This window comes from Megalobrama amblycephala, linkage group LG17 (assembly GCF_018812025.1).
Source record: "Megalobrama amblycephala isolate DHTTF-2021 linkage group LG17, ASM1881202v1, whole genome shotgun sequence".
NCBI classification, from domain to species: domain Eukaryota; kingdom Metazoa; phylum Chordata; class Actinopteri; order Cypriniformes; family Xenocyprididae; genus Megalobrama; species Megalobrama amblycephala.
Genome location: NC_063060.1, coordinates 10,322,245 through 10,375,836, shown reverse-complemented (window position 1 = coordinate 10,375,836; position 53,592 = coordinate 10,322,245). Strand labels below are relative to the sequence as shown.

The 53,592-nt window shown below is 37.3% G+C and overlaps 1 long non-coding RNA gene across 1 annotated transcript; it reads right to left on the bottom strand.

The window, feature by feature from the left end:
- Positions 1–6,591: 6,591 nt before the first annotated feature.
- Positions 6,592–40,645, bottom strand: LOC125251505. The gene is made up of 3 exons (XR_007181017.1): positions 40,204–40,645; positions 34,755–34,806; positions 6,592–7,546 (listed from the first exon to the last, which is right to left on the bottom strand). It is a non-coding gene; the product is annotated as an uncharacterized LOC125251505 (long non-coding RNA).
- Positions 40,646–53,592: the final 12,947 nt, after the last annotated feature.

Here is a 53,592-nt window from a genome sequence, read left to right as displayed (position 1 = left end):
TGTCTTCACGTCTATAGCAGGTGAGAAAAAATAATTTAATGGAACTCGGGCAGAAATTATAAATGTTTAAATATTTATTAACATTACTATAGTATGAAGCAGGGTGTGGCTAAAAGTCATTGTAGCGGAACGAGGCCGCTGGAGCGATTGCTAATGAGAGATGAGCGTGACACATGTCTCGAGAGCAGAGGAGCTTTCATTATGCCGCAGACGACTGCTTCCGCTTCTTCCGGTTATGCGTATGTGGGGTAACACAGCACTTATCATATTAGATACATTTGTGTGTTGAAAGTTGTTATAATGCTACTTTGTGTGTTCGCTCGGCGGCTACTACGAGACACTTGTTGCACAATGCAGTAAGCTAGATTGATATTAGGCATGGTAAAACATGGTACTCGTGGTAAATTAAGAAAACGAGATTTAAACAATAAGACTCACTGTGTTGAGCTATATAACAATGATTAGTCTTCTGTTATAAATGTATCCAAACAGTTGCTCACCTGTCTCATAAAACATATAATATATTAAAGCGTCTTTGGTGTTTCCATGGTTTCTACAAAATAAAACCGGAAATTGAGGGTAACGCGGGTATGATGTCACTGAACACCGTTCGTGTCCTGGTTAAAATTGCTTATTTCTCTGGATTTAAACATTCTTGGAAACATTTGGTACAGAAGTCAACAAAATATATAACATTGTTCTAGTGGTTTTTGCCACTTTACAAATTGTGCCTTTAATCTGAAACACTTTTTAAAGGTGTGTTTATTATTCAAGTACTGTATTACAGTTCATGCGAATAGATTTGCAGTGTCCTCAGGTTAATTGAACCATGCCAATCCATTAAACACACATTTGAGACATATTTTATTTACTGTGCTTCCCTAAACATTACATTTGCAAATATCAAAAAGGAGCAAAGCTACTGTTTAGATTGATGCCAGACACCTTGACCTTGTGATTTGTAATCATACCTCTGACCTGTTTAATGTGTAGTTTTTCATTAGATGACTATATTTGAGTTAGAGCTAATTAACTTTTTTGCAGTAATGATGTCACAGTCGTAGTTTTTATTTGCAATATGAGACATAATGTTCCAAATGCTGCACTTTTTTATTTTTTATGTCTCCTATTCTTTCTCTTCAACTTGTCCGACAGATAAGATAAGCAACCCAGATTGACACATATTCCAGATAATAGCTTTCTTTAATGATGTCATCTCAGACATATGTAGGTGGTCTGATACTGCAAGGACTTCCAGGATGTGGATGTCATGCATCTGTTATTAACTAAACCCTTGGTTTGCAGCAAACAAAACTCCTCCTTTACAGTATGCTGAGAAACAGACTGCAGTTGAAGAGACAGGTGAATGACTGCGATTTCAGCTCAGATAAGATTACATTTTATATTTACCCTCAGTGGATCATTAAGTGTCATCCTCTGACAGATGTAATACAAACAATATCACAAAATGAGCTTTGCTTTTCTCTCGGCGCTTGGATTTAATGAGAAAGTGTGCATGAATGATTTGAAATGAAAGCCCTTGGAGAGGTTATAAATAGCTTCAATTTCTTTGATGCTCATTTAGAATATAACCCAGGTCAAAAGCAGATTCAACCCTTGTGTATAAAGAACCGTGGCCATTTGCACCAGCTGTGTGTAGGTTATGCCTAGCTGCTGCATAAATGAGTGCTACGTTACAACCAAAGTCCCTGTCTGTTCACTTGGCGGCCATATTTTCAATGCCTCCGGGCAGCTATTTCAGGCAGCTATTCCAAGTCCTATTTATTTGAATGGGGGAATCCTGAAATCTCAAACTGCTTTCTCCCCTTCATAAGTAATAGGAGTGGACTGTCTTAGTTTGTATATCTATAGTCTTTGATTATAGCTTACACTCATTAACATTATAACTACAACTTTCTACTAAATATTTGCGCATTACACCATTAAACTTGAAAAAATAACCCAAACTGTAAACTAAATGTTTTTTGAAGCTTTCAACCAGGAGCAATGGCTGTAATAACATAGAAAACTGATTGGAATATATCAGTGCATAGTGTTTATTTATTGTCGATCGTCAAGTAATCAGATTTTTCACAAAGTGAACAATAGCCTTTAAAATGACTTAACATACATATATAATAACAATGAGACAATAATAATTGGTTAAAATAAAGTTTCAAAAGCAAATAATCATATGACTTTATTGAACAACACTGTTAAAATGCATAATGTTAAATACATTACACAAACATAATCAACTTACGTACTACAACTAATGTATTACAAATGCCTACAGAGGGCGCCAACGGCCTGGTGATTGCTGTTGTTACACTTTATATCATGATCAAATCCTTGAACAACTCAGAACGTCAGTGGAGAAAGGCATATAGTTCATCATAACATCGTAATATACATCATACACCCGCCATATTGCTAAATCTTCGCGATTTTTCATTTCAACAGAAAAATGTACAGGGATAACCTGGCTTCTCTCGAGACTCCCCTGCTAGTTTACTGTTAATGATATGCTAAAGTCCTTGTTGGCCAAACAACATTTAATTCAAATGCTTTAAATAAAATTGCTTATAAAAATGGCTTATTCTAAGGTAATAAAAACATAATGAACCATTTTGATCTATTGCATTTCTGTCAATAGATCCACCTAAATATTACATACTGGACCTTTAACGGAGCCACTCAGATACTGGAAGAAACTCGTAACCTGCGCGCATATAAATAATTAAAGGTGCTCTAAGTGATGTCACGTGTTTTTAGGCCAAAACATTTTTTTTGTCACATACAGCAAACATCTTCTGTCCCCTGAACACACTGTAAAAAAACACGGTCTCTGTAGTCGCCACAAGCTCAGAAAAAAGGCAACAAAAACTAACTGGTGCAGCCTGGACGACGAATCATAATAAACATGCTCCAGCCAATAACCGACAAGAATGATTTTAAATGCGTGTTCATGACTGTTTCAGGAAGCACGGAGGGGAGGGGGAGGAGGAGGAGGAGGGAGGGTCTAGCTAGCCTCTGTTTTGTTTGACAACACTTCGAACATCAACAGGAAGTTACTCCACCCAGGATCACTTAGAGCACCTTTAAAGTGTTGCACTTCACTCTGAAACCCGCAGGGAATTTATTTAATTGAATTGCAGTCTTTGTGATTTCAGAATTGCACAATGCTATATTATGATTTTAAATGGTTTTAATATATTGTGCAACCTTAGAAAACGGTCTAATAATGCAGTTCATTGATTTTCATTTAAAATATGCACCATTTCCGATATTTTGCCTGTTAAGCGCATGGGTAAAGTGCAATCAAAGATTTTTAAAAATAGAGCACTCGAATGTCATCGAGGAGTCATGACAGCCCTAAGAATTAACATTGTGAAATATTATTATATTATTATTACATTACCACTTCAGGTTTTCCATTGCTCAATTGACCCTTCGCTAAGACCAGCCCCCCTTAGTTACTGTTGCTTTGTCCGACAAGCCATGGCACTCTCACGCCACACAGAGTGAAAAATACATCATGGAGCAAAGAGGACACTGACAACACGTCGACAGACAAGACAGAGCAGGTTAATTATGATATTAAACAAAGTCCCAGCTTTCAAACTGTGTAAATTTTTAAGAAATTCGAACTATAAAAACAGTTTTGTGGCTCTTTAATGTGTCGTGACTGATCACTGTAGCGCCTCAGCTCAAGAGGCTTGTGAACCGATCATCTCTACTTACTAGTTAATTTATAGCATCACATAAACATGAATGAACATGAGAAGGAATGTTGTTTCAAACGCGGAAAGACGTCAATACACACCATTTTTCAAGTTCACCGAGGTTAATCTTCTAACTCCTGACTGCTTTGTCGGACAAAATTGCGGATTTGCCATTACGATTGGTTAGATCGCTTGTCAATCAAACTCCCGGTGAAGGGTTCCACAATCAAAAAATACTTTGCTTCAAATACCTAGCAAATATCTATTTTACTCGATTCTCTTCTTGTTTTGAAGTATCAAAAAAGTGAAATTAAAATGTTTATTTGGAATCTGATCCACCGTGGATCAGGTAGATCATATACATCTTTTTTTTCTTCCAGATATCGAATAATATTTTCCAGTTGAATGACTGCAGAATACTCCCTGTTTTCCAAGATGAATGCATGCATGTGTTTGAATTTATTGAGCCATTGTGTGAATTTTTTTTCAATGCAGAGACATTGTGACATAATGTAGCAGATTAATGGCCCTTATGGGAAGTTTACAGGCGTGTAATGTGTACACAGAGCCCAGATAAAGGCTGGTGTCAATGAGAGTGTTTGTACAGAGTGTATTTGCCACCTGTCAGAGATAAGCGAAGCCTCTCAATGAGAGCAAAAGTCTGACAGCTCTGAATGGACATTCCCTCGGCCGTTCCCTGACACTTACTGTCATTTGTGTCAATATGCACTAAACTTGAAAAGAATATTAACGCTCCGTTCTGTTCTCTCTTCTTTTTTTTTTGTCTCGTAAAGTCTCTATGAGATTTTCTATTGCTGTGTTTGTACACACAGAGGGTTTGGCACTTTCATGAGAGAAATTATCATTGTTGTTTAATTTTATATTTCAACATTTTCATTCTATTTCATTTTTTTTTCCCTGACACAAATAGATTTAGCAATATGGCGGGTCTATGATGTATATTACGATGTTGTGATGAACTATATGCCTTTCTCCACTGATGTTCTGAGTTGTTCAAAGTGTTTGTATGGATATTTATTGTTAGAAGGCAGCTGTCTGACTCTGACATGACGAATAGGAACATGGTTTGTGAAACATTAGCAACACATTAATAGCTTTTTGATAACATAGTCAAGCAAAACGCTAATCATATTAATTACTGTTATGTGTCCAATGTTGTAAAGAGCGATACCACTGTGCTGTATTTACTTCAGTAAGTTGACCGAGTGGATCTCTGAGCCAGCGTGTGCGAGTGGAGGCGGGGCTAATTTGCATATTTATTGATCCACGTATATAAAAAGAAGCAAGGGTGTAGAGTTACATTCAAGCTATCTTAAGGCATGAAGAAATTTTTAAATGTCATTTTGGTGATCAAAGATGCGTTTTAAGGGATAAAATTATTGACTACAGCGGGATTTTAAAATAGATTTACAAATGCAATATTCTTTTTTTTTATTATAAATTTTATAAATGATATAAAGTGTGTTCATTCTATGATTTTATTGTGGCATCTCGGTAGTTTGGACTGTGTGGGTGGATTTCTTAAGATTTTAGTCACATTTATGTTTCTATACCATTTACAATAAAATGCTCCAAATATTTTGGGTGGAAAAGATTTGACAACAGAGTAAGTTGTTTCTACTTTGCCCTTAATTAGAGTTCTTGAAACTTTCCTGCAGAGACTTTAGAAGTATGAGCTGTTCAGAAACTTGGGAGAGACGTGTTTGTGGTTTGTTGCTCAGCGAGGGATTTGTTGCGGAAGCCCTGGTGAGTTAAGCTGAGAGCTGCTCTGTGTTTGAAGTGTAATGTTGGTGAGGTGATATATTGTGTGCTTTTCCAAACCATTTCCCCTGGACACTCAAGCAGACAGACTGTACTCTTACAAAGTTCCATAGTGTTTGATTTCAGATGTGATCTGACCCATTTCAAAATGAGGCAGAGTTCCAATCTCAGAACTAGTTAGCAAGATGTTTGTCAAGTTATTCATTTAGAGTATATGTGTAATCCACATACACTCATTCTAAGGTCATAATTTTATTCATTTCATTTTGATTCTCTGCTTTGATTGGCTGTGGTGGTAGAGTGCTTATAGTTAGTAAACAAACACAGTTGAACTAAATACACTTTCTTACACAGAGAATATATATGAGGAAATGTAAGCTAAATCAGTTAAAAAATAAAAGTAGTTGATACGTTGTACATGCAAGTCAATCTGCTTAACATATTGTCATGCATTAGCATGTCAATTCCAGCAGAGAGCGCCAAACCCCACTGTTTCTTCTCTGCTTCTTTTTATTTAAATGTTGTGCAAGAAGCACAGAGCTAAAATGTGTGAAATTCATTTCTTTATTGAAGAAAATAAAAAAAGTAAACCGAGTATGAAATTGAGGGATGCATTAGTACAGTGGTTTCATGCAGTCTGAAATGTGTGAAATTCATCCTTTCTACATGCACTTTAAGGTGCTTTATCACTGAACTACTGAGGTTTATAGCTTTCTGTCAGTACACAGTAGATCATAATATTTGATAATTACTTCATTTACATTTCCTGAAGAAAATATCAGTGCAGGCAGCAAACGAATAGTGTTAAAGGATGTCTAGTTCAGGGTTTTTCAAACGGGGGTCTGGAGACCCCTGGGGGGCCGCAAGGGAGTGACAGGGGACCATGGAAAAGTCCAGAGAAAAATTGTAATAAATAAATAAATAAATAAAAATAAGGTTAAAATAAATGAATGAATTAATAAAAATGTGGTTAAAATAAAAATAGTTATTAACATATTAAATTGATTCAATTAAATAAAATATGATTAAATAAAAAATAAATTAAAATTCAATAAATAAATAAATATTACATTTAACAGTGCATTACCTGGGTAGGAAAAAATATAATAATGTGATAATAGAAACTCATTTTATATTTATAATATTACATTTTCGGTGTAAAAATTGGTTGTTTATAAAAGATAGATACCTTTTAAGTTTTAGGATAAGGAATGCTCATATTTAGGGATCTGTGGCAAACATCTAAATATATGCTTGATCAATTACGGAAGACCAATAACAATTTTCTGCATGCAATTATTACAGTGATATAATTGCTATTGTTTATATTTTAAATGACAAAACTTTAACTTAAATTTTAATGGGACATTTTGCTTAGTTCTTACATTTTTCAGTATAAAATGATGTTGCGAGCAGAATTGCAAATGAAGTTCAAATGTGCTTTGAGTAATTGCATGTTGATATAAAACAACTGAAGATGTTTTCTGAAGTCTTGTGCATATATTTGCATGCATTTGTATGTGATTTCCCAAATTTTGTGAAAGTTGGTGAATCTCAACATTTCACACCCTGTTTAGTCCTTTACTTTGCATCTTTATGTTTAAAACTTGTCATCCAAAATGGATGTTAATACCTGGTGTAAACATGCTCTTATAGTTCTTGTTCTGCCAGTCTTTCTGAGATTGTATGTGTGTATGTGTTTATGTGTTATGTGTGTATGTGACTGTGTTTGCATCCAGACCTTGACAGGGACATGCAGCTCTGCTCTCAAAGTCATTTCCACGCCCCGCATGCCACCTCAGCACCACGCAAACCCATCAATACTGAGAACAAATGCGAGGAAGTATTAAAAAAAGACTAAAATGAGAAAAAAAGAAGGGGTGAAGAACTAACTCCCCTTCGTGCCTCCCTTGGCCTCATCGATCCGACGAACTTCAGAGAGGAGATGATCTTATGCTTGTGCCTTTTTGGATGGCCAAAACAGAGGGGGGGACTAAGATCAAAGAGCTGTTCCTGTCTTTCTATCCCTCTATCTCTGGCTGTGAGCGAAGGAGAGGAGGGAGTGAGAAAGAGGAGAAAAGGAGGAAGATCAGTGCATGAAAGGAGGAAAGATCTTGGTGGATTTAGTGGATCTGAGGGATGGCACCCCGCTGTGTTCACCTTGCATATACACGCGCACACACACACACACACTCACTCCATAACAGAGCTTGACTGCATTGAGGAGTCATGTAGTATGAAGGCATTTAAGATTGATCCAAAACATGAAACAAGCGAAGAGCTAAATCCAGTCCCAAATAAGCAAACATATTCATATTCCTATTCTCAGTAAACCTTAGAAGCGTGAAATTTCACACAGTTCCATTCAAAAGTTTGGGGTTTAGGGTCAGTAAGATACATTTTTAATGTTACAAAAGATGCCTATTTAAAAGTGGAACATGGAGGAGGAGGAGGAGGGAGGGTCTAGCTAGCCTCTGTTTTCGAACGTCAACAGGAAGTTACTCCACCCAGGATCGCTTAGAGCACCTTTAAGCAACAACATGATAATAAACAACAAATCAGCATATTAGAATGATTTCTGAAGGTTTTTTCGCAGTTTTACTGGTTTTACTGTTTTGATCAAATAAAGGCATCTTTGTTTGGGGCCCTTTTTGTTTGGTAGACTTTTTTTTTCAGGAGGTCTGTGTGCAATTAAAAATTTAATTAAGAATGCAGTTTAAATTTCAATTAAATTACTGATTTTGAATTGACGTTAAATTTTTAATTGCACACAGACCTGCTGAAAAAAAAGTCTACCAAACAAAAATGGCCCCAAACAAAGACAATAAAAGAAAAGAAAAACTCTACAAAAAGAGTCTCAAGAGAAGTCACTCCCTAAATAAACACAGTCCCGCTTCTCAGAGCAGAAATGAAAGGGAATCGTGTCTTTGCTGCATTATACAATTAATTGAATACATTAGATGAGTGCACCTGTGACCTGACTGCATGACGAACTGCAGGGAATGGAGGGGAATGTCAAATGAGAGCAGGATGTGGAGAGATAAAAGAGGGAAGGCTTTCTATAGCAGTGTGCATTACAGAATTCCCAAACAAAACAGTTTTGTTCCCGTTTTGTGCGTTATTGCCGGGGAGTCATTTTCACCTAAACAACTCACCCAGATGAGTCCAATCTTGTGCTGGTGAAATCAGAGAGATGGGCCAGTCCAGTAGGATTCACCTTGCTTGTGCTTGTATGTTTTTCATCATCTTGTCTGTGCATGGTTGCTTTTCATTCAAAGCATATCATTGACTTGTTTAAATTAATTTCAAAAGCCATAAATTCATTACTGCAACTCTCCAAAGCACTTGTTAAAGTGTTCATTACAGTATGCACTAGTAATCAGTTGTTCCTGTCATGTTATGGACTAAACTAATGATGGACGGAGTTTGTTAATGACTCTGTTGCATAACTTTAAAAATGCTGTGGTTTGATCATTTAGCATTGTAAATGCTCTTTTCTAAGCAGAGCCAGAATCCCTTCTTCATAACATTGGAAGCTACCTGTAAATTTGCATTCAGTTTTAGATTCTGATAACAGATCTGCATCTCGCCCATTCAGACAAGATGAACAAAGGTGAAGAAAGCCAAACCTGTAGTCCCCAAAGTTCTATTAGAAACTCTCTGAAAGCAGCCAGGACCGTTAGACGTTCTTTATAGGCAATTGGTTGGCCATTTAGGCTCTAGATTTTTTTTTTTCTTTTTCAAATTGCATTTAGTTTAACCACGTAATCTGTATATTCCTATATTGTTCTATATACAAAATACCCATACACGCACACACAAACTGTTTCTTTCTCTCTATCTCACTCCTTCTCTTTGTCTAATCAGCAGGCCATATCAGATCCGGTCCTAAAGGTCAGCAGGTGGAGAGAATCAATCTACGCCTTGCCCTTTTTAACAGAGGTACAGGTCACACTGTGCAGTAGAGGAGAGGCTGTGTACTGCATCATCTTCCTGCTGTTCACACACACACACACACACACACACACACACACACACACACACACACACACACACACACACACACACACAGATTATCAGGTCAAGGTCATCGCTTTTGTTCCAATCTGTTGCACTCGCTGACCTTTCATGTTTTCGTCTGCAGTCTCTGCAGTATCTGTCTGTAATCAGGATGCCTCTCTCACACTGAGTCTTATTTCATCTTCAGACCTTTTAAAAGCTTTTAAAAGTCAGGATAGAAATTCAGTGTTTGTGCGGCATTTGGGATGTTATTGAGAAAGAGGGTCACCTTAGATAGCTCAACTCTTTTGGTTTCTTATCAGGACCCCGAGCACATGTAACGAATGGGTAAATCTCAGTAGATCTTCCCAAAATCAATATATATATATATATATATATACAGTGCATTCAGAAAGTACAAACCCGATTCCAAAAAAGTTGGGACACTGTACAAATTGTGAATAAAAACAGAATGCAATGATGTGGAAGTTTCAAATTTCAATATTTTATTCAGAATACAACATAGATGACATATCAAATGTTTAAAATGAGAAAATGTATAATTTTAAGGGAAAAATAAGTTGATTTTAAATTTCATGGCATCAACACATCCCAAAAAAGTTGGGACAAGGCCATGTTTACCACTGTTTGGCATCCCCTCTTCTTTTTATAACAGTCTGCAAACGTCTGGGGACTGAGGAGACAAGTTGCTCAAGTTTCGGAATAGGAATGTTGTCCCATTCTTGTCTAATACAGGCTTCTAGTTGCTCAACTGTCTTAGGTCTTCTTTGTCGCATCTTCCTCTTTATGATGCGCCAAAAGTTTTCTATGGGTGAAAGATCTGAACTGCAGGCTGGCCATTTCAGTACCCGGATCCTTCTTCTACGCAGCCATGATGTTGTAATTGATGCAGTATGTGGTCTGGCATTGTCATGTTGGAAAATGCAAGTTCTTCCCTGAAAGAGACGACGTCTGGATGGGAGCATATGTTGTTCTATAACTTGGATATACCTTTCAGCATTGATGGTGCCTTTCCAGATGTGTAAGCTGCCCATGCCACACACACTCATGCAACCCCATACCATCAGAGATGCAGGCTTCTGAACTGAGCGCTGATAACAACTTTGGTTGTCCTTGTCCTCTTTAGTCTGGATGACATGGTGTCCCAGTTTTCCAAAAAGAACTTCAAATTTTGATTCATCTGACCACAGAACAGTTTTCCACTTTGCCACAGTCCATTTTAAATGAGCCTTGGCCCAGAGAAAACGCCTGCACTTCTGGATCATGTTTAGATATGGCTTCTTTTTTGACCTATAGAGTTTTAGCCGGCAACGGCGAATGGCACGGTGGTTTGTGTTCACTGACAATGTTTTCTGGAAGTATTCCTGAGCCCATGTTGTGATTTCCATTACATTAGCATTCCTGTATGTGATGCAGTGCCGTTTAAGGGCCCGAAGATCACGGGCATCCAGTATTGTTTTCCGGCTTGGACCCTTACGCACACAGAGATTGTTCCAGATTCTCTGAATCTTTGGATGATATTATGCACTGTAGATGATGATAACTTCAAACTCTTTGCAATTTTTCTCTGAGAAACTCCTTTCTGATATTGCTCCACTATTTTTTGCCGCAGCATTGGGGGAATTGGTGATCCTCTGCCCATCTTGACTTCTGAGAGACACTGAGAGACACTCTGAGAGGCTCTTTTTATACCCAATCATGTTGCCAATTGACCTAATAAGTTGCAAATTGGTCCTCCAGCTGTTCCTTATATGTACATTTAACTTTTCCGGCCTCTTATTGCTACCTGCCCCAACTTTTTTGGAATGTGTAGCTCTCATAAAATCCAAAATGAGCCAATATTTGGCATGACATTTCAAAATGTCTCACTTTCTACATTTGATATGTTATCTATATTCTATTGTGAATAAAATATACGTTCATGAGAATTTGTAAATTATTGCATTCCTTTTATATTCACAATTTGTACAGTGTCCCAACTTTTTTGGAATCAGGTTTGTATTCATAGTGCTTCACTTTTTCCACATTTTGTTATGTTACAGCCTTATTCCAAGAAGGACTCATTTTTTCCTCAAAATTCTACAAACAATACCGCATAATGACAACGTGAAAGAAGTTTGTTTGAAATCTTTGCAAATTTATTAAAAACAAAAAACAAAAAAATCATATGTACATAAATATTCTCAGCTTTTGCCATGACACTCAAAATTGAGCTCAGGTACATCCTGTTTCCACTGATCATCCTTGAGATGTTTCTACAACTTGATTGGAGTCCCCCTGTGGTAAATTAAGTTGACTGGACATAATTTGGAAAGGCGCACACCTTGTCTATATAAGGTCCTACAGTTAACAGTGCATGTCAGAGTACAAACCAAGCCATGAAGTCCAAGAAATTGTCTGTAGACCTCCATGTGTATTGAGGCACAGATCTGGGGTACAGAAAGATTTATGGAGGATTGAAGGTCCCAATAAGCACAGTGGCATCCATCATCCATATATGGAAGAAGTTTGGAACTAACAGGAGTCTTCCAAGAGCGGGTCGCCCGGCCAAACTGAGCAATCGATGGAGAAGGGCCTTAGTCAAGGATGTGACCAAGAACCCGATGGTCACTCTGACTGAGCTCCTAGTGTTTCTCTGTGGAGAGAGGAGAACCTTCCAGAGGAACAACCATCTCTGTAGCACATCACCAATCAAGCCTGTATGGTAGAGTGGCCAGACAGAAGACACTCCTCAGTAAAAGGCACATGACAACCCTCCTGGAGTCTGCCAAAAGGCACCTGAAGGACTCTCAGGCCATGAGATCAACAAGGATTGAACTCTTTGGCCTGAATAGCAAGCATCATGTCTGAAGAAACCAGGCACCTCTCATCACCTGGCCAACACCATCCCTACAGTGAAGCATGGTGGTGGCAGCACACTGTTTTTCAGCGGCGGAAACTGGGAGGCTAGTCAGGATCGAGGGAAAGATGAATGCAGCAATGTACAGAGACATCCTTGATGAAAACCTGCTCCAGAGTGCTCTGGACCTCAGACTGGGGTGAAGGTTCATCTTCCAACAGGACAACGACCCTAAGCACACAGCCAAGATAAGAAAAGAGTGGCTACGGGACAACTCTGTGAATGTTCTTGAGTGGCCCAGCCAGAGCCCAGACTTGAACCTGATTGAACATCTCTGGAGAGATCTGAAAATGGCTGTGCACCGACGCTCTCCATCCAACCTGATGGAGCTTGAGAAGTCCTGCAAAGAAGAATGGGAGAAACTGCCCAAAAATAGGTGTGCCAAGCTTGTAGCATCATACTCAAAAAGACTTGAGGATGTAATTGGTGCCAAAGGCATTTTTTATTTTTAATACATTTGCAAATATTTCAAACAAACTTCTTTCATATTGTCATAAAGGGGTATTGTTTGTAGAATTTTGAGGAAAAAAATGAATTTAATCCCTTTTGGAATATGGCTGTAACATAACAAAATATGGAAAAAAGTGAAGCACTGTGAATACTTTCTAGATGCACTGTATATATATCGAATCAGATTTGTTCAGCACATTCCACAGATGCTCGATTGGATTGAGATCTGGGGAATTTGGAGGCCAAGTCTCTCAAACTCATTGCTGTGCTCCTCAAAGCATTCCTGAACCATTTTTGCTTTGTGGCAGGGTGCATTATCCTGCTGAAAGAGGCCACAGCCACCAGGGAATACTGTTTTCATGGCAAGGGTGTACATGGTCTGCAACAATGCTTAGGTAGGTGTTATGTGTCAAAGTAACATCCACATGGATGGCAGGACCCAAGGTTTCCCAGCAGAACATTGCCCAAAGCATCACATTGCCTCCACCGGCTTGACTTCTTCCCATAGTGCATCCTGCATAGTGCAACACTTCGCTCCCCACGTGCATCAATGAGCCTTGGCCACCCATGACCCTGTCGCTGGTTCACTACTGTTCCTTCCTTGGACCACTTTTGATAGATACTGACCACTGCAGACCGGGAACACCCCACAAGAGCTGCAGTTTTGGAGATGCTCTGAGCCAGTTGTCTAGCCATTACAATTTGGTCCTTGTCAAACTCACTCAAAACCTTATGCTTGCCCATTTTTCCTAATATATCCCACCAACTAACAGGTGCTGTGATGAAGAGATAATCAGTGTAATTCACTTCACCTGTCATATGTTATGCCTGATCGGTGTATATGATATAATTATACTGTACATTATAATTATTTACATTATATATTATTAATATGTTTTGTTCGATATGTTTTGTTGCGCTACCTTTAATTTATCCCGATTTTTTTAATAAGAATTTTTTGCGTAATATTTAAACAATTTTGTTAAAATTACTGTATTACAGTCATGAAAATCTCCATTAAGAATAATAAGAATTACAAGAAAAGCCATAAAAGTGAAACCTCTGGACACATTATTCAAGTGTGCTTAATGTGCTTAATTGTCAAAAATAATGTCACAATGCAAAACACATCTTAATGGCTTCATTTTCTTTATGCAAAAACAGTTAATTCAGTTTTTCTTTTTATTTTGGGGGTGAAATGGGATGTTTTGTGAGATTCACGAGAACAAGTGTTAAATGAGCAGCAGATATGGATCTCTAGATGGGTGTCTGTCTTGCCGAGGGTGGATGGAGGCAGGGGATTTCTGGCTGAATATGGCTCCTGTTGTTCTACATTGGCAGAGCAGTGCATTGTGTTAGATATGATCAATAGATGTGAGCAGCCAGCGTTTAATTGCCTTTTGTTAACATGGAGGTGTTTGACAGTAGGAAAGGAGAGTCCCCTAGGGCTGAGCAAGGGTGTGAGTGGATGCAGGAGAGCGTGTGGGTGCGTGTGCCATTTTACATGCAGGACACGCTTGTACCTTTGTTCCTGCTGATGCCACATTAATTGCAAATTCAACTCAACAGCTCTGCTAACGTTGCCTGTTTTCATTTCAAGGCCCGAAGCATAGCCTATGCAAGTACCCCAATGGAAATGCTTCTAGCTACACAAACCTGCGTCATTACATTATGAAATGTGTCAGACTGCAGTTCATCATGCAAGACAAGTACGCTGTAAACCCGAATAAGCTGGCAAAACTCAAAATATTTGAGGCAATCGGTTTTAACATACCTGCTCTCAAACCAAGCTGCATGCACCACTCGTCACCATGATGGTAACTCTCCAAAAACCCAAATTAATAGAAACTCTTCTAAATTAGCAGAACAAAACATTAATCACTACTAAATCTCCCACTTAACATTAATCTTGTGCAATTTTTTTTTTATATAATAATATATAATAAATAATATATAATATATAAATAAATAATATAATTAATTTTAGCATTTACTCTCGTTATCGAGTGCCATGGGCAAAGCATGCTGGGAAATAGAAATCCCAGTTTCAGTTGAACTTAAGTTTGCCTAAATTAAAAGAAATAAGTTCATAAAACTCAAAACACTGAAACAGTTGTTTACTTAAAATATATCAGTTCTGTGAACTTGAATGAAAAAGAAAGTGCTACAGTTTTTTTCAATTGCTAACAAGCATTTACCAATTCTTAAAGTACTTTTTTTAAACTCTTAACACAGCAACACACATACATCACACAATTAGCCAAATAGTTAATTTTCTGCCCAAAACCATATTTTGTTAAATAAACACAAACTCTACATTTCAAAATGCTAAAAACCTTTTTCAACACATACTAACTCTATCAAAACACAGCAAACCTGATTCAAAATCGAGTCGTTCTGTCAAAACATAGCACTAGTTTTCTATGCAACGTGAACATATAGTCAATCAAAGCGCAATGACTGTCAAAATACTAACAGTTGATGGCAAAAAAACTGCATTGCTTGTCATGTTTCAGTTCTACCTGCAGAAAATATGAAATCCATAGTCTTTAAAATTCAGTTTCCTTTTACTGCAGTAAAAGTATAATGCGTGTAAGCCATTCTACACTTTTGGTTGAGTGTAGAATGTGTGCTTGGCAACAGAAGTGAGCCATTATTTTATAGAATGTACAGTAGAAAAAGAGTAGAAGAAGAAAGACACATAAAGAAAGAAACATAATTGCTCTGGGCAGCTACTGATCAAATGTGTCTCCTATGCAGAACTTCAGTGTCCCTCTGTTGAAATCTCTTTCTGGGGATAGGTGTGTGTGTGTGTTGATGTTGCCCACAGAGGGTGGGATGGTGTCCCTTTGGTAGCTAGTGCCTTATGCAGACCACATATATTTTGTAAATATGGGTCAGTGGTAGTGGAATCATTGTAGTAAATTCATTGTAGTATAAAGATTTTACTGAAATGAAAACATGAAATTGCTGCCAATGATCAACAACAAATCCAACATACATGGTCTTTGGTTATTATGGAAGCTTTTTTTTTCCACCACAGAATAAAAAAGCATAAAAGGTAATTGTGACTTTTTATCAAAGAACTTCAACGCCTAACTATGCCTCCAGCTGAGATTGGAATCTGCTATTTCTAAATATTTCAGTGATCTGCTAATTAAAATGCTTATCAATTGTTTCAGTATTTGTTTTATATTTTTTTCTAGTACTTTTCCAGTACTGATGTTGTTGCAGAAGTAGAGGTTTTATCCTATATTTAAAGATTGGAACATTGGGTCTTCAATTCTGACTTGCTGTGTTTAAGCATTTGCAAATAAGATGAGAAAGATCCATGATTTTGGTATGGGCTAAGCTTATATGAAAAGAAAATGTAAGCATTTAAGAAACGTGTTAATTGGCTGCATTTTGTGTGAAAACGACATGAATTGTGTTAATGGTATGGTCACAACAGACGGATGTTCTGCTAAATGTGTTTAGAGTTTTGAAAATGTGACAGATTGGACAAAAGTATGTTAGAAATTGAAAAAAACTGTAATTTGTTTAAGTTTGTCCTTCTCAAACCAATTAATTATTTTGAGTGTTAGGGTTTACAGTGTACCTACTACTTTGTCCACCGGACATTAATGTAAACTCTTGTTTTGAGGTCAGTATTCTCTTTCATTCCAACAATTATCATGCATTGGCAGCAGTTTGAAGAGAATGTTAGAAAAACGGAGAAAAAGTTGATGTTAAAGATAATGTTTATAGCAGCTACCTGAATAACAACACATCTGGTTTAATTTGAAGAGATTTGTTAACACCACAAAAAAGCAATTTGCTGTATGGACATCCAGTGGCAGGGCCTGAAGATGGGCATGTAGTGATGCGTTTCTATGAAGAGGAGCTAATGAATATTAATGAGTTTAGGCTGATGTTAGGGCTATCTTCCTAGAGTCTAGACCATCCAGTCGCATTACCCAATTAATATTCATGAGCCTCAGAAGTTCCATGCTGCTTTAGCATTGAGGTAGCTGGTGCAGTATCAAGACAGTTTTACATTCAGTTAGTTTTACTTTTATATATTAGAAAAAAATATATATCAATTATATATTAAAATATAAAAGTTTACATAACTAAAATATACAATTTTATTTTGTAAATATTTAGTTTGTAGAGCCCATAAAATCATTTCAGCATTTAGGATTGTCAACTGTTTTACTATTGTCCACATACATTAGTTTGTTCTTGTGGTGCCATCATCCAATCAATGCTGCCATGATGTCATTTTCTGCCAGTTTCAGAGTGATTAGTCATGTGGTATTTTCTGCTCAAGGTGATTGGCTCAAAAAGTTCTGGATAGAAGATTTCAAAACATGTACTTTCACAGGGTCAGGCTGCAGTTGAGTGATTGGCTTTAAGATGAATGGGAATGCTGCCAGCTTTATCCAGGTATCTTTCTGGGGGAAATGTTGGGAACTTCTGTATATGTTCTCTGACATAGCCTTGGCTGGGTTTTCTGGTCTTACATGGTTTACTGGTTTTAGAAAGGCTTGGGCCCTTGTCAAGTACGGGACTTGTTGCTGCCAATATATACACAACACGCTTCTGTGAGCATGTAAGACATGCTGCTGCTGCTGCTGCTGTACAATATAGCATACGTGAATTACCTTTAGCAGATCTATACAGGTGGAGCTGGGGAAGGTGGAGGGTTTCTGAAAGTGTGCTGCAACTGCTACAGAAAATGCTGACCAGTATTTGAAGGTTGAGCAGCAAGCTCATTGGCTACTGATACAGCAGGATCAGCTGTGCCCTACAGAGAATGACGTGACTGCAAACAGATTGAGTTGCGCCATCTAGAGTTTCATGACAGAACTTTGTATTTCTGTGTTCTGAAATGTGATTTGTGTGCTGCTCGATCTTTTTGCTCAATTTATGAAGGCAAATGCATATGTGACAAATTATTTGGTAACTTTGTTACACCTGCCAAAATACACGATTGAAAAAGCTTTGGTAAGCTATGTTAGATGTGTTTTAGCAGTGCACGTTTACAGAATTTTCAAACAGTTTGAGATTGTTAATGTCTCCCTATAGACAAGCCTGGTCTGGCTGTCTGACAGAGATGTTGCTGCTCTGGAAATTTAGTAGATCTGTTCATAGATGCCTTTTTTTTTTCTTAGTGCAAGGCTAAAAGGTCACTTGTACTTGTTTGAAATTGCACCAGGTGCTAAAACTGTAGCAAATTATACATCATAAATGTGTTTTTAATACAAGTCAACATCATACATGAACAATCAGTAAGCAACAAACAAAACAAACATGTTTTAAGCCAAAAGGCTGATATGAAAACATGGTGCTTCACAGGAGAGGTAGGGAACGGAAATATAGAAGTCCAGCCAAGGCTAGTTCAAATTATTTGTGCCTGTGTGTGTGGGTGTGTGATATCTTACAGTGTCTAAATGAGGATACACACATACAGGGACTTTTATGTGCGTATGTGTGATATTTTTTGGTGTTGCAGTCATCATGCAGTGTGTGTGTGTGTGTACTTGTATAAATGAGGAAGCTTGCATGCAGGGCAGAGAGGACACACAGCTTTGAAGTGTAAATTACTGGCACAGGAAGTGTGTGTTTGTGGTGCTGGGACACATTTCATTATGCTCCAGCCTTTCTGTTTAGCATTTAGGTAGACTAGATAAAATCACAAAGTGTTTTTTTGGTCACGTAGTCTGTTAATGCCACCGTATGCCCATGAAACAGCATAATATACTGTACAGGCATTCAAGAATGGGGAGCAAAGTATGAACTTTGACAGCTTCATTTTGTATAAATTACTAAGGCTCTTCTTTTTAATGGACTTTCGAGTGATGGTGTTATGCTGGGATTAAAGGGTTACCCTTGTGAAAAAGAATCACACTTTAGCATACTATTAAAAAGCATACTTATGATTTTGGACACTTAATTGCATGTTAATTGCAAGTGAAAATGTATTGTAGTTTGAATTTATATTTAATGCAGTTAGCAGATTGGTAGAGTGCTTTGACCCACTTAAGTAGGACTTATGTACATCTTTATTTCATAATTACTTATGACTTATTACAGTTGCCTTGGTTAAAATGACCTGCCAAATGTACTGACAAGCATTTATGGTAAACTAAAATATACTTTAATATAATTTCTATTAAAACTTATTAGGGTTGTCAAAAGTAAAACTTCTGGAGCGTTTGAAAGCAGGCATCTATCAGCAGATCCCTAATATATTCGCTGATAGACAAATCCGCTGATAGACGCTTTCAAACGCTCCCATCTGTATCTGTGTAAGCGCTTGATGAAGAGCATCAAAGATGTCTATTTACAACATGTTTTTGAAGAGTTGATCACTGTAGCCGATCACAGACATAACTGTTGAGCTTGTGAACACAATGGCCAATCAGAGGTGTTTAAGAATCTGCTCAACAGCACTCAAAATGCTAGGGGGAAATGCTGGTATCGTCACATTTTTAAAGTTTCAGTACCTTTTGACGACCTTGTGCTTTAACATGTGCTTTAGCATCAACACAACAAAATAAGCATGCATCTTTAAAGCATGACAAAAGATTATTAAAACAAAGACTAAATATTACTTTAAAGTGAAACTTAAGTTGACTTTTTTTTACCAAGTGAACTTTTTAAAACTGTATACATAAGTGTGTAAAGAAACAAGCTATCTTTAGGAACACTTAAAGGATTAGTTCACTTTCAAATAAAATTTTCCTGATAATTTACTCACCCCCATGTCATCCAAGATGTTCATGTCTTTCTTTCTTCAGTCAAAAAGAAATCAAGGTTTTTGATGAAAACATTCCAAGATTTTTCTCCATATAGTGGACTTCATTGGAGACCAAACAGTTGAAGGTCAAAATTACAGTTTCAGTGCAGCTTCAAATTGTTCTACACGATCCCAGACGAGGAATAAGTGTCTTATCTAGATAAAACCATCACTCATTTTCTAAAAAAAAAATAAAAAATTATGTAAGTTTTAACAATAACTGCTCATCTCTTCTTCTTCTTCTCTATTAGAATTCCAGCAGTGTAGACACTGCTAAGTGTATTACTGCCCTCCACAGGTCAAAGTTTGAACTAATTATTATATACTTGCACTAGAATATTGTATATGACAATTTAGTTCAAACTTTGACCTGTGGAGGGCACTTAGCAGTGTCTACACTGCCAGAGTTCAAATATAGAAGAAGAAGAGAGCTAGTTCAAGATGAGCATTTATGGTTAAAACATATAAAATTTAAAAAAAAAATTAGAAAATGAGCAAAGGTTTCTCTAAACAAGACCCTTATTTCTCATCTGGGATCGCTGTAAACCGTAATTTTGACCTTCAACCATTTGGAGGCCATTGAAGTCCACTATATGGAGAAAAATCCTGGATTGTTTTCATAAAAAACCTTAATTTCTTTTCGACTGAAGAAAGAAAGACATGAACATCTTGGATGACATGGGGGGTGAGTAAATTATCAGGAAATTTTTATTTAAAAGTGAACTAATCCTTTAAGTAGCCTTGTATTTCATTAATATTATGTAGTAGAGTTTATTAAAAATATACTTTTAAGATCTGAAGTGCACATTCATTGCAATTATGCATACTTCTTTTTCACAAGGGAGAGTTCATTAAAAAATGAAAATCATGTCATCTTTTACTCACCCTCATGTCAAATCCAAACCCGTATGACATAAAAGAGGATATGAACAATTAGTGTTTTTTGTCCATACAATAAAAGTCAACGGGGTCAAGCATTGTTTTTAATGATATGGACAAAAACAGCTAAAACATTTTTCAACATATCTTCTCCTATGTTCCACAGAAGAAAGAAAGTCATACAGGTTTGTAACAACATGAATAGGAGTAGACAATTTTCATTTTTCCATGAACTATCCCTTTAAGAAATGGTCAACTGAATTAACGACGGAGCTTGTCTCTGTTTTGGTTTTGTCGCACTGGTGACGTGTTTCATATCTGTCTCTTTGTGTCTCTCACTCTTTTGAACATCAGTATGACTACCCAGCCACCGGCAAGGCAAGAGACATCACGCTCTGTCAGTCTGCAAACACTCTCTCTGCAGCGATCAGGCCTGTTCTGTCTGGCTGGTGTGTGCCATTTCAAATGTGAAAGCATTTAAACATGAGAACAGTGGAATCAATACTTTCCTCTGTCTCTCCCTCACTTTCCGACATCAAGAGAACCAAGCTGTTCCCTTCCACAACAGCAGAGGAACCCTCTACTGTAATTGGCGATGAGAGTGTACACACACACACACACACACACACACACACACACACACACACACACACACACACACACACACGGGCACAAAAGCTTCGCTTAAGGACATTTATCAGCAGTTTGCCAGCAACAGAGACTTGCTGCACTTTGAGACTCTGTGTGAAATGGTAAGAAGGTTTTTCTCTTCCCGCTTTTGTCCTAATGTCTTTCCCTCTCTTGCACCCCTGCCGTCTCTCCTCACTGCGTTAGGAACGCTGAGCCCTGACCTCTGACCTCCAGACTTACTTCTGAGTTTGCGGCAGGCACAGATAACGCTCCGTTTCACAGTCTCGCGCAGGTACAGAGCACCTGAGAATGTCAAGCGTCAAATATCAGAAGTGCACTGGGAAATGGCACACATTTCCTATCAATTCTTTCAGAATCTCTCTCTCTCTCTCTCTAGCGGTGAATAATAATAACAGGAATAAGGTACAAATGTTTTATGAGTGATTTCTTTCCCTCAGATGGAACATGTCTGATGTATTTTCCACTGAAGTGAATGGTTTTGTGTTGGATGAAAAAAGCATGAGTCAAAATGCAGGGAACTTTATTTGGCAAATCATATGAAACTTATCACTTAACACAAAATAAGAAATTTTATAAATAAAATTGAATTAAAAAAGATATTTTTAAATTTAAATTATTATTTTTTGTAATTCCCATTATTATTAACATTTAATTTTCATGAGTTTAATACAGTATTTTGCATTAAAAATGTAATTTAAATTTAATATACAGTAAATTTTAAAGCTGCAGTCCGTACGTTTTGCCTCTTTTTCGCCATCTCTGTTTGAAACCTGCAATTGCAGTTATTTGCGGAATTATCATTTTTACGTGGGTTGTGCATCGGCATGGCTCCTCAATGTAGATGAATCTAATGTTTGCTGTCAGTCACCACACAAGTGTGGATACTGTACTTCGGAATCACAGATTGTAGTCTTGGAAGTATGACCAAAATAAGAATTTTCACCGGAAAATGTCATCTGAACAAGTAAGTAACATGTCTGCCACTTTTGTTCTGACTAACTGAGAAAAAAAGCATTACAATAAATCACGCTGCCAATGGTGATTAAATTTAACGATCGCTTAGCTCGGCTCACGTCAAACCGTGCAAATTATTTTTATATACTTTGTTCTCAAATTGTTAATTTTAACAACATCAGCATTGCATGACTGTGTATTTAGTGTGTATTAGCGTTACCTGTAGATTTCAATTTCTGTAGCCACTCCACAGTCTGAAGTCTTTTGCTTTTGACTACAGGTGAATCTCCAGTTGTCACCGATGATCGTCATTTGGACCTTTATGGATTACAATCCGCCATCAAAATGATAATTTTAATTATTTCAGCTGCTGTGGGAAAAGGCTATAAATGATCCGCCACCTGCAGCATCCTCACATGATATAGCCTACTAGCTGGGACTTCTTTATGTAAACAGATGTGACGTAATGACGCAAAGATGAATGGCTGCATGCTTGAATTTCCCATGTAAACCCACCAGTACCACCTGAATTAGAAAACATTATTTCAAGCTTACTGTTGTAAATCAGGCAAGGTAAGGAGATAGTTTTGAACACTGGTGGTTATGTACTTGCTCAAAAATGGATTTTGGATCATTTTTAACCAAAAAAAAAGTTATGGGCTGCAGCTTTAAATATATATATATATATATATATATTTTTTTTTTTTATTTTTTTTTTTTTATTACAGTAATGAGAAATCAGGGGAAATTTTTTATTTATTAGATTTAAGCAGGGACAGTACACATTAAAGCTGCAGTAGGGAGTTTTTAGAAAACGTTGACTTAGCCTGAAAATTTGAACAAGCACAACTCACAGGTCACTCCCCCTTGCTCTCTGCTGCGCTACAGCCCTCCCTCCACAGCTCCTCCCCCATCACAACGGAGCCTGCCGTGAACGCGCAGGCTAGTAAGCAAGCAGGGCCACCGATGACGGCGGATAAACAGTTATAGCACATTCACTGATACGGACAAAACATCAACAATATGATTTGCATTGACTATGGCCTTCCCATACTTTGACTACAAACTTGGTCCTCAAAACATTATGTATTTTGCAATACATGTAATGTAACTATATGATGTATATGCACTATTTCTATAAGTAATAAATAGTTAGTAAGATAATATAACGGTAATGTTACAGTACGCAAATAACTGGCTTTTTCGGTTATCTCTGTATGTATATTTTAGCCAAGAATAAAACAAAATTTGTTATTAAACCACTCTGCCTCTTTTCGTTTTATTTAAAGAAACAAACAAAAACATATTAATAACCTCAGGCAACGAGTGATTAATTATCTGCAATGTCTGCTTATATTTATAACAAAACGAATATTAAACAACCCTGCCTCTTTTCGTTTACATTTCAAACATATTAAATGTAATACTATTTGTGCATACTCTGATTATCTTCACTGTAATGAAATGAAATAGGCTTTAACATAAAACACAACCTTCTCTTTTTGTTAAATGTCAGTTTTAATGTTCAATAATAGCCATTATAAAAGGTATAAAAATATACAATAAGAAATAAAGCAAACAATTCAGTCAAGCGTACAAAATCAGCGCTTTAGTATGATACAAAAGTTAAACAGCCATTTATAAATTTATGAAACGTCACGTTGCCCTCAGCCAAAACGGAGCCAGCGGCAAACGTCAGAAGGATTAGCCGAGGTAAGGCTGCTCTCGGCTGGGTACATGAGCGCTGAGAGTCCGGTGATCGCCTGGATCTCAAAACTCCGACAACGTCAGATAAAATTTTCAGAAAGGCGCAATCTTTATCAATAAACCACAAATTTGAGCTTTAAACCAGCACATTCTCGCCTGAAAAAAATCTTAAAACTGCATATCATGACTTAATAGAGCCCGATCACACGAAAATGCGTATCAATAGTACGAGTTTGTAATCTCGTAGAATATATACGCCAAAATGAGTTTTTCGCGTGCATATGATACGCACTTTATGGGGTATTATACGTACGAAACTGGATTGTTTGTCCTCCATAAGCAAAGCTGCTGCACACCGGTAATCTTGAATTTGAATGCCTGTACACGCTGTGCACTATGGCTGTGCATGACAGGAGTGTGATCAGTGCGCACACGAGCTTGATTGACACTGCTAAGACACTCCTCCTGACTCTGATTGGTTGTTTCTTACCGGGAGCGGTGTATTTCTGCAAATGGCAATAGGACCACTGGGAGGAACCAGAGGAGCTTGATTTTTTCACAGATTATCTGTCTCATATTCTACTGTCCGGACATAATGACAGGTTTAACAAATATGTAAAAAATACATTTTTACAAAAGTTACCTACTGCAGCTTTAATAAACATTACTGTAATTTCGACAGAATTAGAACATTTCATCTGTAGTCCCTGGACAGAATGTTACAGTCACCCAAATATTTAAATTAAAAAAATAAAATTACAATTTCCTTTTTTTTTTTTTTTTTGCAGTATGTAATATCGACGCTCACACGGGAGACTCGACGCAGACTCAACGCTCACACGGGATGCCAGATTGAGGCCACGCAACAGGAACGAGCGCAACTGACAATGGAAAGCAACAAGCCTTACACAAGTTGATCAGATAATGTATATGTCTGCAATGTTTTTATTGTCAAGGCTTTTTAGGTCTGGTAGAATCTGCAATCTCAGACTAAGTTCGTTTGCTGGCTTCCATGGTCAATGCACGCTTTGTTTTCCATCAACTGGCAAACTTGGGTGTCGAAATACTATTAGGTAAATTGGGAAACAAGTCTTTGTTTCTGAGAAACAAGTATTTAAATTTTGTAAAAATGTTTTCTAAATCTCGGAAAACACATTATAATATTTTTATGCTTTAGTACAGTCAAAAAATTACATACAGCACCTTTAAATGGTATTAAAAATAAGCTTTGTTAAAATATTATTTTTTTCTTTTGATTTTAGGGTAAATTTATTATTCGTCTTCAGTTACTGAATTTAATGTCTAAATGGGGATGTAAAGAATATTTAGGACATATTTGTGTGAGAGAGAAACTGAGAAAGAAATGTTACTGGGAGGAAAAAGTTTTCATACGGTTTTTGAGGTTTGTAGTCTGCTCTTTATAAATAGTTGATCTGATGTGTGAGATGACACATTTTTGTTGGCTGGGTAAAGGAATGCTCATGGTGATTTTGGGACTGAGGTGACTCATCAGACACAGCAGATGTTAGGGTGGTACTGAGATCAGACACACATTAGCATGAGACACTCACCTTGGTCTTCCTCGAGGACCCTGAGACTGGCAGAGAGAGAGAGCAAGTTTTAAAGGGGTCATATATTGAAATACCACATTTTCTTTGCTGTTTTCCAAGGGAAATGTATTATTCTGTTATATGACCATTTTAAAATTCTTTTTTTTCATATCAGTATGTGCTTTTCTTGGGAATCAAGCCTATGTCCTTGGAGTTGCTAGTGTCATGCTCTGCCAGTTGTGCTACCAAAAACATGGCAAAATATGGCTGTTTTGCAGGCAAGAAGCCTTGACTAGTATTATAATTGAAACAAAAAAATAATATTAAAATTGAAATTGAAACAAAAAAATAAAATAGTAAAGAATGGGCCTTTTAATTGCTTCCCTGCCATTGACAAGATTTTCTGTAATTTTTTTGATTTTCTGTACAATGCTTCCTTGCCATTGACGATATTTTACATCATTTATGATGACATCATCGCAATGACGAGTTTGGTAACACTTTGGTATGGGGAACACATATTCACTATTAACTATGACTTTTGCCTCAATAAACTCTTAATTTACTGCTTATTAATAGTTAGTAAGGTAGTTGTTGTAGTGTTTAAGTTTAGGTATGGGGTAGGATTGGATGTAGAATATGGTCATACAGAATAAGATATTAATATGTACTTTATAAGTACCAATAAACAACCAATTTGCAAGCTAATAAGCAACCAGTTAAAAGTGAGAATTGTTCCCCATACTATAGTGTTCCAACGAGTTTTCCGTAATTTATGACACAACGCTTCCCTGCTATGGTGAGTTTTTCCGTCATTTACAATAGTACTTTCCCACCATTGACAAGTTTTTCCATCATTTATGACACAACACTTCCCTGCCATTGACGAGTTTTCCATCATTTATGATACAACGCTTGCCCGCCATTTGCGAGTTTTTCCGTCATTTATGATGCAACGCTTCCCTGCCATTGACACATTTTTCTGTCATTTATGATTCAATGCTTCCCCGCCATTAACAAGTTTTTCTGTCATTTATGACACAACGTTTACCCTCCTTTGATGAGTTTTTCCACCATTTATGACACAATGCTTCTCTGCCATTGACGAGATTTTCCATCATTTATGACAACGCTTCCCTGCCATTGATACGTTTTTCCATCATTTATGACACTACGTTTCACGGCCAATAACAAGTTTTCCAAAATTTATGACATAGCCTAATGCTTTCCCCCCAATGATGAGATTTTCCGTCATTTATGACAACGCTTCACCTGCCATTGACAAGTTTTTCCAGCAATCCCTGTTTTCATTGTTATGCGATAAGGGGAGTTTTATTGATCTTCTGAAATAGTACAGCATCTATGGATCCAAAAACAAGCAAAGAATATCTTGCGCACAAGTTGCGTTTTTTGGTATTTAGTATTTGACAAAAGCATTATTTTCTCAGGTTTTTATTCGAAATGTTGCTTTTTAAATTAAACTTATGCACAATCAAGTGTTGATTAAAAAAGAATGAATGAAGCTAGAATATTTTTTAAAACAGATATATTGAGTGTTTACATGCACGTCCTGATATTGCCGAGTTAAATGCGTTCCTGGGTCAACATATTTTGTTGATCCTGGAACAACATTCTAGTCTGAAAATTTAGTCTTAACCCTATTCCTACCCCTAAACCTAACCCTACCCATAAGTTATCCCAAAAATCAGAGGGAAATGATAGATGAATAACACTGATGTAGAAGCACCAATTCATGATTTTAAGCCTAAACTTGACATAATCTGTAAACTTGTCCCTCAAATCTGATTAGTTGATTTGAATGTTGTTCCAGGATCAACAAAAATGTTGACCCAGGAACATGTTGAACTCAGCAATATCAGGTTATGCGTGTTTACATATTCACTCATATATATATATATATATATATATATATATATATATATATATATATATATATATATATATATATATATATATATATATATATATATAAAATATCCTGGGGCCATGAAAGTTTTGTGAAAATGATAAAAAATGCTGGAATTTATTTATTTCATTATTATTATTTTTAGAAAACGCTGGTGGGGAAAAAGTTAACACACATGTAAATCCATCATTCTGGATACAGACTGTCATATCTGAGGTTAGGACGAGGGCCTGTACACATATACACAGACATAGTCGATAGACAATCTCCTGGATCTGTTAAAAATAAATACACTCTTTGATCCAGCTGGCTGACATGTGATCTCTGAAATGTCAGACAGTGGATTATTGACTGATGCCATTTCAGTGATATACTTGAGGCATTCTATGAAACAGGTGCATTTTCCATTTTGAAAATGTTCTGTTTTGATTTTCAAACTAGATTTTGGTCAGACCCTTTTCTTTGAGACAAAGAATGTATTTAAGTACTAATTAGCATTTCCTAGATTAATAATACATTCATTTGTTGGGATATTCTGAATTTGGGAACTTGCCAGGACCGAATAATTCATGTGGGCATTTGGGCCACTATTCAGGGCTGTATAAATGTTTTCAAATAGCAGGATATGCAGTGCTAAAGGCCAAAGATATCCCCCACCGGTCACATGGTGATTGACTGCCAAAATCAACATCACCAGGGGCCCTGTGATACCTTAATCTGGCCCTCGCTGGGACAGCTGTTATCATGGTTCTGGTCTCCTATCATTAACATTCAAGAGTCAACAATATGAAAATATTAAACACTATTTTGGACAAAGATAAATTCATTTATTTTTTTTAATATATGTATTATATTTTATAATAAACTATAATATATGTAATTGTTAATATTGTTATATGTATAATATGTGTTTATATGTAAAAAATCCTCCTTTAAAATATTTATTTAAATACTGAATTAAAAAAAAATACTTTACCAAATAAATTAATATCTAATTACATATATTTAAGCTGGCAAATCTCTTATTTTAGCATTTAGTAAAGTTCATCAAATGTTGTGGATTCAAAGTCTTTCTTTCATGAAATGACTCCCAACATTCTCTTCTTGTCATGTAGAAAGACAAATTGAAGGTTAAGATGCTGCTAACTCTGTGCAATGGCTTATGAATGATATGAAACGAATAGTCAAGATGTGACTTGAGTCTATGCGTTTATGAAGCCACAGACAGATTAGAGTTTTGCTGAGGGCTTGTATGTTTGTTATGGTTGCCCCACTGGTTTTCACATGAACCTCTGAGTCTTTGAAGACAGCACGACTCAGGATTCAATCATCTCTAATCTTCCTCTCTCCCTGACGGCAGACCCCAGAGATCTGCTCTCAACCCCACATGTCCTCTGAGTTCTCAGGGTAGCCTGTCCCTCTAAACTTTCTCCATCTCTTTCTCCACCCTCAACCCATCTTTCTTCTTCTCTCTTCTGCATTCCCTCCTTTTTCATTTCATGCTAGAACTCTTCTCATCTTCAGTCCTGATATTTCTTTCTTCACACTGTTAAATGGCTGGTTGTGGACGTTGTTTGCTAGGATGGCATGCTGGTGTCTTCCTAACTAGTGTATCCTACAAGAATAGCTCAACATGCTGGTGATCTGCATGGCTGTTCTGGTTTACTAGTTAAATCAGCACCAAAACAGCTTAAACTAGCTTGGACCAGCATGGAAATTCATATCTCCTGTAGATGTTTGTTCTAAATGAATGTTTATATGTACAAAAAAAAAAAACCCACTGATGACTATCAAAGTTTTGCTAATGTATTAAGAACTAGGGGTTGAACGACTTTTTAAAGTTGACATTTATGTGATGAAAGTTACAGTTTTTTTCAATTGCTAACATACTTTTGTCCATTCTTTAGTCACATTTTCAAAACTCTAAACACATTTAGCAGAACATCCGTCTGTTGTGGCCACACCATTAACACAATTCATGTCGTTTTCACACAAAATGCAATCAATTAACACATTTCTTAAATGCTTAAATTTTCTTTTCATATAAGCTTACCCCATACCAAAATCATGGATCTTTCTCATCTTATTTGCAAATGCTTAAACACAGCAAGTCAGAAATGAAGACCCAATGTTCCAATCTTTAAATATAGGATAAAACCTCTAATTCTGCAACAACAGCAGCTCAAATGTATTGAAAAAAATATATAAAACAAATACTGAAACAATTGATAAGCATTTTTAATTAGCAGATCACTGAAATATTGAGAAATAGCAGATTCCAATCTCAGTTGGAAGTATAGTCAGGGGTTGAACTTCTTTCCATTACATGGACACACACAGTAAAATAGGACTCTTTGAATCGGATTTGTTCAGTGTGGAGGAAGAACAACACAGAGGAGCAAGAATAGAATAGATGAAGGAGGAAAGGAGAAGTTGGATCAGGACAAGGGAGAAGAAGAGGTATGGGAGAGGAGGAAGAATGCTGGACTGTGCATCTCTGTTTTTTTCACTTACACGTGGAACCTATGAAAGCTTATTTCTGCCATGAATAGAAAATAAAAAAGGTAATTATGTCTTTTTATCTCACAATTCTGACTTTTTAAACTCACTTCCTATGGTTTATATATCACAATTCTGAGGGGGAAAAGTCAGAATTGTGAGATGTATATTCACAATTGCAAAAAAAAAAAAAAAAAAAAAAAAATTGTGAGATAAAAAGTCACAATTACCTTTTATACTTTTTTTTATTCTGTGGTGGAAAAAAGCTTCAACAGTAACCAAAGGCCATGTATGTTGGATTTGTTGTTGATCAATGGCAGTAATTTCATGTTTTCATTTCAGTACAAGCTTCATGTAAAGCTTTTACTACAACGATTCCACTACCACTGTTCCATATATGCAGAATATGTGGTCTGCGTAGGGCACTAACTACTAAGGGGACACTATCCCAACCTCTATGAGGGCAACATCAACACCACACACCCAACCCCAGAAAGAGATTTCAACCAAGGGGACACTGAAGTTCTGCATAGGGGACACATCTGACCAGTGGCTGCCCTGAGCAATTCTGTTACTTTCTTCTTCTTTTTTTCTACTGTACATTCTATAAAATAATGACTCACTTCTGTTGCCAAGAATGCACACATTCAACACTCAACCAAAAATGTAGAATGGCTTACATGCATTATACTATTACTGTAGTAAAAGGAAACTGAATTATAAAAACAATGGATTTCATATTTTCTCCAGTTAGAACTGAAACATGACAAGTAATGCATTTTTCATAATGCCATCAACTGTTAGTATTTTGACAGTCATTGCGCTTTGATTGACTATATGTTCATGTTGAATAGAAAACTAGTGCTATGTTTTGACAGAACGACTCGATTTTGATTTGGTTTGCTGTGTTTTGATAGAGTTAGTATATGTTGAAAAAGGTTTTTAGCGTTTTGAAATGTGGAGTTTGTGTTTATATAACAAAATATGGTTTTGAGCAGAAAATTAACTATTTGGCTAACTGTGTGATGTTTGTGTGTTGCTGTGTTAAGAGTTTAGAAAAAGTACTTTAAGTATTGCTAAATGCTTGTTAGCAATTGAAAAAAACTGTAAGTCAACGTCAACTAGTCGCTGATGACGTCATCAATGTACAAATAAGCCTGAACTTTGAGCTGACAGCTGAGACTCGAGCACGTTGCCTCGTGCACAGCTATGGCATATGACACTGCCCACATGGCTATTGCTCCTAACAGCTCATTTTTTATCAGTTCTTGTCTTTGGGTCATTATATTTTGTTATAAATTACATTTATATGAATGCATTAGTGAGAGAGCGATTTTGCATATGAATTAATTCTACCTGGCAGCGTCTCTCTACTAATAGTGAAGCTGTGTGTTTTACTTACTAAGAAATATATGTTAGAACTTTTCAGTTTCTAAGCCATTTTATTGAGAAACAGTGTTGACAATACATTTCTGCACTACTGAATGATTCTGTGGGCGCGATCTGCGTGTGATGTATGAGTCTACGAGCTATGAGTGTGTCTTACAGTGCAGAACACATCAGTTTAGAACGGCGATTAACTTACCTGTAAAATAAGCTGTTTAAAACGTGCATTCTCCTGTTCAATTTCAAGCATCCAGAAGGTTGTCATGCTCTGCCATGAGTATGCATTTATTTGTCATTTTGGAAACGAAGCGTAAATGTGGACTTCAAAGATTTCTTATACTGTTGCGCCCTCTATAGGATCAGCGACTAGTTGACATCAAGTGTCATTGCAGAGCATTAAAGTTGACTAGTTGGTGCAACCCCTATAGAGTACCTCAGAGATGAGTGTTTTTGTAGGCCAACCTGGAAGTTAGCGGCACACGGGTTCCCAGATTGAAAGCCTATGCATTTTTCCCATAGACTTTTGGAAAATCGCAAAAAAATAAGCTCTGTGTTTAACAAAGGGTTATGACACTTACACATTTTGTCTATCAAGATAATCTTTACAAGTTAATACAACATTTTGAAGCCTGAAGCTAACAATAGGCTATAAACGGACTACAGCACACCATGGTTGCGGATCAACGTCACCACCACCAAGCTTCCTCAAACTTTATTTAAAAAACAACTTTATTTAAAAACATGCTCGGTGATTATGATCTGCGCTGTGTATGAATACTTATCCGCTTTTTCATGAGAAATAATGTCCAAATGTCCTGTTTGTCATGATGACATCTAAAGTCGCCACCAAAGGAAGTAGTCCCTTTTAGCAACTTGTTAGCGACCGCCGTTTTTAAGACACAATAATGGTTTAAAAAAATCCTAAGCGGGTTATAACTGGTATGTTTTATGTCATAGATCAAAACGTGAAAATATTTAGAGGCTTTGTTAACCTCAGACCTTATTTCAGGCGATTTAGCAAAAACCCATTGACTTTAGGGCGATGGAACCGGAAGTCCTAAAATGCTAACTCGCTTCTGTGTTTTGCATACAAAAACACGTCATCTCTGAGGTACTCTGTTAAGAACACAATTGAAGGTGTTTACATGATCTTAAACACTGTCAGGTTTTTAAAGGTGATAAAGAGGATATTTTCGTCGACTGAGAAACCAAAGACTGTTACTGAGTTTTTGAAATGAGCGCATGCGTAAGAACAACCCCCCTCCTTTCGAGGGAACTCCTCCCAAAACTCGTGCACGAGTAACGGAACATGAGTGTTTACCACCGGCATTCGCTGTGTCGTGTTAGTGGATTCATTATGTTGGACTCACCGCAGGTAACTCATAATCTGCAGTTGTTACTCCTGTCTCCGGACAAAAACATCGCATGCGGCGCCTGTGGAGTGTGGAAAGTTACTGTAGCGCGCAGCCGCGCTCGTCTCTCACAAGGAACGTCATGGCAGTGATTGACAAGCCAGAGGGCCAATCCGCGCACGTCTCTCACAAGGAACGTCACGGCAGTGATTGACAAGCCAGAGGGCCAATCGTTTACACGATGATCAATGATTGGCTGACGTTTTTAAGGCCCTACCTCGTGCACAGATGATGTATATTAATATTATTCCTTTCAGTGCACCTAATAAATAGTCTTTTATCAGTTAGTAAAGACAGTTTCAGGTAATATTGCAAAAATGTATAAAACAAAACATCCTCTTTAGCACCTTTAAGCATAACTGTTGTAACGATCAAGCATGTAAATGCACTCATTGATGTCAGATGTTGTGTGTGAGATAACACCGAAAAATACTGAACAGTAACATACAATGAGGACTGTGATGGATTAAATATTAAATGGAATGAAAATTCTATTTCAATGTTGTTGTGCAAAGTTTCTTGGCAGAACACAAATATTTCATACATTCTCACATAAGTTTGGGTTTGCCCAAGAAATGTTGTGCAAAACCAGTGAAATATAATTTTTCTGTCCATTTAATGTTTTCGTATTTGAAACTTTGTACTGAAAATTCTTTTCAGTGTTTTTGCACAAACATTTTTGGCAGAATGCAAAACGTTTATGTTCTCTTGCAAAAGTTTTGTGTTCTTCCGTGAAACTTTGTGCAAATTGTAAAAAGATGGACGACATGTCTCCACTTCCTTCCACTGTAGAAAAATGAAGCCAAAATATCCCAGAACGTTCATTGTCGATTACGTCATTCAGAGCCCGAGTCTGCGCAGTAGGGATTCTGAGGTGGAGCTGCAGAATTGAGGTCCCGCCCATACTCCCTTTCCCACAGACTCAGTCGCAGGCAAAGCTGTCAATCATAACATTACACCGCTTTTTATAGTATAAAATAACTAACTAAAACCAAACATATTGGAAAAACGAACACTTGAACATACGTCAGTGTGATATAAACTAATTTTGGAAAAAAAAAATATTTGAAGTGTAATTGGATTTTTTAATTTTGCTCACGTCCTATTCAATTACATGGAGAGGGTGGGGTTAATGACCTATACTGCAGCCAGCCACCAGGGGGTGATCAAAATGTTTTGGGTTCATGGTTTTTGGTTTTCAGACGTGTGTGGCACACTTGGTGCAAAAGCATTATAATTTTTAGTGCAAAGTTTCTTGGGAGAATGCAAAAGTTTTGTGAACAAACGCACATTTTGTGCAAGTGAATGCAAATGCACTGAAATGTAGTTTTCTCTGCAATCTCATATTTTCCCCATCACCATGTCCCTTAAGGGGCTCTGCAGCAATGTGAGGTCTATGTACAGCGTGTGTGTGGAAAAAACAAACACCTTTTTGATGTCTGCATGATTTTTTTTGACTCGCAAACAATCAAAGGATTTATTCAGTCTCGAACACATGTACGGAAACACACATTCACACACATACATCTTTAGCAGACTTTTGAGGTTCTGGTGGGTGGAAGTACATTTCTATCTGTTGTTCACATTAACACACACACTTTTGTTTGCCTGTCAGACTTCTATTGTTTTTTTTTTACTGAGCTAATGATGTTTTCTATGACCCTAATCCTCACACAAGCTTTTTGCATTTATACATTATACATAAAGTCATTATTTATTATGTTTATTAAGCTGTTTTCCTCATGGGGGCTGTTGGATGCACTTAGCAGTGTAGTTGATTTAACTATTGCTGTCCTTGAGGGGACATTTCTTGACCATTGTATTTTAAGCCAGACTGTAAACTACAGTAAGTGACTGCTTTTCCTCATGTAATGTTTTTTTTATAAGAGTAGTATATACAGTATACCTCTGTAAATGATATCGAGTACAGTATCAGTCGGTGAACTACAGCTGAGAAACTAAAACAACTTAACTTTTCCTTGCCTGATGCACTAATGCAGTTACATGCATCTCTTTTCTCTCTCTCTCCATCTTTCTCTTTTAATTCATTTTAAGCAGACAGAGAGTGAAGTAAAAATAAATGAGAACGAGATATAACAGGAGAGAAATAAAACAAGATGAAAGCTGACCTGTCACTGCATTGACGAGTGAGTTGTTTGCATTTTCCTTTGATGTGATTCCCTGGAAACAAAACTTATGGAAATTAATCAGGTAAAGAATCATGTGGGGAAATCGCTTCATTTGCATTTCTCTGCCTGGATGACCTTTTGACCTCTCTCACGAGGGCAGGAAATAAAATTACCTGAAGAAAAGTAATGTGAACAGGAGGAGTACAGACTTGAGTTAATTTAGTGAAATTATATGGGACATTGATTGCAAAATTATGCATGCTTATATAAATACAGCATGGCCCAGTAATGCCAGATTTGTTTCAGCAAAAATGCGTGATTTTTTAATTTTTTTTTATAGATTTACCTAAAAGAGCATTGTATGTATTTAATATACTTTAAAAGTTTAATTAAATATATTTAAATATATTTGAACATTTGACTCAGTAATAATATAATATAATATAATATAATATAATATAATATAATGGGACGGTTTCCTGGACAGAGATTAAGCCTAGTCCTAGAATAAAATGGCCCTTTAAACCAGATTAACAGAAATCTGCTTTCTCTGTCATGGTCTTAGTATAGTCAGAGTTTAATAAGCTGATTTCCTGGAGGAAGACTAGAGCTACTCCAGGACTAAATTGTTTAAATTAAACCTACCAGGAGGCAGGTTTAACTTCAGATTAACGTTGTGTTTCAAAGAAGACACATGTATTTCTTATAAATATAGCGATATAGCGATATATATATATATATATATATATATATATATATATATATATATATATATATATATATATATTTTTTTTTTTTTTTTTTTGGTGCTGTTCACTTTATTTAAACAATGTATTTTGATTTAACACTATTGTTTCTGGTTCAGATGTGATTGCTTCATGTTAAATTGACTTGAAATGGTTACTAGAACTCACTTGATGTTTTCATTTTGAAATAACATGTTTCAGTCAAGTAACCAATCAAACAGGACTTTCACTTCCTATCATGCTTTGCACTGGGCTGAAGTGTTATTTTATGCATTTTTTAAAAAGATGAGAATATGGAGAGACTTCTTACTGTTTAATGTTCTATTATGTAAAAGTTTTTGTTATGTTAATGTTTTTTGGAGATTACCGTTGTGGTGAAGTGTTGAGCTTGTGCTTGGGTTGAGGACCTGCTAACAAGATTTGCCTTTTTTTTTTCTTATATAATGAAGCAACAACTATGATGTGTTTTGGATCAAACCAGTGTCATTTCTAGACTACCAACAGTGATTATCACATGTGTAAATAGTTATATTTAGTTTGTTGTTATGTAAAGGACAAAACAAAAGCATTAATAATCATATGATTATTATATATATAGAATTAATCTATTTAAAAAGAATTCATTACAAACAGATTTCCAGGCATTTCTTTTTTTTCACAGCTGATGTATTTTGCTTGCTTTAAAATAAATGTCTCTTGTTTAGTTAAGTTTTTATATTGGAGTATTTTTTGCTGCCATTGTTTTCCTTGGATTTGCTTCTGAGTTCCATGCAATTTTAAAGGTGCCATCGGATGTTTTTTTACAAGATGTAATATAAGTCTAAGGTGTCCCCTGAATGTGTCTGTGAAGTTGCAGCTCAAAATACCCCATAGATTTTTTTAAATAATTTTTTTAACTGCCTATTTTGAGGCATAATTAGAAATGCGCCGATTCAGGCTGCGGCCCCTTTAATTGCTCGTGCTCTCCGCCCCCTCCCGAGCTCTCGACTCTATCATTGCATAAACAAAGTTCACACAGCTAATATAACCCTCAAAATGGATCTTTACAAAGTTTTCGTCATGCAGCATGTCTAATCGCGTAAGTATGGTATTTATTTGGATGTTTACATTTGATTCTGAATGAGTTTGATGGTGCTCTGTGGCTAACGACTAATGCTACACTGTTGGAGAGATTTATAAAGAATGAAGTTGTGTTTATGAATTATACAGACTGCAAGTGTTTAATAATGAAAATAGCGACGACTTTTGTCTCTGTGAATACAGTAAGAAACAATGGTAACTTTAACCACATTTAACAGTACATTAGCAACATGCTAACGAAACATTTAGAAAGACAATTTACAAATATCACTAAAATATCTTGATATCATGGATCATGTCAGTTATTATCGCTCCATCTGCCATTTTTCGCTGTTGTCCTTGCTTGCTTACCTAGTCTGATGATTCAGCTGTGCACATCCAGACGTTAAAACTGGCTGCCCTTGTGTAATGCCTTGATCATGGGCTGGCATATGCAAATATTGGGGGAGTACACCCCGACTGTTACGTAACAGTTGGTGTTATGTTGAGATTCGCCTGTTCTTCGGAGGTCTTTTAAACAAATGAGATTTATATAAGGAGGAGGAAAAAATGGAGTTTGAGACTCACTGTATGTCATTTCCATGTACTGAACTCTTGTTATTCAACTATGCCAAGGTAAATTCAATTTTCAATTCGATGGCACCTTTAAGCTTTTCTTGGTTCATTCCATGTTTTACAGGCAACCTCTCTCATGCTGTAGAAATGAGCATCTGAAACCACCCCGATATAATATATATATATATATTTTTTGTTTAGATGCTATCTTATTTTTCAGTCAAATTATCAAAAATAAATTTATATATGACTGGAATATAAGTAAAACCTTATTATTTTGTTCAATTTGTGTCATTATTTTTTTTCAATTATGTTTATTTTCTATTAAAATGCAGATGCTTAAAAAAAATAGACCTTTTTAAACTTAAAAATAGGTAAATAAGAGATGAATAGGGTGTGCTTGTAGCATTTTTTATTTTAAATTTGGTGACTATCAATTCTATGCCTTTTTCTTTCTCTCTATCCCTTCCTCTCTCTCTTTGTGTTTGAGATTGTCATCTGGTCCTGCCCATGTGTGCCATATTTAGGCCACTCACGCAGTCTACGTCAGTCTTTTGCACCTTTTATTTATGTCATCTGGCCACCTGCTGACCCTTTGTGCTCTTCAGAGATCACTGCCTCTCAGATGAGTTATACCTACGAGTCACAATGACCTGCTAACATGTGGTGCATCTAATGATAGGGGCTCAGACTGGACTTCTATATGTGATCGGTCAGATTAATGAGCATTTTCAGATCCAAAACGAACATAATCAATAGATGAACGACTTCTGCTGGCACCACCGGGAGCCAGAAAGCAAAAGTAAACAGGCCATTAACCAAGGTCAAAGGTCAAGAGTTGATAAATGCAGAGGAGCTCAATATGAACTGATTTCTCCATCACTACCAATTTAACAGCATTTGCATGTTAGCTGAGTAAGTAGCCAGGTGAGATTTTATATACGACGGCAGGTCACCTGCACCCCCCACTGTTTGCCATCAATTAGCGGGTTTGCTGAGTACAGAAAAGCGCTAAACATGAGATCATAATTACCTGGTAAATTGTGCAGCATAATCAGCACACTGGCGACTTAGCAAGAAATTATGTTAATATCTTGTATAAGAAAGTCTTATACTTAGGTATATATTGTAAGCCATGTCTCTTGTTTTAAAACAATGTTAAAACGAATTTGGCATTAGATGAAACTAAATTAAATTGTCTAATTTAAAAATGTATAATGCCAAGTTGCTTTGCATATATTTTAATTTTTATAGTTTTTCCAGAGTAAAGAAGGTGGCTTTGGTTCAAGATCATGTCTTTTTTTGTTTGTATATGTATATATAAGCTGATTTTGTTTTGTGTAGTTATTTCTTTCTATGTGCTAAAGACAAAGATAATGTGAAATATGATGTTAATCATTAGCTTTTTTCTGAGCTTGAATAAGAGGCTTGACCACCATTACAGTAATGTTGACATCATAATTATGCCATAATTATCTTTAATAATCTCTCCACTTCTCTGATTTTCTGATTACACCAGTATTCAAATCCTTAACACAAAACCTACAGTGTGAAAAATCACACTGGAAACTAAGTGACTAGTGTGGCTGGTTTGTGGTTCTCTATAATTTTATCATCATTTGATTAATTATTGTAGATGATAGGCCCTATATGAAAATGCATGGTTTTATGTAGAAATATGAGCTAAAGTGGACCAGCTGTTTAGTGCATTTGGTCTATATTCTCTTGGAATCAGGCTGGTTATAAATTATGTAATTTTTACTTTATTTAGTTTTTCTCTTTCAGGGTTGCTGCAAATTTTTTAAAGGTCCCGTTCTTCATGATCCCATGTTTCAAACTTTAGTTAGTGTGAATGTTGTTGTTAGAGTATAAATAAAATCTGTAAAATGTTAAAGCTCAAAGTTCAATGCCAAGCGATATATTTTATTTAACAGAAGTCGTCTACATCGAACGGCCAGTTTGGACTACATCCCTCTACTTCCTTCTTTAATGACGTCACTAAAACAGTTTTTGACTAACCTCCGCCCACAGGAATACACAAGAGTTGCGTTTGTAGAGTGTGTTTGTCGCCATGTCGTCGAAACGCTGTTATTTTCATCCCGCTGTCCAATCACCGGGTCTGATTCCGGCTCAAATTGATAGGGTAAAATTAAAGACATGTTTACAATAACACTGAGCACGTGCATCTCCACGTTATGGTAACAGGCGTGACTTTTCCGGGCAAGATGCGCTAAACTGCTGTCGAATCACAACACAGGAACCGCTGGCACAATCAGAACTCGTTACGTATTTCTGAAGGAGGGACTTCATAGAACAAGGAAGTCATCAGCCCGTTTTTATGACAGTGGAAACAGCGGTATACAGATAAGTAAATTATGTGAAAAATACTGTGTTTTTTTACACGCGAAACATGAACACATGTTATATTGCACACTATAAACACAATCAAAGCTTCAAAAAAACACGAAAAACGGGACCTTTAAAGTCAAATTTAATACTAGCCTATACATTATGGCTCTTATCAATCAAATTAAATCATTATCAACAAAATCCATCTTTGCAATACAGAGGTAACACAGAATGAGAAGCTCGGATTCATTTGTTCTAAATGCGGATTCAGTCAGTATAATAAAAACATTTCTGTTGCACTGCAGCTCTGTTCTGCTGTTCATCATTTTGAAATTTTCGTTGGCGAAATAAAGGAAAAAAACAATATTAACAATACTGTGTCTAAAATGTAACTCACATTGTTCATTTAACAATAAGTTGAAGGAACATTGCATTTGTGCTGATTTGGGAAAAACGGCACTTTTGCTCATGTGATATTGTAAAACAACTACATCTTATAATATGATATAATGACAAAAATCGGGGCAAAACATACCTATGTATCTTGAATTTTGAGGGCATATAACTGCATGTATAACTACATCGCGCTGAATAAGAGTAAAGAAAACGCGGTAGGCTACTTATTAAAAGAATCACGCTTTACTGAACACAGAAAATCACTGTTAACAGGTTAATATAACATTTCCCATTCCATGACTAGTAAAATAATCACAACTTACTCTGTAAAATGGCGTAATCTGCAGGGTGATGGACACGGAGGTGGGTAAAAAGGTTGGTGGTGTTGCCACCCTTCGCACTGACTGTAGCTAGGCAAATCCTGCGGACTGGACTGTCTAAGGAGCCGAAAAACTCCCATTCTGTCGAGCTTAATTTACTTTTTTAGGCCGGATGTGGACAGAGCCTCTCACTCTCCCGCTGCGTGCGCTGTGTCTTCTTCTTGTTTGACAGGTGTCAGCGTTAAGGTGCAATACTGCCACCTGAGAGATCAGTCAGGTACTGGCGCTGGAGTATTTACAAGTCATGATATCATAAGAGTCCTATTCATTTTAAATATTGTGGTTATCGCCAATACTGGTATATCGTCACACCCTAAATTAACACGATATCGATATTTCATGCTTTGAATATCACGGTTATCGTCAATACCGGTATACTGCGAGTTGCGACACCCCTAGTTATTACTATTCAGTACTTTACAAAAAAAACCCCAAAAGTTTACTATATGACTCCAGTAGTTGCTAGAGAGTTATCATGTTTCTCACTTTAGAATACTGATCCAAATAATTAGTAATTCCTTCTGAAAGATTTGGTAATACTTCAGTCATAAAGTGGGTTACCATGATCTTCACTTTAGAATTAATTACATTATGCATTATTCACATGAACCTGTGTTTAGTAGTTCTTAGTAGTTCTCTGGGAAGTATGAAAAAAAAGTAGTTACTGATTAGCTAATAGTGAACTACCACCTTCAACAGAGCACTATTACTTACTAATTCATTCATCAGAGTTTATTGTTAGTTAATTGTAGTTACTAGAGTGTTCATAACACATTACTCATTTGTTCCTGTGTAGTTATTCATTAATGAAGGATCAGTATTCTAAAGTGTTACCAATAATTGCACTGCCCTTGTTTGGAATGGTTCGCATCATGATTATTTTTGTCATTATGGGTGTCTGCTCATTCTGTAACCCTCCGTGCTCTATTTCAGATGCTTTACCGGCCTAAAAATGTCATGTTGTCTGATGATTTCAGGTGCCGTTCTGGATATTGCACTCCATCCGTGGCCCCACCGCATGCTCAGTCACACTCGCAATGGCCTCGGGTTTACGCTAACAATTTCAGTCGCATTAACCTGTGCCATGAAGAAACACTAACCACGTTAAAGAACAACACGCCCTAGCATGTACACTCTTAATTAAAACATCAGCTCAACGTGCGGGATGGCAGTTCATTGAACCCAATGATGCGTTTTAGCCATTTGGTTCTTTGAACAGCCATCTTGGCAGATGTAATCATGACATTCAGATGTTGTACAAGATAGCTTATGATTATTACCTGCCATTGTGGACGCTTCCTCTCACTGCACGGTGATGCTAATGTGATGGGAGTCGAGGGACACGTTGTAATAGGATCCACCTTTCCTATGACATGGATTCATTAAACAGCACAGAAAGGAGATAGAAAGAGCCTCTATTTGTGGAAATGTACAGATATTTTCTGCTCCTGACAACACACTGGCAGGAAATGACAAATCTTAATGTAAGAACACACGGTATGAATAAAGGTCGACCGCATTATCAGAAATTCAGTGAAAAGAGGTGACTGCTGTCATGAGTATCTATTTATATAAGTAACTGCAATACATTTATACCAACTCATCCCAGAAGGGACCGCTTCAGCATTTAGTCTGTTTGGAAAGAAGTAGGACACTTACAGTTTGCAGTGTCAGTGGTAAAATGTACTTGCTAGATTGTATTATAGGCATAATTTGCAGGTGGGATGAGTGGGACATGTCGATTTTGTCCCCACCACTTTTTGAAAGCCATTGAAAAATAGTGAGAGGAAGGTTTACAACGCAAAGAAAAAGCATTTTCAATTTAAATCATACATGAAATTGAAAACACAATACATCTGCATTGACCAGACAGGCCTGTTCTGTTTGCCTTAGCCGCTCGTCACTAATTAGATGATTACAGTTATGAACACAGTCATAAGTGTAGCCATATCAGGAGATGCTGTTATGACCGTATTGATAGCTTAAGGTGAGATGGAGGTATCCAGCCTCCCCCGGAGGCTCCTGTACCCTTCATCATATCAGCCTAAGACAGATGTCACCCCGAGAGCCCGACACCCACAGGGGTCCAAGAAGGAGATTTTGAATGCCAGGCTAGATGAGCTTTCCAACTGAGTAACAGCCAACTAGCTTGTTGCCCACTGGCCCGTTCTGTGTGCTGAAACCCTCTCCCGACTCTCTGGGGTCTGCAGCAGAGCCAGCGTCTGCACCCGCAGGGGGGTTTGAGCATCCTGTGTGACTGACTCTTTATCAGTGTGAGATAGGCTATTACTCTGCTAAGGTTCTGACATACCCACTGATTAGCCAGCTAGCGCGGATGTACAGAGGCATGCTAGCCCTGCAGCAGGACTGAGCTGTTTTGCGATTTAACAGATATTTTTACAGCGGTGTAAATGGAAAGACTGGCGTTATAATGTTTCATTGTTTTCAAAAGCCTTACCTCCGGTTTCACAGACCAGGCTTAAGCTAGTCCTAGACTAAAATGCATGACTGAGCAAAAAAAAACTTCCTTTAAGAAAGTTACATATATCACTTATCACTTATCTTCTGTCTCTGCTGGTCGATTTTTCCGAAAGGTGCCACTCTTTTCTTTATAATTTCTTATTATTGCAACTGTATTGACAGGCTCGTTGGGAGAATGAAGTGTCATTATAATCTCATTCAGGTATACCCCATCCTCATCCTCTCAGTCAGCTTCGTTCAATACTATTTTAGCCGGCATTAAGATTTCATTGTGGTTTTGGGTGTGTTTAATCCATCTTAGTGAAATGTTGGATAATGGTCGCTAAACCCATTATTTATTGATAAGAAATCTCACTGTTTCATAGTAGAGGCTCACAGTCATCCTAATGATCCATCTCTCACTCTACCATCCATTATTTAGCCTGAATCAATAAATTATTGACTACATGTCACCGAGAATTGAAATCCTTCATGAAATTGTAATATGTATTAAAAAGTATTGCACAAAAAGATAATGATTGTATAATGTCTATGCACTTTTAGGGCCTTGACAAGCACATTTACATCAGATACGGTGTTAACACGTAAAAACACCATTGCTATCTATCCATCCATCCATCCATCCATCCATCCACATCCTGGTCTCTTTTGCAGCATTATTTTGTGGCTTTTATTTCAAAAATCAATTATAGATCAGTTTTGGCTTCATTGAACATGCTTTGTTGGTTTGTTTAGTGTCTGAGTTGAAATGAAAGCCTGTTGTCTGTTTCTGTAGTCTGAATTTGATGCACACCCACAATGCTCGTCTTTGCTCATAAATATTATAGTGCATCAGCAAGCTGTGCTATTTTCTCTTTCGACCTGTCATTGTCTTGACACAAGGTCTCAATTATTTTCACTCTCAAACACTGAAGCTAATTAGTGAGATGAGTACACAGGATGCTCTACACCCCCAACTTTAAACAAAATGACAATCTTCTGCACAGATGCCAAGAATTAAAACAAAACAAAAGGTAGTATGAACATATTTCTCTTTTACTTCCACACAACTCACTTTTTTTTGTTTTTAATTAGTCTCCCAGCTTCTAAATAACCTGCTCGGGAAATTGCAAAAACTTGCATTTGGGTATTTAATTAAAAAGAGATGCTAATTGCCTGCACACCCACAGATAGATCTTGGAGTTCACAGGACCCCTGAAATCAACTCCTCAGCTTAATACAACACTCAGCACTAATGCTTAAGACTTACTCTAATTACTAAGCCAGAATAAAATGTAATAATTGCACATACACATGTAAGAATAGACTGAAAAATGTCCTCACGCCCCCTTGAATCTGAATTGGCTTCTAAACTCTACTGCGTTACATTGATAATACATCATCAGTGACTTGTTTTTGTGCTTGATTGATTTACTTGCTTTGGGTCATTCTCTGTACAGAGCATGTGCAGGTAGTTCAGGTGAAAAATCTTGATCATATCACCTAGATTTAATTACCGTAAACTGATAACATAGTTTCAGAACATCTTTTACATAGAAGGCAGAGCAACTGCAGCATTGATGTTTTAGTTTGTTTTCTTACTGCATGGATCCATATAATATTTACTTCATCACAACTTCACAAAAATAACCATGTCATGTTTTCACGTCATTTTATGACTTGGCCAGTTTGAGCCAAAATGGTTGCATGATCAATGGATGTGCTACGTTCAAAGTTGTTTAAAAAGGCAACAACCACACAACTGCGACCATACTGTGTTAATGTGTCATGTTGCTTGGCAACTGTAAATAGCCTACAGTTATGTTAATGAACTAAATTATTTTGTTAAAGATTTCAATGATTATTGTTTATTATCATGATAATTTAATGCTATTTATTATTTATTGAATAGTATTTAATTGATTTTATTTAATGTCTTTTATCTTATTGCTGTTGCTGTCATTTCATACAAGCAAAAAAAGCCATTTTCTGTAAATAATCTGCTTTATGTATGGCAAAGAAGTCACTGTAATGCTTTTTTTTTTTTTCTCCATCTTATATAGAGTTTAGTAACAGATTGATAATTACAGTTTTCTTCAATTTGTAAGCCCCAGCATTTTGCATGTCTGTAAAACTTTTAATTAAAAAGTTTTTAAAAAATTTCTCTAATATCAGAATATGGTCCAGGTTTTCCATCTCTATCTTATTCTTTGTCTATTTTTTCCACCACTTTTTTCTTTTCTTTATTAGACATTCATTCAAAATGCTATAAAGACACTCGCTTGACGACATGGTGAGTCTCTAAATACATTATCAGTGTAATGAGCTCATTTCAGACGTTCCCCTATTAGTGCTCTCTGCTTCCTATTAGTTCTTAATAAATAAGGATTAAATTACATTACATACCAATTACGTTATATAAGCCACTGTTTTACTGAGACACATGAGCATGTATATGACAGGTTTTATGCACTGAAATGCCACACTAATAAACTTAGAACCTATATTAGTAGCAGAGAGTTGGTGGAGGTGTAACTCATCCGAGGCATTTAAATTATATTGTAATGAATTCATTTATTGGACAAATTTGTCTAAAGAGTCACATATTGCTGGGATAGACAACATGCAGTTAAAAAGAAGTTTCTTCAGATCAAATTAACAATAAAAAGAAGTATAAAATGGCCAATTGGTGCTATTGCTTAGAAAGGGGGTTTGATTGTTTTGAGAACAAAGAATGTAGCACAATGCACACATTTGATTGCAATCAATGAGGAGTGTAATTTTTGTGCAATCAAGACAGAACGTTCACTAGACAAATGTTTTAATGAAGGGTTCTGAGTTGGGGGGTTTCACACAGGTACAGTCTGAGGTGATGTGTTTTCAGACTGCATGGTGGCAGTGATTGGGCAGATCGAATTGTAGTGGGGTGGCTAGTAGGTCAGAGTTCAGAAACTAGATTTTTACATTACCTGAAGGAAATACATGGTGTGTGCTCATGCAAATAATTAAAATAATTGCTTTTAATTATTACTTATTAATATTACCATCCACAAAAAAAACAAACAAACATAAGAGTCCCAACAGAAGAGGACAGGAGGGGGCTTAGGTGGGGGACGCAGAGCAGTAACATGGGACAGGCAGGGCCAGGGCAGAGAAGGGTGACAATTGACCAAGACAAACCCGAAGGCGGTGGAGATCCAGGCGGAGCCGAAGAGTCAACAGGACTGGGTGACATTGAAAGTCCTGGAGACCAAGGAGGAGCCATGGAGACAAACAGCCAATGTGAAGCCAGGGTGCTTAGATGAAGTCAGAGAGACTGAGGAACAAGGTGGAGCTGGAGTCAAGGAGGAGCCCACTGGAGCCAAAGGGGTGGAGTGACCAAGTGTAGCTGAAGGCTCAGAAGTCTATGGCACAGACAGAGTGACAACTGACCAAGGTGGAGCCAGAGGGACAAGGAAGCCCGATGGAGCCAAAGCAACGACAGTCCCAGGTGAAGCTGAGGGAGCAAGGAGCCACGGTGGAGCCGACAGGCCGAGGTGAAGCGAAAGGGGTCGACACTCTAGGGCTGAACTTGCAACCGATCAGCCCAAGGTGGATCCACGATGTGCTGGACAGGTTGCGTGAGAGGAGACGAAGGGCTGATGTGAGACAGTGAGGAGAGGACTGTTGGACTGGGCAGTGGAGGTAGGGGTTTACAAAATGGCCTTCCTGGCCGATACTGGACATACAGACAGTCAAAAACTGGCCTCTTTGGCCGATACAGGACAGGCAGAATTTTCTTGAACGGCTCTCTTGACCGACATGGAACAGGCTGAGGCGGTGGGAGTGTAGGGCGGGAACACAGACATCAATAGCACTGTGCTGGGTGACGAAATAGGGTCCGTGCATGGGGAAACAGGCATGACACACACACTCTTGAAGTCGATCAGCATTTCTCCACGTCATCCCTTCATAATCCGGGGTGATCTGTGGCTCTGGCTTTGGCTCCGTCACCTCTATCGTGGCAGACTCAAGCTCATGGTCTGTGGTGGGCTCATGAGTCGCTGTCGCTGGGCTGATGGCAGTGGCTGGCTTGCTGTTTTCCTCCTCACTCTCGCAGATGGTGAATGGAGAACTGTTGTTGAGAATACCCACTCTACGAACTCATGGAAAGTCCCTTGAGGAAAAACACACACAGCCTGGCTTCATCATAATGGATGAGCTGTTGCAACTCCAAAAATGCCTATCTGTGTCTTACAAGGGACTGGTTCTCCTGCTAGAGGAGGAGAATATGAATCGCTACTAGATCCATATTTGCAGGTCCGTTCTTCTGTCACAACAGGTTGAAATGATGAGGGGGATCTAATCCCAGATGTGATGATAGTTTTTTTTTTTTTTTTTTAACAAAGAACTCAGGAAACAAGACACAAACAGAACAACCACACTAAAATATGATGAGAATGAACAGAAAACACAGAGCTTAAATACTCATAACCAAACCGATTAATGAAATGAATCACAGAAGCAAACACTAATCAAACAATGAATAACCATAGAAACAGATAAAAAAAAAAAAAACAAGGAAACTGAACTAAAACATGGACAAAACTCACCCAAAACCAAAGCACAAACAGATAAACCCGACAGGAAAACACAATTATGCCCATTTACTGTCATAACTAAAGCAGCAGTGTACATTACAGCTGTGTGGAAATTATAGTAGTAGGTAAACCAATCACTGTCACTCACAAACCGGCAAGAGCTCTAGAGAGGCATGATGGGTAAATACAATCTCTCATCCCATTAGTCCAACAGGCGTGTCACTACAGCATCTAATGTATAATGCATGTCATCACTCGTTCCAATTTGTCTGTGTAAACGCCAGTAACGGTGGGACTGAGGGTCAAGACCCTCATTTATTTTATGCCACTGCTCTCTCTTAACTCCTTCCCACTCACGCCTCCTTTTTGTGCTCTATACGGTGTCTGGAGTTGATTTGTCACTTGTAGTGACTTTGTTTGTACACCTGAATAGTCCATTTTAATGCTAAGGGGAATTAAGTTACTCAGTCTGTAACTGAGTAAAAGTGTATTTTCATGCTAGAGCTTTTGATGTAAACTTGACTCTGTTTGTCACTAGAGTTTAGGTTTGTCTGTTTAGTGTGAAAGTGGATTTTGTAAATTCATTGAAACAAATTGTCCCACCAAACCAATGGCTGTGTTCTTAGGCAAAATTATGAGTGAGCCTACTCCTTTGTCTGAGAAGTAACCCCACACATGAATGGTCTCAGGATGCTTTACTGTTGGCATGACACAGGACTGATGCTAGCGCTCACCTTTTCTTCTCTGGACAAGCTTTTTTCCGGATGCCCTGAAAAATTGGAAAGTGGATTCTTCAGAGACAATGACTTTACCCCTGTCCTCAGCAGTCCAATCCCTGTACCTTTTGCAGAATATCAGTATGTCCCTGATGTTTTTCCTGGAAAGAAGTGACTTCTTTGCTGCCCTTCTTGACACCAGGCCATTCTCCAAAAGTCTTCGCCTCACTGTGCGTGCAGATGCACTCACATCTGAGACCATTCATGTGTGGGGTTGCTTCTCAGCCAAGGGAGTGGGCTCACTCACAATTTTGCCTAAGAACACAGCCATGAATAAAGAATGGTACAAAAACATCCTCTGAGAGCAATGTCTCCCAACCATCCAAGAACAGTCTGGTGATGAACAATGCCTTTTTCAGCATGATGGAGCACCTTGCCATAAGGCAAAAGTGATAACTAAGTGGCTCTGGGAACAAAACATAAAAATTTGGGGTCCATGGTCAGGAAACTCACCAGACCTTAATCCGATCGAGAACTTGTGGTCAATCCTCAAGAGGCGGGTGGATAAACAAAACCCCACAAATTCTGACAAACTCCAAGCATTGATTATGCAAGAATGGGCTGCCATCAGTCAGGATGTGGCCCAGAAGTTGATTGACAGTATGTCAGGGCGAATTGCAGAGGTCTTGAAAAAGAAGGGTCAACACTGCAAATATTGACTCTTCGCATAAACTTAATGTAATTGTCAATAAAAGCCCTTGACACTTATGAAATGCTTGGAATTATACTTTAATATTCCATATTAACATCTGACAAAAAGATCTAAAAACACTGAAGCAGCAGACTTTGGGAAAATTAATTTTTGTGTCATTCTCAAAACCTTTGGCCATGACTGTACATTCAAAAGTCGATCTAATAGTATTTTACACATATATGACACAAGGATAATAAAACTATAAGCTAACATCAGACAATTATAGGGTAGTAAGGATACTAACCAGGAAAACACGATTATGACACCAATGAATGCATTACTCAAGATTCTACAAAATGCCTATTACTTTATACTGGGTCCTAAAGCAAAGCCAACACACCATACTCACCAGAACATCGTGAAACTTGTGACGGTGAATATCTATCTTCCCTTGGGAATGATATATGTTTTGGTCTTCAGCAGCACCGGCTGATTCTGCGCAGCTCTCTCGACTCCCGCGGCATCTGCATTTGAATTCTCCATACCAACTGTTTTCTTCATTTTGCACATGCATTTACAGATTCTTGGATGTAGGACTTATTCAGCCAACACTGAATTTTCACTTCGACTTGATAAATTGACTGAAAACAATTAGATATGAATATAAATGTTTAATTTTAACTGTTCACCTTAAGCTAATATTACTACAATACATCTTTTTGAATGGGGATAAATCTTTGGAAGTCATTTATTGAGCCAATATGTAATAGTCAGTTTCCACAATTTTTCAAAATTACATTTTTTTTTTTTTTTTTTACAGTGTTCCAGTGAACTGTTTGAATGAACTGATCCAGTAAAATTTAATAATTGAATATTTTTTTCTCTGCTCAATCTCAGTCATAAATGCATGTACAGATCAGGGAGGATATACAGTAAACAGGGAAACGCTGAATACGTGTGCACTCCAAGCATAAATCTGTCTCTCCCATTCGCTTAGATCCTAGTCAGCTCTCTCCGTATGCCGAATCCCAGTATGTGCATATATTCTTCATCTGAGAGCTGGGCCAGGGATAATTAGAGAGTTTACTACAGCGGAAATAACCAAACTGTCATACTCTGGTGGAATTAAACCTGTGTTTTGATCACCTAAATATTCCTGTGTTAGTCTCACCGTATGCAAGATGTGAAGCCATTACTGTAATTAATTATGATTAGTAGCTTTACATTAAAGAAGGTGCTGCAGTCTAGTGAAAGCTGAGCTTCAGTGTGTTTTCTCTCGCAAAGACAGCTGTGTGGCTCGTTTCTTGAGAACAGCCTTGTTTGATTACTAACAAAGTGTGAGCTTCATGTAACTGCAACAACATAATCACATTAAATGTGTCAATTATAATTATTTATTAAAGGGAGATGTAATGAAATAAAAGCCTAAATTCAATCTGTTTATCATATAAAGCGATTATGTCTCTTTAGAAAATTGTGACTAAACCATTCCATTCATATGGATTAGTTTTACGGTCATTTTATCAACTTGAAACATCAAAGTCATACTTGCGTAACTGTCAATGGAGGGATGAAATCTCTCAGATTTCATTAAAAATATCTTCATTTGTGTTCAGAAGATGAACGAAAGTCTTACGGGTTTGGAATGAAATGAGGGTGAGTAAATGATGACAGACTTTTAATCTTTTAAATGATTCATCATGAAATCTGAAATTTGTTCAGTTTTTGATCTCTTCGGTGCAATTAATGGTAATGTTTGTTTGTTTGTTTGTTTGTTTGTTTGACCAGTTGTTTTGTCAGTTAGTTTTGCTTAAATTGAATACTAGATATTGAATATTGAAAATTGAGTACTGAATACTGAATATTGAATATCTAGTGGCAACCCACAACAGTACCATAGTTATTCATCCTACATAAGACAAAATGCCCATTAAAAAATTATTCATATCCATTTTTTTAACTTGTGTAATTTTCAAGGATAATATCATACAAACTGTCCATGTTGATAGTACAGGTATGTCTAACTGGCCATTGAGGTCAAAAAGCAAAACACGTGGTAAGCGTTTTTGTTCTTGATGTAAAAAAAGGAGACCAAATAATGTATTTATTTTACTATTAGTAGCATTTTATTATTTGCCAGTAGCATTGTTTTTTTGTTTTTTTTTACCCCTTTACCCCTGTACCTAGAGCTGTTTTATTTACCTTGTGAGAAGTATGTTATCATTAATTGTCTTTGCTAATAGGATTAACACTTTTATCACTGAACTGAGACCTGTTATGGCATTTCTGTTTTAGTGTTTGGCTGGAGGATTCTAAACCCTGTCCCGGAGCAGCCTGAGAAGCACAGAAATAAAGGAAACAAAAAAGCTGCTAATCGATGACTGGCAATGGCGGCTGACATGAGAGAAGATTGAGTTTGACACTTTTATGTCTTCTGTTTATCGAGTGTCAAGGCTGCTTACTGCCAACTGACACAACCCCTTGAACCCCATGTTGATTTCTGCCTCACTGTCTAAATTACACAGGAATCTGACAGGACACTATTTTTTAACCGTCAGACTGCAAAGAAATACCTTTACACAGAGATTGAACACTAATCATCCTGCTGATATAGAGTCTGTCAGATGCTTTAAAATAAATCATTTTCTACTAGTTTCTAGTTTTTGGTACCGTTGTCATGAAACCTAAGCTAAGTTATCAACATGATACTCTACAAGCATAAAAAATACAATCAGTGGGTGAACATAGGACATTTTTTGTCACGGAAAAGAAGACTGGATACAATTGCAAGTTAATATCTCTTTAATAGAGCTTCACGCCAGGTAAGTAGACCACAAAACACACAGCAGCAACACAGACAGCAGGAGAGGGGTAACACAGGGACTTCGATGGGCGATGAAGTGTCCGTGATGAATGATGGTCCTGAATGGTGAGTCCGTGTGTCCGTGTGAGTATCCGTGAATGAAATCCAGAACGAGTAATCCAACGAGACAGACAGGTAACAGGAAACAGCGACGAGAATCCAGTCCAGGAACAAGAAACACGAGAAACAACGGGACAACACCAGGACTTCAACAAACGATCTGACAAACATGAGACGAAAGACAAGGCGTTAAATAGGCAGGTGTAATGATCCACAGCTGCCGCTGATCAGCAATCAGCGGCGACGCCCACACAGAACAATCAAGTGACACATCCCAAAACCTACACACAGACAACAGTATGAGACAGCGGATTAGTGAACCGTGACAATTTTTAGTTTGATTGAAGTTTTTAATGATGCTCTTCAGTACTGAAATTTATTAGAGCTGCATGATTCTGAATAAATTGAAAAATCAGATTTGTTTCAGAGATCACGATTCTCCCAAAATTCTGAACCGACAACTAAAAAATAACATGATTTACTAGAAGTTCTGACAAAATTTTAATTGCTGCAGTCTATTTCAAATGTTTAATTAATCTCAGTGAATTAATTAAAAAAATCGGTTTGAATGAATGATTCAATGACTCACTCATAAATACTTTGCTTGTTTCATGACTGGATGATTCAGCATTTTTGAACAAATCTCTTGATTGAATGATTCAATGACAAATACATTTTTAACAGTCACTTGTCACCACCTACTGGCGTAACGATGTAATTTATCTTTATTTGAAGCATCACTTTACTGTCTAAAGGTGATTCTCTATTTTAATCGCTACCATAGATGTCAGTGTTTATATCCGAAATATAAACTTTAATCCCAGTACTTCCGTGATAATATGAATATTTGTAAGACTGAAATAATGATACTGTGTGGTTGAAAAGTGTTTTATACATGATAAATGCTGTCTATGGCTCAGGGGCAGCACTAACACAGATTTGAATGTTCAGGTGTGGTTCATCAGCTCGAGCTGTAACAAGCTTTTGTAGTAGATATGAATATCCACTATCGTGAAAACACTAATTAGAGCCCAGTAACTTTAACACACACACACACACACACACACACACACACACACACACACACACACACACACACACACAAACATTCATACACTTTGCAGAAAGAAAGGAAATGAGAGAGAAAGAGTTTTAAGAGAGAGAGAGATGATGAACAGGATTTCTAGCAAAATACACACTTCAAAAGACCTGACCTGAACATACCATGAATCATTAATTTAATGCACCAGTTCAGCTTTAGAATCTGGATGTACTTGCTTGAGTCGACTTTAAATGGGAACTCCTCGTTGGCGTGGAGAGAAGGGTTTTTCTCTGAGTCGATGATTTGTTGCAGGGTCTTTTCAGGTCCGGATTGTGTTAGGTGAAAACCAGTCCCGTTTGAGCGTGCTGGCAAAATGAAAGGAAGTCTCTTTGTTGTGGCTGGAGTTAAAGTTGAAGCGGCAAAAGTCATTTGTTAAACTTTGCTGCAAAACTTAGAACACGAGACTCTCAACGGAAAAGAAAATTAACACTCTGAGGTCTGAGGGTATCGCCGGCGATACACCGCGTTTTTTTTCTTACCAGTGTGAAAGAGACTCAAAATACCCCGTTAATGTTGCACATACAATCAGTGGCGTACGGGACACCCCCGCAGCCCCCGCGGTGCGTGGGGGCCCCCACCCTATGATGGGCCCCGTCGTAGATTCACCTATTTAGGCTAGACTACTTTATAGCCTTTGCTTTTTTTTTTAGAACTGAACTCAATTGACTAAAGATGAAAATAAAGCATCCAACTGAAGCCCAAAAATGCAAGATCATAGAAAATAGTGCTAAATTACCACAAAAGGGGGAAAAATTCATCACTGTTGTTTCCATCGCCGTTTGTAAGGTAGCCAAGACAACAGCAAGCTTTGATGTGCTGTGTTACTGTTAGCGGACGTGTGCCGAGACAAATAAATA